At 31.4% G+C, this 72089-nt stretch overlaps 2 protein-coding genes and 1 long non-coding RNA gene across 7 annotated transcripts; 1 reads left to right on the top strand and 2 right to left on the bottom strand.

Annotated features, from left to right (window-relative positions):
* The first annotated feature begins 15435 nt into the window (after positions 1–15435).
* On the top strand, positions 15436–15963 carry LOC128033758 (uncharacterized). The gene is made up of 3 exons (XR_008189790.1): positions 15436–15466; positions 15552–15796; positions 15878–15963. It is a non-coding gene; the product is annotated as an uncharacterized LOC128033758 (long non-coding RNA).
* Positions 15964–24034: 8071 nt separating this feature from the next.
* LOC105777359 (nuclear transcription factor Y subunit B-1) lies at positions 24035–27727 on the bottom strand. 4 transcript variants are annotated; one of them, XM_052621854.1, is made up of 6 exons: positions 27398–27727; positions 26866–27120; positions 25948–26077; positions 25590–25787; positions 25412–25450; positions 24035–24306 (listed from the first exon to the last, which is right to left on the bottom strand). In XM_052621854.1, exons 1-4 carry the CDS (start codon positions 27418–27420, stop codon positions 25722–25724), a joined length of 474 nt encoding a protein of 157 aa, XP_052477814.1. In that variant the 5' UTR covers positions 27421–27727; the 3' UTR covers positions 24035–24306; positions 25412–25450; positions 25590–25721. The 4 variants fall into 4 exon arrangements, with proteins under 4 accessions (XP_052477814.1, XP_052477817.1, XP_052477816.1 ...); XM_052621857.1 differs by having other exon boundaries at positions 27457–27725; XM_052621856.1 differs by having other exon boundaries at positions 27453–27724.
* A 28285-nt stretch (positions 27728–56012) lies between these two features.
* Positions 56013–59247, bottom strand: LOC105777358 (ethylene-responsive transcription factor RAP2-7). Of its 2 annotated transcripts, none has more exons than XM_052622647.1 (9): positions 58337–59247; positions 58222–58247; positions 58088–58118; positions 57898–57985; positions 57663–57808; positions 57348–57427; positions 57055–57275; positions 56707–56964; positions 56013–56577 (listed from the first exon to the last, which is right to left on the bottom strand). In XM_052622647.1, the coding sequence occupies exons 1-8, from the start codon at positions 58906–58908 to the stop codon at positions 56725–56727; spliced, it is 1404 nt and encodes a 467-aa protein (XP_052478607.1). In that variant the 5' UTR covers positions 58909–59247; the 3' UTR covers positions 56013–56577; positions 56707–56724. The 2 variants fall into 2 exon arrangements, with proteins under 2 accessions (XP_052478607.1, XP_012456046.1); XM_012600592.2 differs by having other exon boundaries at positions 56707–56979; positions 58337–59240.
* Positions 59248–72089: the final 12842 nt, after the last annotated feature.

Here is a 72089-nt window from a genome sequence, read left to right on the forward strand (position 1 = left end):
ACTTTATTTTTTACAAGAACTCTTACTCGTATTTCTGACTAATAAGTCTTTTTCTTGATATTATTACCCAGATAACCAAACGTGGCATGAGAATACTAAAAAAAGGTAGCTTTTAAGATTATTCGTCATTGTTTATTTATAAACAAATGCACAAGAAAGCCTTGTCAAAAGGTGTCAAATTTTGACTTGGCTTATTGTTATACACTTTTCATATAGAGAATTAAGTATTTAGGTTTTGAACTATACTTTTAAAACTACTTTAAACATAGGGTTAATATAGTATTCGGTACATGAATTTAGTTTCAATTTTCAATTTGGTACTTAAGTTTGACTTCAATGTTCAATTTAATACTTGAGTTCTATTTTATCCCAATTAAGTATCTTAGTTTAGCTTCAATGTTTGGTACCTTAGCTTCTTCTTTTTTGTTTTAATTAGCCAAATATTTATTAGGTCACATTATACCATTTAGTGTGGATCTTGAATTTAGGTATCAAATAATATATTAACCCTTAAATCTAATAAAGTTTTATATTAGTTTTACATTTAGCTGATTGACAATTTGACATCAATATTATTGTCAATACAGGAAGACGTGAGTTTGAGTACGCTAAAACACATTATCTTCCTATATGAGGGCTAGGAGGGGTATAGTAGTAACAAATTTTATATATTTATGATTAATTTAGAAATTTAATATATACTTTTTTTTAACATTTATATTTATATGATAAGCATAAAACCAAAACGAAACACTATACGAATTTTGAAATCCAATGATGAAATGGCAGACCACGTGAGGATTGCACAGATATACATACTCTAAAACCTCATCTCTCTTTCTCTTTGCCTCCACAAGAAACGTGGCCAACTGTATTGCAGAAAGCAAATGCCATTCTATTCTTCTATCTGGTAATTACAATGGAAAATAATTTTCGTACAGGAGAAATTCATTAGTGTTGGAAAATGACAATATAAGAAGATTTCGATACATACATTTTAAGGGTTAAACAACCTTGTTATAATCAATGTCTAATAAAAGATATATAGTTCTATACGGATTCAACTTATGCAGTACGGTCCTCAACAGATTCGTATTTTGTCTCTCTATTTTATTTCTTTAACAAGCGAGTTGCACCTCAAACTAAAAAAAAGTTTGTTTTTAAAATCATTCAAAGAAAAAAAAATCTTAATTATTTAAGAAAAGGGGTAAATTTTAAAAATTTCACAAAGCAATCCTATATTGCAAGTTACTTAATTATTTTAGTAGAAATATATTAATCAATCTTAAAGCAAATGCATGAGAGACATTTGTGAAGTTATTAAACTTTGGTGTATAAAATAATAATATAAGTAATATATTTTAAAAAGTGAATATTCTTGTAGATCAATTTCTCATTTGATAAGGGGTGGTGAATGTGAAGATGAAGGGGTTGGCCAACCACCAAGTGTCATAAAAGAAATTAAAAAAAATTGCAAAATGAGGGGTCAATTAGGGGTGGATAGTGGTGTGAGTTGGAGAGTTTGAGCGTTTGAGTTGGCAAAAGTTAAAGACATTGCCCCCTCAATCAACATGATTGTAGGTCATATTTAATTATAATATCCTTAAACAATATCCTCTTTTCCTTCCCCTTTTGCTCCATTTTCAATCAAACCCTTGTGAGAAAATATTTGTGTCTGCATTTTAATTCTTAAATAATATTTGTCTCATATTTTTTATGTGTATTTTACGATTTATAAAAATTAATCCTTTCAAAGTTTGTATTTATTGGAATGAGGTTAATGATTAATCCTTTGCGTTTTATAAGCCCATTAAAAGATAGACGCTTTTCTGACTGATTGACATCATCATGCAGACACTTCGAAGCTTCATCTGGTGTATGGAAAACCTGAACTTCTGCTAGATCGAGCAATTCGATCTTACTCAACCTATTAGCAACTCCATTGCATTCCTGATAAATATGCTTCACAGTAACAATCCACGCTTTAGCCAACTAATCTCTAATTCTCCACAACATCCTTGGAGAATTTATAGAGGTCTCTTTCCGCTCTCAAGCAGAACTTATTTGATTCTTTTCAATAGTATAAAAATAAAATTGACTCATTTAATAATAAAATGATTAATTTAATCCGGTTATGTACCGATTACATTAACCCTAATCTAACCTGAATTGATCCATTGAACAATGAAAATTAAAGAATAATTTAATCTGATTGTTATAAGAGAGTTATTTGCCGGATGCATTAACTCATCAATTAACCATAGATAAACTTGAGGGGGAGGAGGGTGAAGGAGAGAGCAACAAGTGTGGGAAGAAGAAGCAGCCAAAAGGGAATTAAAGACAGCATAGAGAGAGAATGAAGATTGAGAGACAGCTTCTGTGCCAGAAAACCAAGTGGGGGCGAAAAAGGGTAAGTGAAGCAGTGTGTGTGAGTGAGTGAGTGAGCTGGCCTGCCCTGCCCTGCCTCCTGCATCCAACGAATGATGGTCACGTCGTGGGGATATATGCTCACACCACCACCCCATATCCCCTTCTTTCGTTTTTGTTTTTTCTTCTCCTTTCCACTTGTAAGTTTCCTTAAAGTAATAGTGTAAAAATCTTAAAACTTACAACTAAAATTTAAACCCTAATAGTTTTGATGCAGTCTTTACAGTACATTAACACTGTCACGTTAGCAACAGGGGGTTGTTTTTAATATATTATCAGCCCTTCATTAATGCAACAAGATTTGGTTGACGTCGGGTTTTGGGGGTTTGCTCACTGGTGGGACAAAATAAATAAAGACACCAAAAGATGAATATTTTTGGTACGATGCGTTTGCGTCACGTGGTTTCTAACGTGTCCACCATTCAGCACAAAACTGATGTCACGTGCTGGTATGTGTATGTATGTATGTGTGATTAACAAAGTACGACGACAAGTGTGAAGAAAGCTATGATTGTATGGGATGAAGACTACTATATAACAACAATCTTCTTCTTTACTCTACTCTACCCTCCACCATTAAGCTAAGACCTCACTAATAACTTTACTAATATCTTAAAATATTGATTTAGTGTGGAGTTTTGTATGTGCTGAGGGTCGAACATGTTAGGTATTGTCTCTAGTTGAGGATTTTGTCTTTCAACTTTGTCAAGAACCTAAGTTCTTGAAGAGGTGGTGAGCTCATAGAGTTAGCCCATGTCGTGTAGTATTCTCACCCAAAAGTGATCTATATACTATATACAGGTTATGGGTTTGAGCCTGAGCATGCGTAATGTGTATGGTTCATCTTATTAAGAATCTGACAATACACTTCTGTTTTGTAAATCTAATACCTCTTTAAATATTCAAGCTCTCAACAAAGTTTAGAGACAAAAATTCCGCTGAAGACAATACTCGACATGTTGGAGATCTGACCTATCTAATCTACAATATGATTAAATTTGAGGGTAATGGAAACAATTATTATATGCACATTTGTTAGAATGAAGATGTCAATGGAACCATTATTGTAGGCACATTGGAGGGTATTTAGGAGCGTTTCCCATCATCTGGATCCTAGATTGACAATTGTACCACTGTCAAAACAACAAGTATCGATTAGGGGAGGCTCCATAATGCATGAAACACGTTTTATGCCACAGCCCAAAAGGTTTGGGCTGGGTGGCCGATGGGTACTACCTAAAGATTGTCGGCACGATAGGCGCTGATCATGTGTGTGGGAATGGTATTAGGTACTTCGAACTGTACTGCGTGAAATGAGATTCTTTGTGGCTGAATCTCCCCATCCCCATGTATTGACCCAAATAGTCATTTTTCAAGATATAATATAAACACAAAATACTCCACATTTTAAAGTTTATTTAATACAAATTATTAATATGATAAAATTTAGAATTAATTTTACCATACATTTCTAAATTATGAACTTCATTCTAAATTGTTCTCACATTTTAAATCATTCGATTATATTTTCAAATTATCGATATTATTTCAATCAAAATTTTCAATTATTAAAACTGTTCATTTAACCATTAGATAATATGTCAAATCTTATGTGACATAATTTAAAATAAAGATTAAAAATATTTTAAAATATTTCCCGTATCTTTTAAAGTACAAACTAAAAACAAAATAAAATCGAAAAAAGAGAAAGTGAGCAATACAACTTTTGTAAAAGCTTTAAAACATCAAAACCAATATTTTTGCATCCATTTTACAATTTTTATTTTTCTTTAAAATTTTCATTTTAAGGTTGTGTTTGTTTCACTAAAAGCGACTTCTAGAAAATGGATTGATTTTCTAGAAAAGTTGATATTTTCTAATGTTTGAATGACTCTGCGTAAAATATTTTACATTGTTTGGAAAATTTTACTAAAATCATTTTCTAAAAGTTGTTCTTGGTGAAACAAATACAACATAAAAGTATTTATTATAAATTATTATAGTAGCATTTCCTTTCGATAATCGATATTTATTTTATAATAGGATAAATACCAAAATTATACATGAATTTTGATACAATTTGCAATGTTATACATGGGCTTTAATATGGTGCATATACATATATCAAACTTTAAATTTGGTTCAAATTTCACATTTCACTAAACCCGTTATCTATGTAGCATGCTTTTTCGTTAAGTCATGTGTGAATTATTGATATGACATTTTATTAGGTTAAAATAAAAACAAACAAATTTAAATTATTTTCACCTAAACTAAAATATCACTACACCAAAACAGGCTTTTAGCGGCATTTTAGCGGCGTTTGGACAAAAAACGCCACTAAAAATCGAGCATTAGCGGCGCTTTTATAAAAACGCCGCTAAAGGTAGAGAATTAGCGGCACTTAACAGAAAACGCCGCTAAAAATTAGCATTAGCGGCGTTTTTTGAAAATCGCCGCAAAAAGCCTAAGCCATACGACACCGTTTTATGAGTTTTTGGGGCCCTTAGCGGCGTTTTTTAAGAAGCGCCGCTAATGCTCTGGCCTTTAGCGGCGTTTTGAGTAAGCGCGCTAAAAGCGAAGATAGCGGCGCTTAAAAACGCCGCTATCTCTATCCTTTAGCGACGTTTTGAAGAAGCGCCGGCATTGCTCTGGCCTTTAGCGGCATTTTTGAAGAAGCGCCGCTAATGCTAAGATCTTTAGCGGCGTTTTTGAAAAAGCGCCGCTAATATATTTTTTATTATAAGTTGAAAAATTGATATTTCGTTGTATTCATTATATAATAGTCAAATTTACATTTAAATGATAACAAATAATATTGTTTAATACAAAATGTTTTTATTAAAGAGAAGTCCTACCTCTTAACTATTTATTATTTTTTTCAATCATATAGTTTATTTAAACTACTTTACTAGAAAAATATATTAAATTATGAGTAAAATAAAATATCATAAAACTTAAATTGATAGTTCGATTAAATAAATCAAATAAAGTAAATATAAAACACCAAATATGGTGTTTATGGATTTAGGGTTTATGGATTTAAGGGTTAGAGGTATATATAGGGGTTAGGTTTAGATTAATTAGTGTGTTTTAATTTATATATTAAATAAGGTTTAGGGTTAGGGAATCTGGATTGGGTTGGGGTTTAGGGATTAGGGATTTAGGGTCGGGTTAGGATGTAAGGTTTAGGGGTTAGGGCTAGAGGTTTAGGGGTTTAGGGGTTAAGAGCTAAGGATATATAGTTTAGGGTTTCATGGGTCGAGTTAGGGTTTTGGGTTTAGATTAATTTTTTATTTATATTTTAAATATGTTTTTAAATTTCATATATAATTGAAAAGGATAAGATAACAAATATTTTAAAATATTTAATTAATTATCATTATAGTTTAGGGTTTATATGGCTTAAGGTATATGGTTAATTTAAGATTGAAGGCCAGTTTAGGAGTTACTATTTTAAGGTTTGGGGATTATATATGGATTTAGGGATTATGGTTTAAGGTTTAAGGGTTAAGAGTTAGGGGGTTTAGGGGTTAAGAGCTAGGGATTTAGGGTTTCAAGGGTTGTGTTAAGGTTTAAGGTTTAGACTAATTAGTTTTTTTATTTATATATTAAATATGTTCTTATATAATTGTAAAAGATATAATAATAAGTTTAATATATTGAAATTATGAGTATAGTTTATATTATTTAAGAGATATATAATAGATAGACTTTATATATGTATATTGAATGGTTAATTTAAGATTTAAGGTTTACTTTAGATTTGTTAAATGATACAATTTTATACAATTAATTAATGCTTTTATATTTAAAATATTTAATCTAAACCATTTGATATATTTAATATGGATAGATAGGTAATTATTTAAATTGGATAGGACCAAATTATAAGAAAAATAAAACACAAAAATAAAAATGGAATAAAAATAATTCTTTATGTAATTATTTAATTTGGATAGGACCAAATTATAAGAAAAATAAAATACAAAAAATGAAATAAAATTTTTCTAATTCTTTTAAATATTACTTAAAATTATAATAATTCTTTATGTAAAATTTATATGAAAGATACAATAATTGAATATAAAAAAATATGCGAGCTTTAGAGGCGTTTTCAGCAAAAAACGCCACTACTATGTATTAAAATTTCCTAAAACGGTGCCGTTTGGGTAGAAAAATTTAAATTTTTTAGTGGCGTTTTCAGCAAAAACGCCGCAAAAGGTAGACATTACCGGCGTTTTTGTGAAAACGCCGCAAATATGTATTGCAATTTTTCAATAGGGTCAGTTTAGGTAGTGGCGTTTTTTCTTTAAAACGCCACAAATGTGGAAGAAAATAAAAGATAATTAAAATAGAAAAATAAAAATGAAATTTAAACACTAAGGGTCTGTTTGATTGAATGAATTGATTTTCCGGAAAATCATTTCCAACTTTTCCAGCGTTTGATTGGCGGAAAATATTTTCCATTTGGAAAATGAACTCCAAAATAAATCATTGCAATATATGTAAAAATAATTTAAAATATAAAAATTTATTAATATATATCAATATATGTAAAAACAATTTTTGAAAAATATTTCGAAATCATAAACAGTAGAAAATATTTTACATGATTCAATCAAACACCGAAAATATTTTCCGATAAATCATTTTACAGAAAAGTAAAACATTTTCGAAATCATTTTACGGAAAATATTTCACGGCAATCAAACAGACCCTAAAATGTTAATTTTATCTAATTTATTATAAATATTACTTAAAGGAAACTAATAAATAAGTTAAAAAATTAATATATAACATTTGACAATTTAGGAGAGGACCAAATTAACAAATGGAATTAAAATAAAATAAAAACACTAAAATTTATAATTTTATCTAAAATTTATAAATATTAGTTAAAACACTAAAATTTATAATTTTTACTACTATATATTATAAATATTACTTAACAAAACTATGGAATACCTAAACGGCGTCGTTTCAATATAAAATTTGATTTCGTAGTGGCGTTTCCACTAAAAACGCCGCAATAAACGAGACATTAGCGGCGTTTGGAATAAAAACGCCACAAAAATTCTTAATTTTATAGACAAAACGGCGTAGCTTTAGTCTGCGATTTTAATGGCTTTAGCGGCGCTAGGGAAAAACGCCACTAAATGTGCATTAGATTAGCGCGCGTTTATAAAAACGCCGCAAGGTTGGGCTGTTGTTTAAACAAAACGTCACCGTTTTTGTGGGCATTAGTGGCGCTACTGTAGAAACGCCGGAAATTTTCAATTATTTCTGCTTCCAAATCCCTAAGCAGCCCGTGCCCTCTTCCTCTTCCCTTTTTTTCCCGATCCACCTCCACCGATCCACCTCCGGTCCTCCACACGGCTCCGCCCAATTCCGAATCGAGGTTAGCTTAGAGCGGTGCTTCTACCGTTTCTCGTATTCTACCTTTGAATTTCAAAGGTATGTTAACTTTATTCCTTTCCTTACATTGTATTTCTTCCTCCTTACATCGATCCATCAATTTTCTTCATCTCATCTTCCAATCTTTGAAGATAATCCGTAATCTTGGATAACCTTTGAAACCCATTTTAATCTTGAAACTTCTTTCGAAACTCGGATATAGTTTTGGTACATAAACCAAACTCAAATCCAAGCTTTGAGGACCAAATCCAAACTCAAATCGTCGATAACCAAACTCCTTTCTTACGCTCTACCAGGCGTTTCATTGATTTATTTTTTAATTTTATTTTCGAGGTTTGGACATACATGGCGAATCTATATAAACGAACAAGGGATTAACGCACAGGTACTTTGTCAGTCGCCCCTTGCATTTTTTATTAATTAATAATTGAATAAATAGTTACGTTCCATTATTCAAGGCAATTTGAGCATTGTGATTACTATCATATTCTACCACTCCATAATTTGGTGATGAATCGACATTGTTTTTTTCGCTCATTTGATTTTTCATGCTCGACTAAACAAAAGGGTGTTTTTATCCCTTTTTTTGCTAACGAAAATGAAATATTAGGTTGCAAATGCTAGTGCTTGCTTCATTTTTGACCTTGTACAGCTTATTTTCAAATTTAAACTACAAAATTTTAGTAATTGAAAATGCATATAGTTCTCATATGCTTTTCCATGTATGTACTGAGCATATTTTTCCTATCTTCATTCAAGACTCTCTTGGTGCTTAGTTCCTTCCAAGATATTGATTAATTGTAGAAGATAGTATAGTTTGGTCTTTTTGTTCTCTTCTTTCCTCCCATTCCTCCTTTCATTTTAAAGTACTCAAGTCGTATGTTGTTTGGAAAAACAAGGCGAGTATTTCATCTAATGCAAGTAAATGATTGATATTGATGGCGGTGCTAGAAAGTTGCATAGCTTGGTTTGCGATGCATAATGCCTATCGATTCCTTGGAGTAGTTCATTTTTGCCACTAATAATTTCTTCTATACCCTTCATTTTGCAGTATAGTGGGCCCTCAAAACATTCTTTTGCATATGTTGAATGGCTAAAAGAAGATGATGATTTTAGATATACTAGTTCGAGACATCTCCCAGTTTAACGGGCATGCCTTTCCCAAGCTGAAGCTGCGATATAAGCCTTCACTTGTACAAGTAAGCAATATGTTTATGTGTCTGCATGTACGTCCTTGCATATTTGTTTAATTGTATCCAAATTTGATTTATTCCTTTTCTCTTTTCTGCTTTTTGGTCTTCATAATTGTATTGTGTTCTTTTTACGTGATGCGGTATACACATTTGCCTTTAGCTAATTACTCTTGTAAAAGGCTTACATATTAGTTGTAAGCTATTTAACATAGAATTTCTTGATGGAATGTTTAACTGTTTTAATTACTCAATACTATTACACTCCCACCGGTATTTAAATCCTAATGGAAGAAGCATATTAATTGTAACTTCATAATTCATAAAATAGCTACCTTTAATGTAACCTTACTACCTTAGCATGCATGTTGTTGATATGCTTCATAAAGGATTCAACAAACTTAGAAAGATGAAATTAGGTGGAAATTATAGGATGAAAGGTACAAGATTCAAAGCTAAAAACACCCTCACCTTGTGTCTTCAACATTTAGGTGAACCTTATTTCAAGTAAATAAAGGAACACTATAATTTTTAGAACTTGGGACTTCAACTTGGAGGATTTGGATTCATATCTTGTAAAGGGAGGCTAGGTATATGGAATATGAAAGAGCCATCTTTTTTCTATGATTCAAGTCGACTGGCTTCCTAACATACTGAAAGGATAAAATGTTACACGGTTAAATCCCTATTCCCTTGTTTTTCTCACAATATAGTTCAACACTTCAACTGGTCAACTTAACGGTATCTAATAATCCCTAGTTGTCCTACATATTGTAGCATAAACTTTAAAATTGTATTTGTGGTCTAACTTTATGGATCTGTGCTCTTCCAAATTGTTCGAAGCATCGATTTGATATTAGGATTTTACTTATGTTTAGGACGGAACTATTTGTTGAACTTGCATTTGATGATTGTAACTATAGACAATTTTTCATTAATCTCATTGTTCTTTTGATGTTTGGGCATTTATATACCTTATTTCGTCTCTCTTTACTCATCCAATTCAGTTGAATATACACACACAAAATGCTATAAATCTCGAGGTTGATTGCAATTACAAAGAAAGTCGGTTGCGGTGATATGAACCCCAAGTTTTGGTTGGTATATATGTTCAATAAAACGTGAAGTATGAAATGGCGTTTTGGATGACTTTTAGTAAATTTCAAACAATTGATTATTGAAGACAAGTAAGCTTGATGCTTATGTTTTGTTTTTTATTATAATGTTGTTTATTTCGACTCATGCTATTTACTTGGACTTTTACTTATGTTTTTATTATAATCTTTTTGTATTATGTTTGTTATTTATTTGGAATTATGTTGTTTATTTGGGTTGATGTTGTGTTACTTTTATTTATTCACTTATTTACTTCAATTTTTGTTGTATGATTATGTTTAAAACTTTAAAGAAAATTATTTTTGAAAAATTACATAAAAATAAACAACAATAATTTTATTTTATTTTAAACTTAACTCGAACAAATAATTCGATTCGATTCGATTCGATTTCTATCTCACTCGATTCGATTCGATAAAATTTCAAATAAAGTTAGGATGATAAAATGGGATTCGAAAACTCGATTAACTCGAAAATTTTCGATTCGATTTGATTCGATTCGATCGAATGCTCACCCCTAATAACAATCATATCATAACTTATATATACAGTTACATAATAAAATTTGATAACTCAAATTTATCAATCATATCATAACTTATATATACAGTTACATAATACATAACTTAAATAAAATTTTATTTATTCTTACATAATACATAACTTAAATAATAACCTACATAACTTACATAGAAACTTATATAGAAACTTGCATAACTTACATAATAACATAAAACTTAGATAATACATAGCGTACATAACTTACATAATACACCACTTACATAAATAACTTGCATAATACACCACTTACATAAATAACTTGCATAATACATAGCCTACGTAACTTACTTAACTTACATAATACACCACTTACGTAACTTAAATAACTTAAATTTATCAATCATATAACTTAAATAACTTACGTAATAATACATAACTTATATAACTTAAATTTATCAATCATATCATAACTTACATACATAAATATTAATCATATCACAACTTACATAACCAACATATATAATGACTTAAATAATAACCTAAATAGTAACTTACATAATAATACATAACAGATCAAATTAAATAAGTTACATAATACACAAAATCAAAACTTACATAACTTACATAAGACATAAATTACATAACCTACTTAATACATAACTTACATAACTTAGATAATACATAACTTACATAATTTACTTAATACATAACTTACATAACTTACATAAATATCCCTTATGTGGTGGAACTCAAATAAGTTAAATACACTTATAAGTTACCGTGATATTTACTATACCTTAACTTAAATAATAACTTACATACCTTAATTACACTTATTCCTAAATCTTAAACCCGTGCAATTTATTGTCAATGTCGGACATACATAATTAAGAAATGGACCGCTCTTGGATGAATTTGTCAAGGGTGTTTAGCGGTTATCGAAATGGAGTAGACTTTTCTAAATTTTGCATTTCAATATGCAAGCCAAGAGAACATGATTCTTTGCCCGTGTAAGAAGTGTGTGAACATAAACTGGCATTATTGTGAAGTTGTATACGAGCATCTAATTGTTGATGGTTTTGTTCGGGGTTGTAAACAATGGTTTTTCATGGAGAATGCCTGCCGAGTACTTCCTCCTCAAGGATGGATGTATCTTATTATGGTAATGCTTACCATCAGTCTGTTAGAGGGGATGACATGGAATGGATGATGCGGGATGCATTTAATATGCACAATCATGGTTTGCAGTCGTTCCCAGCCGACTTTGTGGCATCTGATGATTGTAATCTCGGTGGAAATGCTTTTGCCGAACAGGGAAGAAGTGTACCTCATGAAGAGCCGAATGGAGAAGCGGCGAAGTTCTACGCTACTTAATGAGATGAACTCGAACTATATGAGGATCGAAATTTTCAAAATGTCTTTCGCATTCGTCTTTTCAGTTAAAATGTTTGGAAGGGTGGACCGGAACTCATTGACAATCTTGAGTTTTCAGAGAAATGTTTCCGTTTGCAAAAATTCCTCAGTCATGCAAAGATATGAAGAAAATGATAAAGACTTAGGTCTTGGGTACAACAAAATCCACAGTTGCGAATGATTGCATGTTGTTTGGGCGATCGGAGAAACCAACAAGTCTTTGTCATGTATGGCGAATCCGTTGGATAAATAGAAACACAGAAGATGGGAACGACGATGAAAATGATGCACAACCAAGAAAGAAGCCGGTCAAGATTTTGCGGTATTTTCCGCTGATACCAAGGCTTCAAAGGCTTTTCATGTCGTCGAAGACAGCGGAGTCAATGACGTGGCACCATGAAGGACGAACCGATGATGGACTATTAAGGCATCCGGCAGATTCTTTAGCTTGGAAATTATTTGACAATAAATTTCCAAGCTTTGCAAGTGATCCCAGGAGTGTGAGGCTTGGCCTAGCATCTGATGGATTTAATCCTTACAAGATCATGAGTCTCGCATACGAGCTTGGCGATGAGTGCTTGTTCCTTACAATCGCCTTCGTGGATTTGCATGAAGCAATCTTCCTTATCTTATCTATGATTATCCACGAGAGAAAGGGCCGGAATGATATCGACATTTATTTACAACCACTTATTGAAGAGTTAAAACAATTATGGGTGGTGTCGAGACATACGATGTCTTTGAGAAAGAAGAACTTTAATTTACGTGCGACTTTGATGTGGACCATTAATGACTTCCCCGCATATGCCAATTTATCCGGTTGGAGTACCAAGGGTCGTTATGCGTGCCCTTGTTGTGCTGCACAAACATGTTAACAATGGTTATACAATGGGAAGAAGTTCTCTTACATGGGGCATCGTCGGTGGTTACCGAAAAATCATAGATTTAGATCTCAGAGTTCGACATTTGACGGTACTGAAGAGTTCAGAGAAGCTCCTTCGCAGACAAGTGGATCTGAAATCTTGTTAATGTTGGAAGATATGAATTTCAGTTATGGGAAGATGAATCAACCGGCAAACACGCAAAGAAATAAAAGATCAAATGATGAAGCTGATGATAACTCCGATGAAGAGGATGATCCTAATGAGGCAGACTTGTGGAAAAAAATAAGTATTTTTTTTGAGTTGCCTTATTGGGAGCACCACCTTTTACAACACAATCTTGATGTTATGCACATTGAGAAAAATGTTTGCGAGAACATTGTCTGTACAATTTTGAATGTAGACGGAAAATCAAAAGACAATCTTGAGTCGACTTGATTTAGTTCGGATAGAATTGACACGATCTTCATCCGAATCCACTTAGAATGGTAAATATCGATTTCGCCTTCTATTTTCTCAATGTCGAAGACAGAGAAAGAAGTGTTCTGCATGGTGTTGAAGGATATAAAGGTTCCAGATGCGTATGCATCTAATATATCTCGATGTGTTAGTGTTAAAGATCGAAGACTATATTCGCTAAAATCACATGACTATCACATCTTAATGCAAGATTTACTGCCAGTTGCTCTACGATGTTGTATTTCGAAGAAGGTGACGTCTTGTATAATTGAACTATCCAATATAATGAAAGTCACTTGTGGCAAAGTTTTGGATGTTCATGAACTTCAGAAGGTACATGATCGAGCCGCTTTAACTTTATGCAACATGGAGAAAATCTTCCCACCTTCCTTCTTCACTATTATGGTTCACTTGATAATCCATCTCCCGCATGAAGCAATTCTTGGCGGACCCATTTTCTATCGATGGATGTATCCCACAGAAAGGTGTTAATTACAATTTTTAAAATTTTCCTCCATTCACCTATATGCCTTTAGTTACAACTTTTGATAATGTTGTATACCGTGTTTAGGTTCCTATCCAAATTAAAGTCTTATTGCCGCAACAAGCGTTATCCAGAAGGATCGATTGCTGAAGGCTACTTGGCAGAGGAATGTATGACCTTCTGTTCAAGATATTTGGAAGATGTTGAAACAAGGTTGAACAGACCAAATAGAAATGCTGGACTCACGGATCATAACTTTGCCGAGACTTATTTGTTCTAAAGTTTTGGAGAACCAATCGGTAAAGTTGAAATTGCAGAATTAGATGATTTATCGTGGGTTCAAGCACATCGATATGTTCTGTTTCACCACGAATCAATCGAACCTTTACGCAAGTAAGTTCGGAAATTTGATAAATATTCATCATTTAAAATTGTTTATAGTCTAACAAAGTGAACATATTTTTAACATAGTGAGTACAAACAAATATTGAGATCACGTTCAAGCTTTTAGAAGAACACAACATCGAGATATCAATAAGTTGTTTACGAATCTTTTCATGAATGGTTAAGCCAAAGCGGTATGTAATTGGAGCTTTCACCGACAAATAATAACATTTACTCAAAACATTTTTAATTACTCGGTTTACTTTCCATTCAATAGGTTTGAGTGGGAAGAACGTCACCGACGAAGTTAAATGGCTTTCCCAAGGTCCAAATCGGTGGTTAAAAGATATAGTGCGTTCCTCATAAACGAATTGATTTCATACAAAATATCGCGAGAGATTGAGGAGAACGCAAAATTGTGGAATAGTGGTTAATTCCACAATTACAAGTTATGCTAGTGCTAGGGACAATAATCCTGTGGAGGGAAATGTGGAATATTTTGGACTTCTTACTGACATAATTGAGTTGGATTACTATGAAAAATGGAAAGTTGTCTTATTTCGAGGTGATTGGGCCGATGTTAATACTGCACGTGGAATCAAGCAAGATCAATTTGGTTTCACAATGGTAAACTTCGCTCGATTGATTTACACAGGACAACAATTGATTGACGAGCCGTATGTATTTTCTTCTCAAGTCAAACAAGTTTTTTACTCAAAAGACCCAACTAATGAGGGTTGGTACGTTGTACTCCGTAACATCCCTAGAGACTTGTTTGACATGGGCAGTGGAAGTAGAGATGACATTGACGACAGAACACAAACTTTGCCATTTCCAGAACAGAACTTAAACGAAAACATCCCTAGTACTAGTACACAATTTCAATGGGTCCGCCAGGATACGGATGAAGAGATTTACGAATTATAATGTAGTAAGCTTTTACGATTATCTAATTACATCTATGAATGATGACATTTCAACTATTTTATATGTGATATTATTATTGTAATTGTATACTAAGTTTTCAACTAATTTATTTGTATTGCAGATAAAATGCCTAGAAGAAAATTGCGATCGCACCGTATTGTTCAAGGTACTCCAAACTCGTGAAACAAACAAAGACCTTGAACAACAGACTGCTATTGGATCTTCGAATGTTCTGGTTACACCTGAGGAACCTATAGAAGTTCAAAGTAATTTAACATTTAATTTACATGTGTGTTGAGTTCTTGTTTGTTTTTTTTAAATTTCGTATATTACAATACTTTTATTTTTCAGATGAAACTGGTCGGACGCGGAGAGGTCGCGGACGTACGGTACTGAGCGATTTATACGACCTAGATCCAGTCGAGCGTGTCCAAGTATCTAGTAATAGCTTCGGTCAGCCTGTTGGATCAGAAGCTCGCCTTTTAGCAAGATACATGGGCATTCTAGCACGGAATGCAAATATGTTACCCATTAACTTCGAGTCATGGCATAAAGTGCCCGAGAGTAACAAGAACCAAGCTCTGGATAACATTAAGGTAACAAAACGTGTATGTCATTTATAATACTTGGGTTTAAGTTTCGTTTACATTTACTTTCTTAAGTTGTGTTTTTTGTAGGCGAGATTTGCTCTAGAGGTCTCCGATGCTTATGTAAAGAAGGCATTGGGAAAAAGATGGAGAGACCATAAGAGCACTTTAAAGAAATACTATTTTAAGAAAAAAACAACACTCAAGAGAGATTACAAAATGTCCCACGGGAATCTTTGAGGTACCAGTGGGAAGAGGTCGTTAGATTTTGGACTTCAAGAAAGGAGAGGTATGTGTAACTTATAAAATTTTGTAATTACTTTGGTGTATAGTATTTCCTAATTAACGTACTAATAATTTCATAATGTAGGATCGTGAAGAAGTTGGAAAAAAAGTAAGCGACAACAAAAATTCACTCACACAAATTGGGTCGAAAAGTTTTGCGTGTGTAGCTCATGCAGAGGTATTTTCAATTTTTAATATTGGCGATATTTATTACTTACTTACATTAATATTTTTACTATTGTATTGTAGGAATCGTCGTCCGGTCAAAAGTTGGACGCCTTCAACTTTTGACATTACACATAGGAAGAAATATGGAAACCCTATGACTCAAGTGCAGAAATTATGGTACGTTTGCTTAATTAATACAATTTAAATTGTTTTAATAATTTATAGTGTTTATTTTCTAATGATTTATTTCATTTATTGTAATGCAAATATTGTTAAGTTATGTTGCATTGGATTTTTTAATATATATTATGTTCCTAACTATAGGATTTATTTTTAGGAAAAATTAAAGGATAAAAGGCGAGTCTGAGCGATTGCTTCCAGTGATAGTTCTGTTCATATTGACGACATTGATAACCGGATTATCTTTGAAGTTTTGGGTCTGAAAGGTATGGTCGGGTTCGATTTCAAGGATCTTTTGTTAACCCATCCCAATATTTTGGATCTAGCTCGCAACAATATATGCCTTCGGGAGTCGAGTCAAGTCAAGTTCGAGGTTAAGAGACCAGATGGCTCGGATGCAAGCGACAACAATTGAGCAAATTACACAACTTAAAGCGGAGGCAACATCGAGAGAAGTCGAGGTTCAAAAGATATGAAGAACTCCACCTACAATCGAAAGCAGATGCAAAGCAATGAGAGAAGCGAGGTTCAATGAAAGTATGAAGAACTCCAAGCAGACTTAAAGCGATCTGGCGAGAAGAGAAGTGGAGACGGCAGACTAGAGAAGTACAGAAGCAATGAGAGAAGCAGAGGCTAAAGCGAGGGAAGCAGAGGGTGCAAGCGAGGAAGCAGAGCGGCGTCAAAGTTCGATGAACTCCAGTGACTTGAGCATGATGAAGATGTTTCAATGATGCATAATATCGCCGTCTTAGACTATCGTGTAAATATACTTGATTTTGACTTTTAATTACCATTTTAACTTTTAACATTTTGTAAGAATAATCTGAAATTTATTTTATTTATTGATATTTATTATTTGTTTAATATATAGATTTATTACTTTTGGTGGTTTAGATATGATTTCTTTTGATTTGTTTTTACGGGAGGGCTAAAATATAAAAATTTTATTTTACAAATCTGCCAAATTTAGTGGCGTTTTTGGTCAAAGCTACCGCTAAAGATAAGGGTCTTTAGCGGCGTTTGTGGAAAGCGCCACTAAAGATCATGGTCTTTAGTGGCGTTTTGTGGTGGGCGCCGCTATAGATCGTGGTCTATCATGCGGCGTTTTAGGGAAAAAGCGCTAAAGATTAGGTTCTTTAGTGGCGTTTGTGGTCAAAGCCGCTATAGATTAGGTCTATTCCGTTTGAGAAATAAACGCTAAAGACCTCGATCTATAGCGCCTCTAGCACAAACGCCTAAAGATTAGGTCTTTAGCGGCGCTTCCACTAAAGCGCCGCTAAAGGTCTTAGTCTTCGGCGTTTGTGCTAGAAGCCGCTATAGACCAATACCTTTAGCGGCGTTTATTTCTAAAAACGCCGCTAAAGTTAGCGGCGCATTCATTAGCGGCGTATGTTGCGGTGCTTTTCAAAGCGCCAATAAAAGTATCTGCGGCGCTAAAAAGCACTGTTAAAGGCCTAAAAAAGCGCCGCTAAAAGCCTGTTTTGGTGTAGTGTATGAACACACTTGGGAAAACTCTTTTCCCCAAGAAATAATTTTTTTTTTAAATCTAAGTGGAAATAATTTAAATTTGTTTGTTTTTTAACCCAATAAAATTTTATGTTAGCAATTTACAAATGACATAATAAAAAATTGTGCCACATAAATTATGAGATTAGTGAAATGTGAAAATTAATCAAAATTAACGTTTGATGTATACAAACACACCAAATTAAAATTGACGTGTAACATTGCAACTTATATCAAAGTTAATGTATAAATTTGATATTTATTCCTTTATAATAAGATAATATTTTATAATAATTAGCATATTATATAAACTTAATAATAAATAATGCCTAATTAAAATTTAATTTAAATTACATATATCATATAAATTTTTTTACAAAATCTCAGCTCCCATGATGTGGACAATCTAATTTTTTTGCCACATTTTAAATTAATTAATATATTTTTTAAAATTTTAACCATTTATCTTTTATTTTAGGCTTAAGGGCCAAAAAAATCCTTAGTACAAAAAATCAATTGAGCCCTTATGAAAAAAAGTGCACTCAATTGAACCCTTGGTTACAAAAAAAAAATCAATTGGCCCCTTTCTTTAATAGAAATCGTCAGTTGACAAGTTTGACCGTTAACCTCACTTACATGGCTGACAGAAACCCCCAGAAGCTACCACATGATACTATGCTAACATGGCATACCACATCAACAAAAATATTTTTTTTTGAAAATATAAGCTTTTTAAAAAAAATATTTTTTTAAAAATAAAATCTTATTTTAAAAATAATTAAAATTTGCAAATAGAATGAATTTGAATAAATGATTGTCCAAATTCAAACGAAACTGAACAAATGGTTGTCACACCCTGAAATTAGGGTTAGAAGAATCAAGGTTTGTAGGGTTAGTCAGTGGGTGTGATTGGACTTTTAAGACAATTTTTGCATCTTAGAGTTAGAATGAGTCTGCTGATTCAGTGATAAGGTGTTTGCATTTTAATCCCTAAGTGGAAATTGTTTTGTTTTTTGCTTCAACTCTAGAAAATCTGATAGGTTTTGTTTATTTTATTTATTCTATTTGTTTTTTTTAAATATAGGAGTAATCCCCAAAAATCCTCTCACATTCCTCCACTCTTGCTCACATTTCCTCTTTCCAAATTTTTTTTGTTTGCTCAATTATTCTCTTGTTCCTTTAGTTTTTTTTTTGTCCCATTGTTAAAATATCAAAATTTTTGTAGTTTTGTGCCATTTTTGTCTTGCGTTTAAGCCTTAGTTTCTGTCGCTTCATTAAAGTATCATCCATTCATCTACATTTTTGTTCATCAAACTTTTGAAATGTGTAATTGTTTTTTTTTTTAGTTTTAGATTTGGTTTTCTTCGATCTTTAATACTCTATGGTTGAGCTCTTTAAATGTTTAGTGGATAATCATAATTGAGTTTTCAGGTCAGTAGAATAGAGGTGAATCAGTCGATCTTTTACGTTGGAAATCGTATTTCCAAGTGTGTGTTCTTAACTCTTGTAATGGGTGGTGGTATCGTTGTTCTAATTACATGATTTGCAACAATTTTGGGGGTGGTTTTGGACCACATGGGAGTGTGCCGCACACGGGCAATCCACACATCAATATGCTGCTTTAGAAATTAGGTTATTTTTCCTACAGTTTGGGGTGAGTCACATGGGATGGCCACACGGCCATGTGACCTCTGCTAGGGATTTTGTTAATCGCACATGGCTTGGGGAAGTTTCACATGGCTTGAGACACGGTCGTGTCTCCCCTGCTTCTTAAAGTGAAATTTTGTCACACAAGCATAGAAAGTTACACGGTCTACCCACACGCCCGTGTCCTTCAGCCACATGGTCGTGTCCCTTAGCCACACGGTTGTGTATTCCTGCCACATGGTTGTGTATTCTTGTCACACAGTCTGAATCCTCCCACACGATCTGCCCATACGGTCGTGTCCCTCAGCTACATGGTTGTGTCCCTTAGCCACATGGTTGTGTATTCCTGTCACACGGTCTGAACCCTCCTATACGGTCTGCCCACATGACCATATCCCTCAGTTACATAGTCGTGTCTCTCAGCCACATGGTTGTTTATTCCTATCACACAGTTTGAACCCCCTCACACGGCCGTGTGGTCCTATTTTTGCAGTTTTTACTCCTTTTTCACAAATTGTTCGTTTTATTCCATAAGTGATCCATTGCATGTTTAAGCCTATGTAGGAGTATTTAGAACACCATTTTTTATTATTGGATGACTATGAAGGGTGCATTGCTGGTCAGATTTATATATTTATGTATACATAAGTTCTGAACTCAGTTATTTGTGTAGGTTGCTAGTAATACTTTTATTAGTCTAAACAATGTATATGGGATTAATTAAGCATGTTATTTAGAAGCTATGGATGTTGTTTATTCAGTTATTTGGTTTTGGTTACGAGTATGTTTGTGGCTTATTGGAACTGATTATTAACATGTCTGATTCTGTATATTCATATGCGTAAGATTATTTGCATTTATGGTTGGGATTTGGTTATTAAGAGAAGAAAGTTCGATTTGGAAGTTAAATTACATTAATTTAATTTGATAGTAAATTTGCATCATTGTTGGCAACTTAACTGCTTAACATAAGTGTGGCCAATAACCACTTTAAGGTGTACCGTTGGATGGGTCCACCATAACCCAAATTGGTGAGTAGTGGATAGAAGGGTCTAGTGAAACCCTATTTGGTGTGTAGGATAGGCGAAGTTGGTGTGATGGATGGTTGGGTGGGATTTACTTGTACTAGTCACACTTTTATGCATGTCTTGCATATATGGATGATATAACAATTGTGAATTGAATTACTTTATTTGATGAGTATGTTTTCCATGAATTATTGTGTTTTCTGTGTGTATGATCATCTGTTCGACTCTGCTTAATTACATTTGTTTTAGACCCATACTGAGCTTCGTAGCTCACCCCCTTAGTTTACTCTTTTTCAAGTAACTCTCGTGGTTAGGTTCCAAACTCAACTAATCGGAGGTTTCAGATATTTTCGTTTCGGTTTGATTTTAATAAAGTTTTTCCTAAGATATAAGATTTTATGTTCATTTGGACTTGTACGTAAGTTTATAAATTCTGGTATGGGTTTTTGGTTTTGAACTAAATTGAGATTTCATGCATGGGTTTTAGTTTATCTAAATGCTATTTTCTTTAATAATCACTCGGATTTTTAGTAATAAATTTTGGATTTTCGTTTAAAGTAAAATGTCAAAATTTTCGTTGCAAACTAATTTTGGAACTTCAGATTACAAAGCTCCTAAACAATTTGATTGTAAAGTTCATACTAGTGTTAAGTTTTCGTTTTGGTCACTTAACTAAAAAAGTTACAATTTTGTTAGTGAACTATTCAAAAGTTTTTATTTAAATCATTGTGCTATTAAAGTTAATGTTATATAGCTTTCCCTATTCGCACTGCTTGCACCAATCGAAAGTTCTTGTAACACCCCAAAACCCAGCCTAGAAGTTTCGACCAAATTTTAGAGATCACATTGGCCACCGAGATGACTCAAAACAAAAAGTTGTTCAATTATCTTAAAACCAGATAAAAATACTTCTGTAATAGCTTTGGAATCAAAATGGATTTGGTAATCATAATGTTAAAGTAATACGACATAAAAGTACAAAAAAAATTAAGTTAACTTAGACCGAAAATCCCATATCGTACTTTACCTAAAGTTATTTACAAAACCAACCGAGTCAGAACAAAGTACTATAGAAAACTTATTTAAACAAACCAGAACTAAATATACTGAGATTCTTCGATTTGCTGAGTCTGAGACCTAACCTCGCATTTTACCTGAAAAGAGGAGGCTGAGGGAGTCAGCTATGAAAGCTCAGTGTGATTTTAAAATAAATGTAAATAAACGGTGTTAAACGAACGATCAAACACAAATAAAATCTCAACAGTTTAGTATATCTATACATATTGTATAAACGAATTAACACACAATTATTAATATCAGACGTATACTTATTACACTACTGCATGCAGAACAAATGCTATGAAATCCCACCTATCCAACTGCTACACACCATCTCCGTCCCTCTAATCACACAAAATACGGTTCCTTAGACCCTTCCATCCTCTAGACACTAGTTTTGGGTTATGGTGGACCCATTCAAACAAATCACACCAAATAGTGGTCGTTTGCCACTTGAATTATTGCGGTTTTACCACCAATTCAAATAGTGCAGTTAAACTGCCAAATCAAACTTCCTTCACTTCGTATTCATATTCCAACCACAGATGCAAATGTAATTAATCGAAACAATACATATATTTAGAATTAGTTGCAATCATTTTCAGATACAGAATCGATACAAATATACAGTATCAAAGACACTCATATTTGGATACAAAATAACATAACGACAACATACACAATTTCCAATTATCACATCCAGATATTTTTATAGTACAAATTCAGTATAACATAGTAGTACACACTCATGCGAACAATAAATTAGATCTTATAAATGCATATACTTATTCACGTTCTAGGGGTGAAACGCTCCTCAATAAAACTTCCAGAAGAAGAATTAATGTCCTAACCACTTTTACGGAGGCTTAAACAAGTTAGGGATCATTCGGGGACCAAAACGAAACAATTTGCACAAAGGTGCAAAAATTGCAAAAAATAGGGTGGCCATGTGGAAGGGTCCAGACCGTGTAACAGGGCACACACCCGTGTGATTGAGGGACACGCTTGTGTGAGCAAGCAGTGTAACTCACTGTCAAATTTACATTCAAAGGAGACACGTTTGTGTGCACTAACTGTCAATTTTCCTAAATGGGGTCACACAGCCATATGACCCACCTCAGATCGTGTGACACGAATTTAACCTGATATCTAAGCGGCACATGACCATGTGAACCGCCCGTGTGCAGCACACGGCCATGTCAATCGCATGTGGGTGGCACACGGCCATGTCAACAGTTCGTGTGATCCAAAAACCACCCCCAAACTATTGCAAAACACGAAAATCCAACCACAAATCACCTCTAAATTCAGCCACATACACCTGAAAGACGATTCCAACGCACAACAATCAACAGACATACCTCGACAAACGATCTGGAACTCGATCACACGAATATACAAAGATTACAAAGATTTCTTGATCGTAACAAGATAAAACAATTCGAAGACAAGTGACTAAAACTGAAACAATCACACTTACCTTTTTCACTCTTGAAATCCTGATTTAACGAACAACAAGCGAACAAACGAAATCTTGTGAAACAACAATTGACAATAGGTTTGGAACAAAAGTGAAAACTGAAGAATAAGGGAGAAAGCAAAAAAAAAGTGAAAGAGAGTGAAGGAAGGTGAGGGAAGTTTATTTTTGGAAATTCTTTAATAAAATCAGAATAAAAATAAAATTAAAATAAAAGATAAAATTTAAGAAACCTTAATATCCAAAAATAAATTTCTCACTTTACACACACAGGGATTTGAACACGAGACCAAAAAAATTATAGAAGCTTAACCATTGAACCACTAAACTCATCATTGTCTCTAAATCACAAAGAAAAAACATAAAAGTCTGTCCGAAACTACTTACTCATCCTACAAACCTTAATTCTTCTAACCCTTATTTCGGGGTGTTGTAGTTTTTTTTCTCCTTTTCTTCTCCTTTTCTTCTACAATTCCTTTTTTTTTTCATAAAACAACTTTATACATCATGAATCTACAAACCAAAATAAAAATAGCTTTTTTTTCTTCGATCTCTAACACGACATCAAATCAACTTGGATATAAAGTATATTATTCTACTTGTCAATGGATATTGATCCATCATACCCGATCATCAAATCGTCGCTGAGAACTCACTGGTGAAACATTTAAAAAAAATAGTCTAGTAACTTAAATAAAATTTTTGAATAGTTTAGTGATCAAATTGTAATTTTTTAGTCAAATGACTAAAACAAAACTTACCCATAATTTAGTGACTAATGGTATTTACTCTCTATAAAAACAATACAAATATGAAATGAAATGAATAACAAAGTTTAGTTAAGAAATTAAAATGGTGCAGTATGGACAAGAACGTATCATTGAAAGATTTAAATACTAAATGCAAAGCAATATACCATATTATCATATAAATAGCCAAATTTACAGCAACTTATACAGATCCATATTACCTTAGAACAAGCTAACAAAAAAAAAAATCCCCAAAGTATTTAGCTTTGCATAATTAAGATTAATTCCCCATTAAAGATCCTAAAAGTGTTTGGATTAAACAATATAACCAGCCCTAATACTTATGGAAGTGGTAGAGGAAGCTCAGATCAGCTACTCGTTGCCTTGCATGGAGGGGACGATCATATGATGTCCTTGTGCCTGCAAAGGAAATTGAACCATTGAAATACAAGTGAGGAATACAATTTTGAGTTCTTGATTATGCATCATACATGCAACTGAAACTTATCAATGTCTTAAATCTTCAAGGGACATGGTTGGTGTAATGTTTGCTTTAAGCACATTGGTCTCAAGCCTTTTTGACACGAGATCTATCAGGCCATAACTATATTAGCTCCCAGTTTGGCTGGACAGGTGCTATCATGCCATTGTGGAAACTGGGAATTAATATTAATATTACATGAAAATCACATCATGTGTATGACAGTAAAGCTGGTAATGTTAGGTGCAAAATCATGAATCGAAGTAGCTATCCGATGAATCAAATTTTAGTGACAATTATACTATGTTAGCTGCAGAGTCCCATCCTCATTGGAGAAAAAAGTTACCATGAAAGCAGTCTGACGGGAAAATTATGGTGTGCAATGCTTTAGATATTTCAATACCTCATTTTTCAAGGATTAGTTAATATACTTTTTGGTACTTCAACTAGGTAATTAGGTTTATTTTGATATATGTATTTTTTTTTTACTTTAGTAGCTGAACTTGACAATTAGATCTATTTTGATCATTGAACTTAAAAAATGAAAAAACTGATGACGTAACATCTTGAGATTGTCCCACATCAGCACTTGAAAAAGTGGACATAATGACGTAGCACAATTTCAAAGTGCCACATTATCAAACTTTTATATTTTTTCAAGTTCAAGGATTAAAATAGACCTAATTGTCAAATTTAGGTATCAAAGTAGACCAAAGAAAAGTATAAATATCAAAGTGAACCTAATTACCAAATTCATGAGCAAAAATTGCATTAACCTCCAAGGATTTATGCAAAAATTATACCTTCCAAGATTTTTGCACTGGTGAAGTCATCAGGGAAAAAATTATGGTACAAAAGTAACCAAAATGGAAAGAAGGACTTGAGGGACAGAGACTAAGAAAATTATCAAGTATGTTGGACATGAATCTATGAGTTATGAAACATTAATCAACAACATATTCCATCTTTGCAAAAAGAAGACAACAAATGGCCAATTTTGTAGTAAAAAAGCCAAATATTAGAGAGAGGGAGAAAGAGAATTACCTGGGAATTAATATAGTTCAATGATCCTTGGATTGGAAACTGCAGGAGTCATTCACCACCAATGCACAAGACACATGGTAATTCAGTTCAGGACTTTACAGAATGCTTAAACAAAAACAGCCAAGTGTATCAAATTTAGGCCAAGAACAAGAATCTAAAGTAAATATCATTGTTTCACCTGTGGGTTGGGGACAGAAAGAACTCGAACTGCATCTCTTTTAAGAGGCACTTCACCCCTGACTGATCCCTTAGCATCACCCTGTCAATTGGAATGTTTGCAGTTGAAGGAGACACTGTCAAAGTATACAAACTACACAATATATATATACATGTATGCGTATATTAGCCATGAAAAAGAGAGTGTAATTACCTCCAACTGTGCATCATGATCATTCCAATAACATCAACCCCAAGAAGAAGGTCAAAAAGAAAGAGTCAGAAAAATTCTCATCCATTCAATCTTCTAATAGCCTAACAGGTTCTATGCTATGAAATATCCGAAAAATGGATCAAAAGTTAAAGCTCCATTTACATACCTCTCTGTACCTGGCCAGATATATTTTAAGTGGCTCAATATAGTCTTCAAAGCCTAATGTTGCCATTGCCCACAACAAATCATCTCCATTAATTGTCTTCCTCTTCTCTTTCTGGCATTTATCACTAGCCCTGCAAAACAAACAGACCAAACCATTTTCACAAAGGCTAAACCTGAATCCCAATAAAAAGCAATCATAATTAATAATAATGAACAATCATTTGCTTTGAAAACATCAACAAGCAAACCTATAGAGAAGAGAAAAGGGATCATTAAACACTATGCTTCTTATGTAAACTATAAACCTTACCCCACCCAAATATCATTGAAAATGTGAATTAAAAAACACAAGGACCCAACTTTCCTATCTAAAAGTGCATTCCACATAAGCCAAACAACCTTCACCATTCAAAAGTTAAAAACCAGTCAAACTTCCAGCTTTTGTGAACACCAGAAAATCAGAAGATGTCAGAAAATAAAGCCAAAGGTCTTGTAATCACATCTCCAATGTCAGGAAACACCAAAAATAACCAAATTTACAATTCATAGAAATAAGCACCAATGTGAAACACTATTTGGCTAACAAATGTACAGTTCATAATGAAAAGTGGCTCATAAAAACACCATAATGTACATTAGGACCCTATGTTTCATAAACACACTAAAATCACATCCTAAAAAAAGTAAACTTTTACCAAAGTAAAACAAATTCTAGTCAAGCCACTTCCAACTTAATGTTGCAATTCAAAACACAAATCAAATCTCTCAAGAATCTTTACCACTCATAAGTAAAAAAAAAAAATACCAGGTAAAGCTTACAGCTTTCCAAAGGATATCACAACTATAAAAAGTAAGAAACCAAGAAAAGAAAAAGTTCCCGGAAATATTAATAAAACCCCAGATTAAGGAATTTACATACTCGCTAGTGATGAAGCTGATGAACTCAGAAACACATTCTTGAACGGTTTCTTTAGCATCCTTAGCAATTTTGCCATTAGTAGGCAATGCTCTCTTCATGATTCTGCTTATATTAGCAATTGGAAGGTAACGGTCTTGTTCCCTCACAGTTGAGTGAGAACTGCACTGCTCTCCTCCACTCTCATGACTTCCTCCTGCTGGACTCGTTGGCCCCCTTGCCATACCATCCGCCATGTCCTTGAATGACCTTAGATCACTGGGAAAATGAAAATGAAACATATTAGTATCCATCAATTTTTTATAAAAGTTTTAACAAGTAAAGTGAAACCAAATGCATATTTATGTATATAAATATATATATATATATATATATATATATATATATATATATAACATACCCAAAATGCATCTATCCATCAGTTCACACACCATCCATACAAAAACCTCAAATAAAAAAAAATCTTTGTACTAAATTATTCTTTTAACAAAGAGATACCCAGATACCCATATGTAAAAATAGCCTACATACATACCATACCATACCATACCATACCATACCATATATACATAAATAAAAAATAAACTTACGCACTGAGAGAACAAAGAAGGAGATACTAGACTAAAACAAAGAAATAAAGTAGAGAAATGTTATTTTTATTTTATTTTGGCGCGAGAGGAAGGGATTGGAGGTGATATACTAATGAAGGAAAGAGTATCTGACGATGGAGAAGAAAAGGGAACAAATGAAGATTGGGACTATTCTTTTTTTATTTTTTGCTTTATATGATTTAGTATAAAAACTTTCGTTTTGGGTTTTGTCAAAACCGTTGGCTTTTTCTTTTAAAAATGAAAACTTTTTGATTGTTTCTCAATGAAAAGAATGAAGTTCTCATCTTTATAGTATCACTATTTCTGTATCAACTCAAACACACCCACGTTCTTGGGCTGTTTATGCTTCCTTTATTTTGTTAACCCATCAAATCAGACTTTTTTCTTTTCTTTTTCCTTTTAATGATACTACCATTCCTTATTAAAATCAAGTTCTTTTATGTATAAATAAATTATAAAAATACCAAAATATCTTAAAATGTTAAAAGTATCATTTTTCCTCTAAATTTATATAAAAAATCATTTTGACATTTAATTTAATTCTTCTTTGTCACTTTTAAATTTGTATTTTTTGTCAAATCACCTCAAAATAAATGGAAAAGTTAACATTTGTTAACTTTGTTGACGTGGCATATACGTGGATTTACACGTAAATGACACGTAAATATATAATTATTTTTAAAATTTTCAAAATATTTTAAAATAAATTTAATGATTTTTTAAAATATTTTTGAATTTCTCAATTTTAAAAAGTAATTAAATGTTAACGTGTCATCTACGTGGCAATTCACGTGTATGCAATGTTAATAAAGTTTAAGGCTAATAAAGATGAAAAATTAAATGGACGACTAAAATGATTTTTTTGTAAAGTTGGATAACTAAATAAGTCATTATTACTTAAAATTTTCATTTAAAAATTAACTATCCACAGAAAACCTAGCTACTAAAATATATACTCAAATGAATATTATAGATAAAAGTACCATTGAGGCCCCTGTACTAAGAGGTGGATTGTATTTTGCCCCCTCTGTTCAAAAAATGAGCAGATTAGTTCATATACTTTAAATCAAAAACCAAACTAATCCTCTATTAAAATTTCCATTCATTTCTACTTTTAAGTGATGACATGACTAATGGATCAACCAAATATTGATATGTAGTGTGCCACGTATATCTCATATTGATGTGGTACATTTTCTCACATCAAAAATATTTAAAAATAAAAAATTCAATAATTATTTAAAATCACATCCAAGATGAACCTAGACAAATGGTTGTCCAAGTTCATCCTGGACGTGATTTTTTAATATAATAAAAACATTATAGTGAATTATTTTAAAAATATTAAAATTTATAAGTAATTATAAATTTTTTGAAATTATTTAAAATTATTAAAACAACGTACAAAATGAACTAGGATAAATGGTTGTCTAAGTTCAAATGAGCTTAGGTAACTATTTGTCAATGTTCATTTTAGAGTTGTTTCTTAAATAATTATTAAATCATTATAGAAAATTATTTAAAAGATATTAAGAATAATAAGAAATTAACAAAATAGGATTCACTAGCTTGATTAACTAAAATGTCAACTTAATTAAGAAGATACATGTGAGTCTATGGGTATATTTGAATTCTTTAAACATGCTAAATGTGTGTATATATATATTTTTATAATTTTTTTAAAAATTAAAATTTTAATCATTATTTATAATTTCTTATAATTCTTAATGGTTTTTAAATAATTTTATAATTATTTAAGAAACCACCCTTGAATGATCCTCGACAATCGAAGTTCATTCGAGCTTGGACAATCATTTGCCCATGATCATTTTGGATGTTGTTTTTAATATTTTTTATTAATATTTAATAATTTTAAAATTTGTAATTCTTAATAAATTTTAAATAGTTCTTTTTGATATTTGATAGTAGAAATGAAAAGAATTTTTAATAGAAGGGCCAATTTGCTTTTTGATATATGTAGAGGGGCTAATATGCCCATTTTTTTAGTAAAGGGAGTAAAATGCAACCTGAGTCCTAATACATGGGCTTCCATGGTACTTTTATTTAATCCTACCCGTCCTTTAATTACAGGTCACTTATATGCAAAAAAAAATTGAAAAAGCCAAATCATCACTTAACCGCACATAAGGATGAAATTTTTAATGGAAGGGCCAATTTGTATTTTTTTCTAATGTATAGGGGCTAGTTTGCCCTTTTCTTAGTAGAGGGAGCAAAATGCAACCCGTATTCTAGTACAAAGTCCTTTATAGTACTTTTATCGAAGATTTTCGCATCAATAAGTTATTAGTTGAGCTGATAGCATTTCACCTCATAAAAGGACAAATATAAGTTTAAACCTCGGAACACACATCTATTGAAAAAGTGTTAGTTTTTAAATGCTCATTGCCATATAGGGATTAACTAGAGGTGGCAAATAAGAACGTGGTTCAAGTCCACTGAAACGCATTATCCTCCTGTTTATGGGTTGGGGAGGCGCTATTGGTAGTTTTAGACATTGTGTCCAATGACCTTGTCATAAGTGTGTGTTACCCTCATAGGATATTCTTATCTCTTTGGGATAAATTTGCTCTCTTTGGGATAAATCTGCTCTCTCAATATGATCTTATTTTATCTCATGGTAACCATTATATCTTCCTTCATGAAAAGTTAATTACTATCAAATAATAATCAAGTCATTCATCACAAAGACGAACGACCTATGACCATGTTTAATTTTCATCTACCATGTACTGCCATTGAGAGGATATCATTTACCCATATCTCAGGATATAAATTTTACTATTTTGAATGACTCTACATACTGCAGAAGTTATATACTCAACGCACCAGCTTTCAATTCTTTATTTATTTAAACTTAGGTTTTTACATACATTAAAGTATACGAGTCACGCGTACATAGTCTGTCATCCACTCAGGATTAAGGTATGTCATACTTTGAATGTTACAAGTGAATAAATCCATAAATGGATTTAGGATCTATTCTTCTTGGGTCCAGTCTGATGTACTATCAATCAAGCCAGTCACATTGATGTCTCTATCTTCTAGGAGTCATCCACTCTGATGTCCAAGACAAGACATCTCCCCAATTGAACTTGGTAGACGACATATTAGACTTTCAATTGGTTTGCTCATCTCTGGTTAGACTAAAGACATGTTTAGATTGATCTACTAATACAAGCTATCCTTTCATATTATGATTTGACTACGTAATACCGCTTAATATTAGTTTAAACATTAAACAATCAGTGAGTCAATATTTGCTTCGATTTTGCTTTACATGCAAAAATCACGTGAGGACAATATAAAAATAATATTAATGTAATTTATGAATAATTTTATTAACCAATCAATTTGAAAATTTTACAATATGCAAAAACCTGTCGGGAGTCACGATTTGCTTAGCTTGGAACTTCCACAATTTGGGTAACCCACAAGTAGTGTTAGCTCTGAAGGAGCTGGTTCGTACTAATAAGCCCAATTTTTTATTTCTTATTGAAACGCTTGCTCATTCTACTAGGATTGAAGAGTTACGTGTTGCTTTGAAGTATGATTGTTACTTTTGTGTGGATAAAGTAAGCAGTGAAGGTGGTCTGGTGATGATATGGAATTCAGACGAAAAGGCAAATGTTATAGGTTATTCCAAAATCATATTGATATGGTGGTGGAAGGGGTTGAATGGAGATTAACAGGTGTGGTGGCGTGCATTTTGAGATTTCTTGAGATATATCTCTTCTCTTAATGATTTGCCTTAGGTTTGTATTGGGGACTTTAACAATCTATTGTTTAGTGATGATAAATGAGACGGTTCTGATTATTATTCTGTATGGTTTAAAGATTTCCGACAATGCATTATGTACTATAACCTTTTTGAGGTCCCTTTTTATGGATTTTAATTACAATGGGGAATAAAGAAGAGGTACGACCTCATTTTTTTTTAGAATGTCTTGATTGCATTTTCATTAATTGGAAGTGGTCTCTTCTTTTTTTGTATTACAAACTTTATAACTAGGTGAGTGCCACGTTGGACCATAACTCGATTAAGTTGGTATCTAATACCTATTTTTCCATAAAGAAGAAAGTTCGATTTTGGTTTGAAAATAAATAGTTGGCTGAAGAAGGGTTTTAGGATTTTGTTAATGCTCGTTGGTTAGGCTGTGCGTAGGTAAATATTACTAATAAGCTAAATTTTTGTATGGCTAAATTGTTAGATTGGCATAAAGGAGTAGGTTTCAATTATGAAGTAAAAATTCGGTTGCTGAAATGGAAAATCGAGGCTACCCATGTATAATTGTTTAATGATGGGAATTTGACCTCTTTAAAATCTGAGCTTAATTCTCTACTCTCACAACAATCGGTCTATTGGTGTCAACGGTCAAAATTGTTATGGTTGAAGCATGGAGAGGTGAATACCAAATATTTCCATGCTAAGGCTTCTAAATGTAGAAGAAATAATTATATTGATATGCTTGTGGATAGCTAGAGGAATAAGTATACAGATAAAAACGAGATGTGCGCCATTGTTCTCAAAATTTTATTGAGCTATATGTTGCATCTAATATCTCAAATCTTGATGCTTTTTCTTATCTATAGCCTTGTACTAGTGCACATGATAATGATAATTTAATTGCTCTGTTCCATAATGAATTCGGTTTTTTACTAGAGATGCTGGTCAATTATTGGAAATGAAGTAAATGTTGTTATTGGTTAGAGATGGGTGAGTTCCCTACTTCTATTAATAATTCTTTATTAGTTTTTATTCCAAATATTACTAATTTAAGTAATATGAAGGATCTAAGGCCTATTGTTTTGTGTAATGCCTCGTATAAGATTTTGGCAAAAATTCTTGCAAATAGGTTAAAAAGTTTGCTTTCTCGAGTTATCTCGCCAATGTAGTTGGCATTTATTTTGAGTTGATTATTCATTGATAATATTCCAGGTTTATTTCGGGATGCGGATGGGTTTGTGTTAAGTTGTAGTATTAGATATAGAGTGGGGTGTTTATCTTCCTATCTAGTGGAAGTGGTGGTGACTACGGAGGCTCTATTGTGGTTACAAGAGTTGAACTATGCTAGAGTGGTGATTGATTTGGATAATGGAAAGGTAATTAAGGTCATGGTTGAGAATTTTAATGATAATTTGAAATTTGGTCTATTGGTTGGGGATTGTCATGCGTTAAAGTATCATTTTCAGTTTATATCATTTCATTGGATTAGTAGATTGGCTAATAGAGCGACCTATACTTTGGCAAGGGTAGCTTTAGGTTATGCATATTATAACTATTCAGATTTTGTTCCTAAGTGCATTTCTAGTATTTTAGTTTCAAATGTTGTTATTGGTATAACTAATAAGAGTTTAGAGCATAGGATTGAGTCTGTGGGGTAAGCCTATCGGCTTAGGTCTTAGTTTGGTCCTTTTGTTGGTAATCTATCTATTATTTTGATGGTTTAATAATCATTTCAATTCTTAAAGAAAAGAGAGTTTATTTAACCTATACAAAATGCAATTACTAACAAATTTGATACTTTATGATACGCTAATGAACACTCAACCAATTGAACCACTTTTAATAAATTATTAGTTTAGTGACAAATGACTTAAAAAAAGTAGTTCATAGATTGATATCAATGTTAAAGACTTCAAATCCTAAGAAGCACATTCCTCTTAAATTTGAATATGCCAAAACCAAACTAACACGTGTTGATATGGTAATTCAAAGTATTAATATACTAAAAAAGCTTAAACTAGTATGGTTTGTTTATATAAGCCCTTATATATAACTAAATAAGTGCTTATTATTTTTTTTCATTAGCGCTCTTAATGAGATATATATTTATATGAATATCTTGTAAGAATCTTCCTCTTATTTTCAAATCCTCGAAGAACAATTGTTCTTCACCTTTACTTGTAGCAATATATTATGGTTTTACTCACCAAATAACAATTATTAGTTTGTTTTTATAGAATATTATTATTTAACCATTACTTGAGGAATAAAAGTTGTTAGAATGAAAGGACAAAAAATCGAACTTGAAAAGAATTCATTCAAACTGATAAGTTAAGCTAAAAGAAAATTTCTATATCATCCATTTACGCTAAGTAAAAGTTCTTTAGATTTTTACAAATTGAAAAAGCACCAGTCGATTTGCTCCCAGTCCGAACTTAATATCCCAACTAATGTTAGAACACAAGTTTGAACATGACTGTGTAAAAAAGGTAGTAAGCAAGTTCAAAGATATGCTAATGTTATAGTAGTTTCGTTGGAGATGTCGGGGTGCATTCGATTTTAAATGTTTTTGTGCAGATTGGTGATTGATAACTATTGTTGAAGGATTAATATTGGGATGGCAGAGCACTACTGAGTTCACTTAAGATGATGGTTTCATTGTTGTTTCATCAAAGAAGATTCACTGAATCATTTGGAATGGTTCTCGGATTGTCAAGCTATAGTATTCTGTGCCTATTTGAATGTCAGTGTTGTTGTTTTAGGTGTGATGTAGTTGTATTTTGGGTTTTGCTTAAGTTAGGTGGTAGTATATCTAGGTGTGCTTCTAGCCATAAATTAGAAAAGATTTAAATCTACCCATTTGGGTTTATTAAATTATTAATAATTTCTTTAACTGAGCAAAAAAAAAAGAAGTAAGCAAGTAAGAAAGATAACAGGAACACAATCTCTATTAACACGGTTCGGATCAACAATCCTATGTTTACAAAACCTCACTGAATAGTTTTGTTCAACAATTGTAAAGATCATTTATTGGATAAATTCTAAACTACACTCACAACAATGGTAATTACAACACTAACAATGAACCCAATTGGTACAATCACTGACCCTAATCAACCTCACTTACAACAAGGTTTACTTTGCAATAAATGCCTAACACAAAAGTGTAAAAACTATCAAGTAAAGATAAACAAATAATCATAAAAAATGACTCCTCCAAGCACACCCAAATGGGCGGCAATGTAACCTATTTATAGGTTGATACAAGAGCTCTTCAACAAATTTTTGATAAGCTTAAAACTCTTAGTTAAAATCTAAATGTTCTTGTAATTATCTCCAATAATTATTCCATAAATTCCTTTATATCCAGCAAATCCAAATAAGCTTAGCTTCTAGGTAAGATAAGTGTTAGAATTAAGTGACTCGAATCCTTATTTAAATAAAATACTGTGATAAAATAAAATAAAAGTAAAATCCCTATGGAATTATACTTCTTTTATTTTATTTTAGAATAAGGTTTTTTAAACCTTATCAAACTCCATCTATTTGATATTGATTAGAATAAGGTGTTTCACTCCTATTAGAATATGGTTTTACAAGCTTATAAATAGAAATAGTCTACTCCTTTTGTAATTAATTCGAATTCGACATAGTGAATTTTCTTCTCCTCTGCTTGTGGTTTTTCCCGAAAGGGTTGCCACGTAAAATCTGTGTGTTCTTTATTTTTATTTTTATTTTTATTTTCTTTGCAATATATTGTCATTATCGATATTCTATTTTTACAAACTGGTATCCGAGCTTCCGAGTTGTTCATCTCAATCACGATAATGGCGTCTTTAAAGTATGAAATTTCACTGTTAGATCGCAACACCAGATTCGCGTTGTGGCAGATAAAGATACAGGCAATTCTTACACAGATGGACTTAGAGGAAACCCTGCTAGGGGTAGATAGGATGCTTTCAACATTGGCGGAGGAAGAGAAGTGCCTTCGAGAGGTAGAGCTAATTATATGCTAACTTTTATTAATGACTTTTCTAGAAAAGTGTGGGTGTTCTTCCTAAAGCAGAAAAGCGATGTGTTTTCCCCATTTAAGTCTTGGAAAACCATGATTGAAAAATAGACGGGAAAGCAAATAAAATATCGCCACACAGACAATGGCTTAGAGTTCTGTTCTGATGAGTTTAATAAACTGTGCAAGTTAGAAAGAATCGTGAGACACTTGACATTTCATCATACTCCACAGCAAAACGGTGTTGCAGAAGGAATGAACAGAATGATCATGGAGAAAGTTCGATGTATGTTGTCAAATTCCAACTTACCAAAGTCATTTTGGGCTGAAGCAGCCTATACTGCACGTTTTTTATCAACCGATCTCCATCCGTTGCCATTGAGAAAAAGACTCCACAAGAGTTATGGTCTAATAATCTTGCTGACTATTCTGATTTAAAGATCTTTGGTTGTCCTGTGTATGCTCATGTTGATAATGGAAGATTAGAACCGAGATCCATTACATTAACTGATTCATATTCCATATTTGGTCTTTGGAAAAAAAAAACACTAAAAATGGCTCTATTTTTTGAAAGGGAAAAATATGAGATTAAAACTAGGTAGGGCAAATGAAAATGATGCCATAGTTTAAACCAAACCTAAACCATGAATAGGTTAAATTATGAACCCTAATTCAACATGTTTTTTTTATTATAAAAGATTAGTCTTTCACAAAAGATTAAATCCATCTTAGGACTGAGTTTTTAAATCCCCTACCCAATGTTTATGTTAGAATTAAGTGACTCGAATCCTTATTTAAATAAAATACTGTGGTAAAATAAAATAAAAGTAAAATCCCTATAGAATTATACTTCTTTTATTTTATTTTAGAATAAGGTTTTTTAAACCTTATTAAACTCCATCTATTTGATATTGATTAGAATAAGGTGTTTCACTCCTATTAGAATATGGTTTTACAAGCCTATAAATAGACATAGTCTACTCATCCTGTAATTATTCGAATTCGACATAGTGAATTTTTTTCTCCTCTACCCGTGTTTTTTTCCCGAAAGGGTTTCCACGTAAAATCTGTGTGTTCTTTATTTTAATTTCTATTTCTATTTTCTTTGCGATATATTGTCATTATCGATATTTTATTTTTACAAATTGGTATCCGAGCTTTCGGGTTTTTCATCTCAATCACAGTAATGGCGTCTTTGAAGTATGAAATTTCGCTGTTGGATTGCAACACCAGATTCACGTTGTGACAGATAAAGATGCATGCAGTTCTTGCACAGATGGACTTAGAGGAAGCCCTACTAAGGGTAGATAAGATGCCTTCAACATTGACGGAGGAAGAGAAGAAACGCAAGGATTGAAATGCGTTAACACAGTTACATCTGCATTTGTCTAACGAAATTTTACAGGATGTGATGAAGGAGAAGACCGCTGCTGGATTATGGAAGAGGTTGGAACAAATATGTATATCAAAAACTCTAACTTGTAAGCTGTATATGAAACACCATCTTTATGCTCATCGTTTGGAGGAAGGTGCGTCTATGCACGAACACTTGACAGTGTTTAAACAAATTCTCTCAAATTTTGAGGCCTTGGAGGTTCAGTATGATAAGGAAGATCTAGGGATGATTCTACTTTGTTCGTTGCCCCCGTCTTATTCAACCTTTAGATATACAATTTTATATAGCCGCGAGTCCCTCACAGTTGATGAGGTTTATGATTCTTTAACCTCGTATGATAAGATGGAGTATCTTGTGGTTAAAATCAACTCTCAAGGAGAGGGTCTCATTATTCGTGGGAGACAAGATCAGAATGTTGATAATGATCGTGGAAGGACACAGGAACGGAATCCTCGCGGTAAATCTAAGGTTAGATCGAAGTCTTCAAACAGAAGTAAAACTTGTAACTTTTGCAAGAAGAAAGAACATATTAAATCTGAGTGTTATAAGTTAAAGAACAAGATCAATTGCGAATCAAAATAGAAAACAACAAGAAAATTATGGTAAGGCTGATGTTGTGGAAGACTATAGCGATGGTGAACTTCTAATTGCTTCTGTCAACAAATTTAAAGTGAACGAGGAGTAAATCCTTGATTCAGGCTGCACCTTCCACATGAGTCCCAATCAGGATTGGATTACAACTTATGAAACAGTGTCTGCAAGTATTGTTTTGATGGGAAATAATGTTTCGTGTAAAATTACATGTGTTGGAACAATTAAAGTTAATATGTTTGATGGAGCTGTCAGAACACTTACTGACGTATGACATGTTCCAGAATTAAAGAGAAATTTAATTTCGTTGAGTACTCTTGATTCAAAAGGGTACAAATACACAACTGAAAGTGGGGTTTTGAAGATTTCTAAAGGTTCCCTCGTTGTGATGAAAGGGCAGAGAAAGACTGCTAAGTTATATGTTTTACAGAGTTCTACTGTTACTGGTGATGTAGCTGTAGCATCCTCTTCCTTGTCAGATGATGATATTACTAAACTTTGGCATATACGCCTAGGGCATATGAGTGAGAATGGTATGACAGAATTGAGCAAAAGAGGACTTCTTGATGGGCAAGGAATTTGCAAACTGGAGTTCTATGAGCACTGCGTTTTTGGAAAGCAAAAAAGAGTTCGATTCACCAGAAGAATCCAGAACACGAAAGGAACGTTGGAGTATATTCATTCTGATCTGTGGGGTCCATCCATAGTGCCTTCGAGAGGTGGAGCTAATTATATGCTAACTTTTATTGATGATTTTTCCATAAAAGTATGGGCGTTCTTCCTAAAGTAGTAAAGCGATGTGTTTTCCGTATTTAAGTCTTGAAAAACCATGAATTGAAAAATAGACGGGAAAGAAAATAAAATATATCTGCAGAGACAATAGCTTAGAGTTCTGTTCTAATGAGTTTAATAAACTGTGCAAGTTAGAAAGAATCGTGAGACAATTGACAGTTCGTCATACTCCACAGAAAAAACGGTGTTGCAGAAGGAATGAACAGAACGATCATGAAGAAAGTTCGATGTATGTTGTCAAATGCCAACTTACCAAAGTCATTTTGGGCTGAAGCAGCCTCTACTGCATGTTTTTTGATCAACCGATCTCCATCCGTTGCCATTGAGAAAAACACTCCACAAGAGTTATGGTCTGGTAATCTTGCTGACTATTCTGATTTAAAGATCTTTGGTTGTCCTGCGTATGCTCATGTTGATAATGGAAAATTAGAACTGAGATCCATTAAATGTGTTTTTCTTGGTTATAAAGCTGGTGTAAAAGGGTATAAGTTATGGTGTCCTGAAAATAGAAAAGTTGTGATTAACAGAGATGTTGTTTTTGATAAAACTGCTATGCTACCTAACTTATCTCTTAAAGACTCTTCCAATAAAGAAAATTAAAGGTAGGTGGAGCATCAGATTAATACAGAATCTATAACAGAGTCAACTACTGAAGCCAGTACAAAAATTCAAAACAGAGTTGCTTCTTCACCACAATACTCTATCGCCAAAAATAGAACGAGAAGAGAAACTAAACCTCCAAAGAATTATGCCAAGGCTGATCTAGTTGCTTATGCTTTAAATGTGGCTGAAGATATAGATGCAAACCAAGAGCCATCTAATTATTCTGAGGCGGTTAGTTGTGAAGACCCAAAAAAGTGGATGATTACTATGCAAGAGGAGATAGAATCATTACACAAAAATAAAACATGGGATCTTGTGGAAGTTCCTAAAGGTAAAAAGGTTTATTGTTGTAAATGAGTTTTAAGAAGAAATAGGGGAATCCAAGAGTTGAATAACCTAGATATAAATCAAGGGTTGTTGCAAAGGGTTACAGTCAAATTCTAGGAGTGGACTTCACAGATGTGTTCTCTCTAGTTGTGAAGCATAGGTCGATTCGAGCTTTGCTTGGTATTGTGGCATGATTTGAAGCTTGAGCAGTTAGATGTAAAAACTGTATTTTTGCATGGAGAACTTGAGGAGGATATTTCAATGCAACAGCCAGAGGGTTTTACTGTCTTAAAAAAAAGACTATGTTTGCTTGCTGGAAAAGTCCCTTTACAGTTTGAAACAGTCACCAAAATAGTGGTATAAGAGGTTTGATTCCTTTATGACTTCTCATGATTTTAAAAGAAGTAGCTTTGATAGTTGTGTTTACTTTAAGAAAAACAGTGATGGTTCTTTTGTGTATCTACTCTTTTATGTTAATAGCAGCGAAAGATAAAGGAGATAAGAAAGGTCAAAGCCCAACTAAGTGAAGAATTTGAGATGAAAGATTTGGGACCAGCAAAGAAGATACTTGGTATGGAGATTCTCAGAGATAGAAAAGTAAGTAAATTGTACCTAAGTCAGAAGGGGTACACTGAGAAAGTTCTTTGCAGATTCAATATGCAGAATGCTAAGCCTGTTGTACTCCTTTAGCAGTCCATTTCAGACTTTCATCGGCTTTGTCTCCACAATCAGATAATGAGATTGAGTACATTTCACATGTTTCATACTCTAGTGCAGTGGGATCTCTCATGTATGCCATGGTTTGTTCACGTCCAAATTTATCATATGCAGTCAGTGTAGTTAGCAGATACATGGCAAATCCTAGTAAAAAACATTGGAAAGCAGTTTAATGGATTTTAAGATACTTACGATGTACTACTGATGTTTCCTTCCAGTTTGGAAGAAATAGAGATGGAGTCATTGGGTATGTTGATGTTGATTTTGCTGGAGACCTCGATAGAAGAAGATCTCTTACAGGTTATGTCTTTACAATTTGAGGTTGTGCAATCCGTTGGAAAGCCATTTTACAAGCTACAGTCGCTTTGTCTACCACTGAAGCTGAGTACATGGCGATTACTGAGGCTTGTAAAGAAGCCATTTGGTTGAAGGGACTCTTTAGTGAACTCAATAAAGACTTTCAAATCAATAGAATATTTTGTGATAGTCAAAGTGCCATCTTCCTTACAAAAGATCAAATGTTTAATGAGAGAACAAAACATATTGATGTTTGGTATCATTTTGTTTGTGATATTATTGCTTGTGGTGATATTGTTGTTAGCAAAATTAGTACTCATGAAAATCCTGCAGATATGATGACTAAGTCACTTTCTTTAACCAAGTTTGAACATTGCTTAGACTTGGTTGGTGTTCATTGTTGAAGATAAACCCTTAAAGGGTTTTGTGGAAGAGGTGGAGAACTTGTTCGTTGAGAGTTCACGATGAAGAACTTGTTCATTAAGAATCCATGTCAAGGTGGAGATTGTTAGAATTAAGTGACCTGAATCTTTATTTAAATAAAATACTGTGGTAAAATAAAATAATAGTAAAATCCTTATAGAATTATACTTCTTTTATTTTATTTTAGAATAAGGTTTTTTAAACCTTATTAAACTCCATCTATTTGATATTGATTAGAATAATGTGTTTCACTCCTATTAGAATATAGTTTTACAAGCCTATAAATAGACATAGTCTACTCCTCTTGTAATTAATTCGAAGTCGACATAGTGAATTTTGTTCTCCTCTGCCCATAGTTTTTCCTGAAAGGGTTTCTACGTAAAATCTGTGTGTTCTTTATTTTTATTTCTATTTATATTTTCTTTGCGATATATTGTCATTACCAATATTCTATTTTTACAATAAGGATAATGATAAGGATAATATTTACATTCAATCGACCACTCCTCCTCCTTCTATTCTAAACAAAATCCATCATCCAAGTAAGAATAATTTACTACCTTAGTCTAAGAATCATTTGCTGATAGAAAACTACCAAGATTAACCAAGTAAAAAATGCTAACAAACTTATTGCACTTATGTTGTCTTGAATAGATATCCAAACTTTTGTCCCAATAGTCTGTCCAAAGAGATGTTAGAGCAAGGAACAGGAACAGAGTGTTCCAATAGGCAATCCAAAGAAATGTTCAAACAATGAATATAGCTTCAGTGTTTTAGACAACTAAGGTCTCAACACAAATCTTATTAAAGTTAAGGTAATTATTTTATACATGGTCAATAAAACAAAAAAAATTCAAAAGCAAATTCAAGATGTTGTAATATAATGAAAAATAAAAAAATGAACAAAGAAAAAAATATCAAGCATCTTAAACTCATTTGTGGAGTTTCTTTATTCTACTAATAGTGTTTATAATAATTATCACATGTGATCATAGTTATTTTTCTTATGTATAAAAATAATGTAATATTATCAAAAATAGTGTATTAATTAATTTTAAAAATTTTAAAACCCTCATTAGTAGCCAATTAGACATTGGTTAAAATAGAAAAGTTGAGGTACTAAAATTTTAAGTGTCTAAGTTCAAAACCCACTTGTATAAATCATGTGTGAGCGAGTTAATTTCAATTGATTAATTATTCAACTTAGAAACTTAAAAAAAAAAAAACCCTTGAGAAGTATACACCAAAAAGAATGGGAAAACTCATAATTCACTAAAGTTTGTTGCCTTTTTACATTAACTGATTCATAATCCATATTTGGTTTTTGGAAAAAAAACACTAAAAATGGCTCTATTTTTTGAAAGGGAAAAATATGAGATTAAAACTAGGTGGGGCAAATGAAAATGATGCCATAGTTTAAACCAAACCTAAACCATGAATAGGTTAAACTATGAACCCTAATTCAACATGTTTTTTTTATTATAAAAGATTAGTCTTTCACAAAAGATTAAATCCATCTTAGGACTGAGTTTTTAAATCCCCTACCCAATGTTTATGTTAGAATTAAGCGACTCAAATCTTTATTTAAATAAAATACTGTGGTAAAATAAAATAAAAGTAAAATTCCTATAGAATTATACTTCTTTTATTTTATTTTAGAATAAGGTTTTTTAAACCTTATTAAACTCCATCTATTTGATATTGATTAGAATAAGGTGTTTCACTCCTATGAGAATATGGTTTTACAAGCCTATAAATAGACATAGTCTACTCCTCCTGTAATTATTCGAATTCGACACAGTGAATTTTCTTCTCCTCTACCCGTGGTTTTTCCCGAAAGGGTTTCCACGTAAAATCTGTGTGTTTTTTATTTTAATTTCTATTTATATTTTCTTTGCAATATATTGTCATTACCGATATTCTATTTTTACAAATTGGTATCTGAGCTTTCGGGTTGTTCATCTCAATCACAGTAATGACGTCTTTGAAGTATGAAATTTCGCTGTTGGATCGCAACACCAGATTCACGTTGTGGCAGATAAAGATGCAGGCAATTCTTACACGAATGAACAGAACGATCATGGAGAAGGTTCGATGTATGTTGTCAAATGCCAACTTACCAAAGTATTTTGGGCTGAAGCAGCCTCTACTATATGTTTTTTGATCAACCGATCTCCATTCGTTGCCATTGAGAAAAAGACTCCACAAGAGTTATGGTCTGGTAATCTTGCTGACTATTCTGATTTAAAGATCTTTGGTTGTCCTAAGTATGCTCATGTTAATAATGGAAAATTGGAACCGAGATCCATTAAATGTATTTTTCTTGGTTATAAAGCTTGTGTAAAAGAGTATAAGTTATGGTGTCCTGAAAAGAGAAAAGTTGTGATTAGCAGAGATGTCGTTTTTGATGAAACTGCTATGCTACCTAGCTTATGTCTTAAAGACTCTTCCAATAAAGAAAATCAAAAGCAGGTGGAGCATCAGATTAATACAGAGTCTACAACAGAGTCGACTACTAAAGCTAGTACAAAAATTCAAAATAGAGTTGCTTCTTCACCACAATACTTTATCGCCAAAAAAGAACTAGAAGAGAAATTAAACCTCCAAAGAAGTATGCCTAGGCTGATCTAGTTGCTTATGCTTTAAATGTGGCTGAAGATATAGATGCAAACTAAGAGTCATCTAATTATTCTGAGGCTGTTAGTTGTGAAGACTCAGAAAAGTGGATGTTTGTTATGCAAGAGGAGATGGAATCGTTACACAAAAATAAAACATGTGATCTTGTGAAAGTTCCGAAAGGTAGAAAGGATATTCGTTGTAAATGGGTGTTTAAGAAAAAAGAGGGGACTCCAAGAGTTAAAGAACCCAAATATAAAGCAAGGCTTGTTGCAAAAGGTTACAGTCAAATTCCAGGAGTGGACTTCACAGACGTGTTCTCTCCAGTTGTGAAACATAGTTCGATTCGAGCTTTGCTCAGTATTGTGGCCATACATGATTTGGATTTTGAGCAGTTAGATGTAAAAAAAATGCATTTTTGCATAGAGAACTTGAGGAGGAAATTTACATGCAACAGCCAGAGGGTTTTACAGTCTCAGAAAAATAGGACTATGTTTGCTAACTGAAAAAGTCCCTTTACGGTTTGAAACAGTCACCAAGACAGTGGTATAAAAGGTTTGATTCCTTTATGACTTCTCATGATTTTAAAAGAAGTAGCTTTGACAGTTGTGTTTACTTTAAGAAAAACAGTGATGGTTCTTTTGTGTATCTACTCTTTTATGTTGATGACATGTTAATAGCAGCGAAAGATAAGGGAGAGATAAGAAAGGTCAAAGCCGAACTAAGTGAAGAATTTGAGATGAAAGATTTGAGACCAGCAATGAAGATACTTGGTATGGAGATTCTCAGAGATAAAAAAACATGTAAATTGTACCTAAGTCAGAAGGGGTACATTGAGAAAGTTTTTTACAGATTCAATATACAGAATGCTAACCCTGTTAGTACTCCTTTAGCAGCTCATTTCACACTGTCATCGACTTTGTCTCCACAATCAGATGATGAGATTGAGTACATGTTACATGTTCCATACTCTAGTGCAGTGGGATGTCTCATGTATGCTATGGTTTGTTCACATCCAGATTTATCATATGCAGTCAGTGCAGTTAGCAGATACATGGCAAATCCCGATAAAGAATATTGTAAAGCAGTTCAATGGATTTTAAGATACTTAAGAGGTACTACTGATGTTTTCTTACAGTTTGGAGGAAATAGAGATGGATTCATTGGGTATGTTGATGCTAATTTTTCTGGAGACCTTGATAGAAGAAGATCTCTTGCAAGTTATATCTTTACAATCGAAGGTTGTGCAATCAGTTGGAAAGCCACTTTGCAAACTATAGTTGCTTTGTCTACCATTGAAGCTGAGTACATGGCGATTACTGAGGCTTGTAGATAAGTTATTTGGTTGAAGGGACTCTTTAGTGAACTCAATGAAGACCTTCAAATCAATACAGTATTTTGCAACAATCAGAGTACTATCTTCCTTACAAAAGATCAAATGTTTCATGAGAGAACAAAACATATTGATGTTCAGTATCATTTTGTTCGTGATATTATTGCTCGTGGTGATATCGTTGTGAGCAAAATTAGTACTCATGAAAATCCTGCAGATATGATGACTAAGTCACTTCCTATAATCAAGTTTGAGCATTGCTTAGGCTTCGTTGGTGTTCATTGTTGAAGTTAAACCCTTAAGGGGTTTTATGGAAGAGGTGAAGAACTTGTTCGTTGAGAGTTCGCGATGAAGAACTTGTTCATTAAGAATTCGTGTCAATGTGGAGATTGTTAGAATTAAGTGACTCAAATCCTTATTTAAATAAAATACTGTGGTAAAATAAAATAAAAATAAAATCTCTATAGAATTATACTTCTTTTATTTTATTTTAGAAGAAGGTATTTTAAACCTTATTAAACTCCATCTATTTTATATTGATTAGAATAAGGTGTTTCACTCTTATTAGAATATGGTTTTACAAGCCTATAAATAGACATAGTCTACTCCTCTTGTAATTATTCGAATTTGACATAGTGAATTTTCTTCTCCTCTGCCCGTGGTTTTTTTCTAAAAGGGTTTCTACTTAAAATCTATGTGTTCTTTATTTTTATTTTTATTCCTATTTTCTTTGCGATATATTGTCATTATCGATATTCTATTTTTATAGTTTATATATTGATGCATAAAATAATAACAGTATTATGATTAGATTTTTTTTTGGTAATGTATAATGATAGAGTTAGTATTCTTGCCCATCCATAGTAGGGATATACTCACATCACACACGCACATATGGTAGGGACATACCTACATCACATACACACACACTGTTTCTAAAAGTAACTACCCAAATAGAGACCCACCACTTGTTCCGCTAAAGGTTTGAACTCGGACTGTAACGACTGGATTTCGAGTGGTGTTAGAAAATACAATTTCACGACTTCGTTTTCGTAAACTGAATTCATAAATATTAAATAGGGATTTTTATAGTGTTAATATTTAAATAAATTGAAATTTGGATAGTTAATTTAGCTAAAATTATGTTTAATTAAGTCCCAATGACTAAATTGTAAAGTCCAATCGCTATAGATTTTTAATTGATAAATGGCTTCAGGACTTAAATTACAATTATCCAAAAGGCTAAAAAGGTTAATAAACCATTACTAATCATGTGCTAGTGGATGTTAATGATGATTGTGATTAATGTAACTAAAATAAGGTTAATTAAGAATAAAACCTAACTAATTAAACTAATTAAAATCTAATCTATACATGTGTGTGTGTGAATTAGTGGAAAGGGAGAAGAAGAATCATCTTCTCCACCAACCTAACATCGAAATATAAAGAGGGATGCCATTGTTGATTTCTTTAAGCTTTTGGCCTTATTTTCAAGTAAGTCTCTAGGAATTTTTTTTTTTTACTTTTATAGATTTTTTTAATCTTGGAAGCTTGATCAAGCTAACCCAAGGATCAATTTAATCAATTAGTAAAATTTTTATGAGATCCCATTGTTGAGAAGTTAATGTTCTGGGTGTTAAATCAATAGAAATTAAGCTTAATTTAAGAAAAGAACTAAATTGTAAAGTTTAATTGTTAGTTTCTTACATTAGAAACCAAATTGAATAAAATGAAAATTTTTCATGAATTATTGGTAAGGATAGAAAATAGAGGATCCCTAATGAGTTTTGGTGAAATCATATTTTAATCCGAGGCTTTAAATTGAAAGTTATGCTAGTCTTGATTTTAGGGACTAAATTGAAAAATATGTGTGACTTTGTAATTGAATGTAATTTGATAAAAAAAACTTGATATTTTATATTTTTGAATTATTATTTATAGCTAAAGACGACGCAGGGACGTCAAGAAGAAAAGAAAAGACGAGAGCCGACGACAAGTAATTTGAATTTTTGGTTTGTATTTCTATGATTCGAATCACTTTAATTATTGCATATTTATACTGTTTGCATGACATGATATTGAGGTAAGTTGAAAATGGTTAATTGAATTGCATTGGTATTCTTGTGATTGACTATCAAGATAGAGGACTAAATTGGATAGAATTGAAAATAATGCAACTTGATGAAATTATGAAATTGGCTTTGAATTGGGTTGAATCAAATTATGTTATGTAATGAAATGATGAAATGTGATTCGAATTGTATAATGGAAGAGGAAAATTTGGTTATCCTATTAACTATTCGAGTAGTTGGCATGCCATGGGATAGATTGAGTACGAGATACTTTGACTACATGTCAATGAGTGCTAGTACAACTTTTTTTTCGATTATACCGATGAGCGCTGGGCACAATCTATTTACTTTGGGCTTTCCGATGAGACACTAGGTGCCAAATTTGGTGTGTTGATTGGTATTTGTGTATCTGCTCGAGTCCGAGTTATATTAATATGGAATATAATGTATTAATTGATTGAGGTAGGCTCTAATTGGGTTCTGCTCAACTAATGCTAGCTAAATGGTAACTAAATCTAGATTGAATTGGTCTGGCTCAAATTGGTTCAGATTTAAAATAAAACTTTGATAATTCAAGTAGGTTTTTTTTTTCTTATTCTCATACTCAAGTTGGTTTTACCTATAAAATTAATATTCAATTATTTTTATTAAAAATTATTTGTGAAGATAAGTGGTAATATAAATTAGTTTAATATTTTAGATATATTTTAAAAATAAAATAATTTTTCAATTAAACAAATCGGGGTTTAGAGAAATAAAATTTATTAAATTTAAATACTTATTCGGTACCTAAACTTAGCACACACTTTCAATTTAGCATTTATAGGTTTGTTTTTTACCTCAACTAGATAATTTATGTATTCTCGTGATGTTGCATTCTATGATTGTGATCATCACCTAAAAATAATATATATGAATTTTAAAAAAATAAAAATAAATAAATAAATTTTAAACTTTTTAATACTTTTATAATTTCTAGAAATGTAATAATTATTTTATATATTTTTATAATATGTTAATAATTTATATAATAGTTTGAACCACACCCAAAATGAATTTTGATAAATGCATCCCTAAATTCAAATGAATTTAGATCCTAATTTGTTTAGGTTTATTGATGTACATTTTAGGAAATTTTAATTATTTTTAAGTTATTTTATTTTTAAAATATATGTTGACATGGTATGACATGTGTTATGTGACATGTTAGTTTTCATAGGTTACATTATCATTAATTAGCGATTAAATGGACCAACAACGGTTTTCGTCTAATTTTTCTTACTAAAGCTGGAGAGAATTTTTAAGAGTTTAATTTATTTTATTTTATTAATAGCTTTTTGATCATTGAGACAAAAAGTATCATGATGATGACAAATATCACCGATAGACATATAGCTGAAAAGTTAACGAAATTACTAGTGAAAGGACCTGATTGAAACAATGTGATATTTTAGGGACTTAATTAGATTTAGAAATTAATTTAGAATTTAACCCATAGTTTAGTGAAATTAACTTTTAATTTATAAAATGCTCCATTTCTGACCAAAAAAAAACCATTAATTACTTGGAGAGCAGGTCATGATTGTATTGTGTGAATGGTCAGCAAGTAAAAGAAACAACAGTACAAATGCATGCTTTTGTGGTGAATCTGAAAAGCCTATTTCCCAGTACTGCCATTGTACCCTTCTATTGTAGTGTGTTTGAAGTTGCATGCCAGTCTCCCAATCAGACCATGATATTCCAATTTCATTCACACTTACCCAAATATAATTCTTTAAATATAGAAAAGAAATCATTTAAAACGATATTCAAAGAGGGCCAAATTGAATGTGGATGGTGGATGGTATCCGGAACAGGTGAAACAGTGGTTGGATGGTGGGATTTTGGGTCCTTAAAAAGGCAATTGTAGTATCCACCTTGCTGAATTGTGGGGTATTTATCATGGTTCGCGAGTTAACTTGGAGCAGGGATTAAAGGAAATTTATCATAGAATTTGATTCTTTAAGCTCGTTCAACATGATCCGACTTGATCTTAATAAGAAGCATCATCCTCATTTCTTTATTGTTGAAGCAATAAGGGATTTATTGAAGATGGAGTGGATATGGCGACTCTATTGTATTCCTAGACAATACAACTTTGTGGCCGATTGGCTTGCCAAAAAAAAATTGTAGTGTTTATTGTTTAGTATTTTTTATTTTTTTATGTGCCTCTTCAAAGGTTGCCGAGATAATATTAAGGGTAGGCAAATATGTTGGGGAAATGATTGTATAAAACAAAGATGCCATATCATCCTATATTTCTTACCAATTATTTAATGTCATTTCAATATCTTTTTTTATGTTATTAACACATCATTTTGGTAATTTTTTAAACTTGAACCTTGGAACTTGAAACTTGGACCTTAAAACCCTAGACTCCGGACCATGGGTCCAAGGTACAGCATCCATAATTCAAGGTTTAGGGTCATAGGTCTAAGGTCTAAGGTTTAAGGTTTAAGGTCCAGGGTCCAGGATTGAAGGTCCATATGTCAATGATATGGAAAAATATGCTAAAATGACATTAAATAATTAGTAAGAGATACAGAATGGTGTGGCGTCTATGTTTCATACAATCATTTTCCAAGATCTTAATTTCAAAATATATATATTTTTTGGTTTAATATCATTAGTTTGTTTAATCCCTTCAAAAATAATGAAATTATAAATTAATATGTGGTCAAATTACACTTTGACCTTTCAAAAAAATTAATAATTCAATATTGGCTCTCTAAAAATATTTCTAGCTTCACCCCTAAGGGGTTGCTCAATTTGTTAACCATGAGGAGTGATGTGGTGCTTACTTAATTTGTCCTTTAATTATGTGTTTGGGGTATGATCCCTGCTCATGAAATGAAGCTCATTTCATGAACAGTCATTTACCTCTTCAAAAAGCACCCACGTTACGGGGATTAATCACTGTTACCGGCGATAGCTTCTACAACGTATAGCTAAGTAACATCAATGTAACCCCTTACACTATTCTAACATTTTATTCTTTTGATTTTCATTTATTTTAGGAATATGTATATAGCCAGATCTCTTGATACTTAAAATGAATGCACAATTCTAAAAAAAAAAAAAAATTGAAAATGTTTCAATAAATCAAAATAATATAAGGTCTCAAACAATATGGAATTAGAAACAAGCAATTCAGTCTTTTCTTAATCGCAACAAGACTCTCTTCTTAAGTATACACTATAAGCCCTATCTTTAATCCCCAGTTCCTGGGTCTCAAGGTTGTAAAGTAATACTTGTGTAGTTATGGATTTTACTAATTCTCCAAAGCCAAACAAGCTCAAAACTTCTAAATTAGGTTCAATCATTAATAGTTTGGTCCAACTGCTCTGGTCATTCAACACCCAAACATCATAACTTTTTCCCAAAATTTATACATCGATTTGAGTATCCCAAATAGAAATATGATCCTGTAAAGGAAGTAGCCTCCCAATTGTTTAACGAGGAGGTGATTGAATCAAACACATAGCAACATTAGATTGTCAAGGGAACCCTTGCAAAAATAAACGAGAAATAAAGCTTCTACTTTGAAAAGGTTGACACCAAGCTTTTTGCAAACATTTACAAGCAATTTTAATAAAATATCAATCAACATATCTCTAGATAGCTAAGCTCCATCACTCATGCTATTCTAACTTTGTTCCTCTAACAAGAAACTGAGAGAAATTAGATTATCATGCATAATTCTTATACATCTAACCCCATTCCTTTTTTAAGACCTTGCGATTATAATAATCTACTATGAATCAACGGTTAACACTTACCATGTTGCAGTCTCACATTCTCATCACTTTTATGCTTAGCCTTTCCCCCCTTAAAAGCTTAATTATAAACTAAACATAATTAATTTATTTAAAAATAATTTACATGTTAACAAGTTTCTATAATAGACAGGTCCGTGCTCTCTCCATCTCGTACATAAACCAATAAACAAGTCATATATATATTAATGTTAGTATGACCAAATAACTCCCCGTAAATCTCTTTTAATTAAGTGATTTTAAAATGCATAAAATAAAGAGATCTTCTTGACTTAGAATAATATTATGATTTGTTCGAATAAGTTTATCGATCACAATATTGAAATATATTTAAGTCTTTAATCAAAATAAATAAGTCAATAAATGTCAGGACAATATCTAATTTCAATACAGTGCAAGTGACAGTATTAATAATCTTCCCCATGAGAAGGGATTGTATTCCCCATTGGCAATTTTAACCAAAAACTTTGCAACAATCCCATCATCAACTATGAAAACCAATCATCAATGCATCCAATTTCATAGCATTAAACATACTAAAACTATCATCAAAGCAGCAAGAGTATCTAATATGGTAAAAAAAAAAAACTATTTTTCATTTTCGTTTTCTCCATTCATTCAAATTTCTCTCATGCAATCTGTTTAGAGTTAATGTAAGCTAACAAGTTAAAACAACTTGTAATTAAATTCTTCCTCTTCATCAATTAATTATAATGTTATTTAATCATGGAATCAATCCACTAAATGTACGTTGACATATTTATATTACCTTCATAGTATATTTGTAATCTCTTTAGGTTGAATTTTCTCACTTAATTTGATCTTTATTTATCTCATGGTCGCCATTGTATCTTTCGTAATGAAAATGATAATTACTTTTACCAGTAATGATTAAATCATTTGTCTCAGACAAATGACTCGTGACTAAGTTCTATTTTCATAATCCATATAATACCAATGAGAGAATATCATTTACTTTTTTTATCGAGTTATATGGTTTCACTATTGTGAGTGAAGTCATATCATGCATAAGTCATACACTCAACATACCAACTTTCAACTTGGGTCCATGAAGGTCACAAATGAATTAGTCCATGAAAGAATTTAAGACTAATTCAACTTGGGTCCTATCCGATATATTTTTAATTCAAACAATCACATATATTTCTCTATTTTTTTAGAATCAATTCGATTCTAATATTTAAAACAAATTATCTCTCAATTTAATTTTAATAAAGAGAAAAACCCTTGATGAATTACATTCATTTGCATTGTGATAGTGGGCATTAGAAATTGTCAGTCGGTCCAAAAATGACATCTCCATTGGATGAATTTCTTTTTATTTTTCCTTTTTATTTTGGCATTGTGTTCAATTATAAAAATACGTTTAAGAATTTCCAGTGTATAAAAAATTACACAATGTAAATTTAGGAACTAAGGCAACTGAAATCATCCTAATAGAGATCTTTGGGGTTGAAATGTAGGTATGGCCATCATCAATTTAAAATTAGTTTCCATCACATAAAAAGAAGGTTAAATCATGCTATCAGTTTTTGTATTTTGTGAAAGTTGTAGATTTAATTTTTATACTTTAATTTAATCAATTTTAGTTTTTATACTTTTCGAATTTTGATATTTTAATCTTAACCCAGATAGTAGTTGTTAAATCCATTTAGTTAAATTCAATTGCTTGTCGTGTATTCTGCATACAATTGTAGAGTTAGTCCATATTCTCCAATTGGATCATTCTAACTCCCTATACTTTTTTAATCTTTAAATTTTAGTCTTGACGCAAATAACCATTAACTGGATTTTTAATGAGCAATATGTGGAATAACAAGTTGACATAGAATTACACACATGATAATATGTTTGCAGCATCAGATTTTAAAAATAGTAGAACTTAACTTAATGGATTTAATAGTTATCGTTTGGTGAAGACTAAAATTTAAAAATTGAAAAGTATAGAGATTAAAATGACCAAATTAAAGTATAAAGATTAATTCCACAACTTTTGCAAATTATAGGAACTAATAGCGTAATTTAACCTAAAAATATTATACTTTATTAGGATGAGCATCCAAAGATTAATCTTTTAGATAATATTATACATTTTAACACTATATCAATTCATCTTAACAATATTTTAATTTTGATTAATATTGATTAATTAAATAAAATTAATAATAATAATAATAATAATAATAATAATAATAATAATAATGCAAGGCTAGGTTTACTGTTTACAATATAGTTGGTTTAGAATTTAAAATTTTAAGATTTATAATTTTAAAGAAAGAGGGTTAGGTTAAGATTTAGGGTTGGGATTAAGGTTGAAGTTTGGATAAGATTTAAAATATAATATTTAAGTTTTAAGGTTTTAGGATATCATAAAAAATAGATTAAATTTTTAATCTCGATCTTAAATCTCACAAAAAATTGATTTTGTTTGTTGGCTAAAGTTAATTTTTTAATCTCAATCTTAAATCTCACAAATTTTTAGTGTTTATTGATGTATTATATTACTTATATATTTTTAAAAATTATAATTTAAGGTGTTAATTATTAAGTGTCTATAAAGTAACTTTTAAGATCATCTTGATCTAAGAAGTCATATGGGGCATAGTACTCTAACAGATTATAATACACTATAAGCATGAAATCCACGAAAAAAAGAGAGAGAGAGTAAAACTTGGACCTCTATATATATATTTTTTGAACATTAATCTCGTTATAAGTTCTTATCATATCTGTTTTTTTATACAATGTTGAGAACTACCCATAGCCCCTCCCCAACCCTTAAATAGGAAGATAATGCGTTTTAATACACTTGAACCCATGTATTCCTGCACTAACAATAATATCAATATCAATCAAGTTAAAACTCAATCGACTATATATATTTGAATTTCATATACCAACTAAATATTTATCCATGAAATAAATAGAGTATAAGTTGGAGCAGGCAGGTTGAATATAATGTAGAGAATTGAATAAAGAAAAGCTTATAGCTGAGTACTAAAAAACAAAAATATCATTTCACTGGATTCGTCTTTGTGTAGTAAAGAGGAGGGAGACGAAAATCAGTTTGGAAGGTACAGCATCCATATGGTGATTCATGGTAGGTGGGTGTCATTGGCATGGCAAAAGTTGATTGCCGAAAGGTAAATAAGGAGAATCAAATATGGAGAACCAAGTTCCTAGGAAATGTCTGGTCTGTGGGGCTCCGTAGGTACAACATATTTTTTTTTTAATTCTTTTTATACGAGTCTAGCATTACGATGTCTAGTTTTTGTTTTCTGATACAATGCCTAGAACAACTTATAATTTCAACTCTTAAATAAGAAGATAACGTGCTTCAGCGCACTCGAACTCACTTTCTCTTACACTGGCAACAATACCGATACCAACTGAGTTAAAACTTAATTGATAGGCATATCATAAAATTTAAACAAAACATAAATGCAAATAGAAATATTAATAAAACATAATGAAATTAACCATAAGAGTTAGGTGAGATGACAATGGTCTCTCCTACTTTAACCAATGGTTGAGGGTTCAATCCTCACCCTGGATATGGAGAAGCTTTAAAACTCGTGGCTAGCATCTACCTCCTTAATGGGCCTATAGAATGCGGATGATTAGTTACTAGGCTTACTTCGGTAAATCTTAGGGGCACGCAGGGACTTTGACCTCTCCCAAATGGAACATTACTGTTTAAGTCCTCTATAATATTATTAAATTAATGATAAATTTACATTTTGATCCTCTAAAATAAGTAAAAAATATTTAATCTCTTCAAAATTGATAAAATAATAAAATTATATTTTAATCTCTTAAAAATTTATTCTTCAATTTTACCCCTTCAAAAAGATTTTGGATTCACTGAATATTTAGGTATTTGTCATAGAAACAACAATGTATGCATAAATGGTGTTTTCTTATTAGCAACTTGAACCTAAAATCCTTGCATTTTATTTAAGCACTGAAGTATTTCAATTAATAGGGCACCTTGTCTTACACCACAAACCATATCCCCTATATGATTTTATGTCATGATAATTAGAAATAACATATAAAATTTAATGAAAAGAGTCGATAAGTAATTCTTGATCTGTACGAAATAGCAGTTGAAGTTTTTATCAGATATTTTCTTTAATATCAAATATTTAATAATTAAACTTAAAAGTTTAGCTTATTTGTTCATGCACCATAACCTAGAGATTTTTTGTTAAAAAAAGTATATTTCAATATGAGAATTATCATAATTCTATTTATAATCAACTTAGTAGTTTTTTTATGGAAACCTTTTATTTTTATTATTTATTTTGAAATTATATATTTTGTAATTAAGTAAATTTTCAATATTATTATTTACAATTAATTATCTTAATTGCTTAATAAATTATGGATGAATCTTGTATCATAAACATTAATTAAATTATTATATTTATCAGAATTTTTATTAAATTTTTATCAATTAATTATTTAAATATATAAGATTTTAATATTAAAAATATAACAATTTCAATTTTTGAAATAAAGATAGAATTATTTTAATATGAAATAATTCATAAATTTATATTTTATATATTTTATTTTATTTTATTAAATAGGAAAATATTTGGTATAAGTGGGGTTTTTAGACTCCACAAGCAATGTTAGAGGTTGACACGTGTCTTATAAGAGTATCATAAAATGAGAAAATATTTGATACACTGCTAATAGAGTTTTTAGACTCTACAAATAGAGCCAAGGGGTTGACAAGTGTCTTGTAAGGGTATAATAAAATATTTAAAAAATAAATATTTTTAAAAAGAGACAAATGACAATTTTTTAAGACTGCTTGTGGAATAAAAAAAAGTATACTACCGGTGTACCAAACACTAACCCTAGTAAAATATTTAAAAAAGAAACACATAGACAATTTTTTAAGGTTGCTTGTGAAATAAAAACAGTACACAACTAGTGTAGCAAATACTAACCCTTATTAAATATAATTAATATTAGTTAGTTTTGGGTAAACTACACAATTACTTACTAAACTATGGGTAAGTTTTCGTTTTGGTCACTTAACTATAAAAAGTTACAATTTGGTCATTGAACAATTCAAAAGTTTGCATTTAAGTCACTAAGCTGTTAAAATCTATTCTATATGGCTTTCTAGTTCGCATTGCCTGCACAATCAAAAGATGTTTTTCTCCTTCTCTCCTATAGTTTGGTTTTTTTTCATGAAACAACTTCAGACGTCATGAATCTGCGAACCAAAATTCAAATAGTTTTTTTCTCCGATCTCTGACACTGACTGTCAGATCGACTTGGATCTTAGGTATATTCTTTTACTTATCGATGGACACTTATCCATCATACCAATCGTCAAATCATCACTTGGAGCTCACTAGCGGAACTTTAAAGAAAAAAAAAACATTAATAGCCCAATGACTTAAATAAAAACTTTTGAATAGTTCAGTGACTTAAATGAAAACTTTTGAATAGTTCACTGATCAAATTGTAACTTTTTTAATTAAGTGGACAAAAGCGAAAACTTACTCATAATCTAGTAACTAATGATGTAGTTTACTTTTTGTACGACTATAATTTAAATTTAAATTATTTTTAAAAAATAAACCCCGGTTAATAAACCACAAATTTTTTTTGATAAAACAAAACCGATTCAACATTAATTATTTACAACATATACTAAAATATTGTTAAACGTAACTTAAAATTATTAGTATATATGTAAATTTACATTTGTGTATGTGTATGAAATAGATGCATTTTAGCATTGATTGGACTGAAATAAAGAAAATGGGCATTTTAGCATTGATTGTGGCCTATGAATGTATGTTATTAAGCCAACAAAACCATCAATTTATTGTGTACAATAACATTTTGGAGCTGTGAGAGATGCAAGTTGGGCCAGGCAGGTTGAATTTAAAATGTACTGTAATCAAAGCTTGGACCAATTTTTTTAAAAAAATTTATAAATAGGACCTTTTATATATATATATATATATATATATGCAACTTGCAACATCTCAACCAACTTCTTTTGGTTTCAGCAAATTAGGGGGATCAAAGCTTGGACACTGCTACCTCAATCATCAAGGCCCCATGCCCTGTTCCAACTTTATCAGCCACTTGACCTTTGATTGCTGTTGAAGCTATGTTACCTGTTGGTTAATCGACCACTAATCAAACTTATCCGAGCCCTCGACGAATTCGGACACGATTTGGCTAACCCTGTCGAGCTATTCGAATTCCCGCAATGAAAACGAAAGCCGAAACTACAACTATAGTAAAACCGTAACGTCGCGTTGCGCCCGCTATTTGAGAGCCAAATGATTGTACAATTGCATCAGCTCCTGCATGGTTTTAGAGTATGTTATGAAAGCAGGAACTTTAAGGTTCTATTACACACTTTGTGACAAATGCAAAGTCCATAGGTTACTACAAATTGTTACAACTTCATTTGTTGTTTTTTTTTCACTCACCTATACTTCTATGTTGATTCAGCTTCTGTAATTATAGTAATGGGAAGTGTTATTGGTAGACGTAGCCCGTGCCGGGAAACAAGGGTTTCGGCCAGAATTGTTGAAAGCTGGACTCGGTGATGATGAGGAGGAAGCAATGGCAATGGATGAAGAGAATCCTGATGATGCTGCTATAGGAAACACTGGGGTTGGTGTAATAATTTTACCAGTCCCTTGCATTTGCCATGCCCAGTTTGATGAAATAGCTTCAGCTCTCTTCTGTATTGCCCTTCCCTGTCATGTTATAACATCATTCAATGCAAACTTTTACAGACAAAAAGGAAAACATGTTGGGATATAAAAAAGTACCTCATTGTATGGTAAAAGAGCAGCTGGATAAACATTAGACAACATAGGAGGGTGCTTAGATGCAATTGTTTGACAATGTTCAGGTTGTACACCCACAGATACAGAACCAGAACTCTCTCCGGTGCCAGTAGGGTTACGAAAACTGAAATCCCCAGTATCGTTGCTCCCGTTTCGAGTCGCTGAAATCCCAAGGCTCAAATCAAGATTGTAATGACCATTGCCTGCATTCAAACATCAAAACAATCAAGAATATGTCCTAAAATAACAATAAAAGGCTTGGAATATGTATATACCTCCTCCTTCATAAGTACTTGGCTCAAAGTTGGTCACAGCTTCACTTCCACTACATTTCATGGCAGCCATATCATAAGCCCTGAATTCACAAAAAGAACTTCAATTATTACATTCATGGGGGCATAAAACTATGATCATCACATCACAAACACCTTGCAGCTTCTTCTTCGGTGTCGAATAACCCAAGAAAAATATATCTGGAAGCACGATCATAACTAAAAGGCCTAAACTAACATAATTATAAACTAAACTATCATAACAAAATCTGGTCCTAAGATCATATGGAACAAAGATTTGGTGAAACAGATCCTCACTTCTTTCCTAGGAACTGTCCCATTCGAGCTTCCAATCGACCACATTTATGCAAGGCTACCCCTCTGTTCTTGGAGCTTCCCCTTGAGAATCCATTGCTTTGACGACGAAGAGCATGCACAAATTCTTCTTTGCTCATGTGCTTCATCTGCAGATCAATACAATCACAGTCAAAATCAATGAACAAACAAGAAGAAAGAAATTTAAAAAATCATATAAAAAATGACACAATTTTACCTGTTTCATGTCTTCCTCGTAATCACACAAAGTGAAGTTGATATCAGCATCAACTCCCCGGAACTTGATTGCAGCTCGATCATATGCTCTGAATAAGATCCAAATTTAGAACAATAAAAACATTTAACACAAATATGATACATATAACTACTTATCAAATTATCATGCAAAAAGGGAAAAAAATTCTCACCTAGCTGCAGCATGGGCAGTGTCAAATCCGCCTGACACACACAAAAGAAATTTTAAAATAAAAACCAAAGTATACCCTTATCAGCAAAGAATCTAAAATCTATGAATTATTCACATAATTAAAATTAAAATTACCTAAATATACTTGCTTCCCACATTCCCTGTTTACAAAATAATAATAAATAAATAACAAAAATAATTAAAATAATTAAGAAATATATATATGTATAGCTCTATGTGAATATATTACCATATATGTGATTCCCACCGGCCAGTTCGCCGGTAAAATGTGACGCCACGATACTGAGAGCTTCGGGACCGAGGCCCTCGCCTACTCTTCCTCGGTTGAGGCTTTATCTGAAAAGTTGTCAGCTCAGCCTCACCGGTAGACTCAGCGTAAGATAAATTCAACCACTGAGGTCTAGCCAAAGGTTTAGTACTTCCGAACTCCAACTCTAGACCGCCGAATTTTTCTCCGGTTACCGGGAAAAGCTGTCGAGTAACGAAGTCCGGCGAAGGGTTTTCGACCTTTTTAACAATAGTATTGAAGTTGTTGGTGGTCTTATCACCCGTTTCTTTCTTCAAGATATCGAAAACGAAAGTCGCCGAAGCATCATCGGAAGAGTTCTCATCCCTGACGGCAGCATTGGACGGAAAATCTTCATCGTTAATGATGGAAGATTTCGTCGAACCCGAATCTTCCATTTGAGTTAACGTCACAGCTCCACCATTTACCAACACGTTGTTGTTGTTGTTGTTGTTGTTGATGTTTTCATCACAAGATGACTCGCTTGAGACAATATCAAGATTGAGATCCAACATGTTTCTCTTTTCCTGACCTTTTAAGACCAAACAAAGTCGCAAAAACAAAGAAAAACCAATGTTTCTTTCTTTCAGAAAACAAAACCAGAAAAAGATGGTTTCTTTTTTCTCCTCTCTTGGTAACGGTTGATGATGATATACAAGAAAAATTAAACCTCAACAAGACAGCATTGGAGAAAGATAAGAGAAAATAAAAAAAACGGCTGTTGTGTGAAGCTGGATACACAAATGGAGAGAAAATTGATCTAAGAGAGAGAGAGAGAAGAACTCAAAAGGAAAGGAAGGGAAAACAACAATGAAAATAATAAAGAAGAGAGGATAGGAACGTGTTAACAGTGAAGGTGGTATAGTTTTTAACACTTGCCCAGTTGCCCTTTCTTTTTTAGGTGGGGGTCTTATTTATTATTTTATTATATTATTTCTCTTTTAGGAGGGGAAACATCTTTTTATTATTGTTTTTAATCTTTGATTTGTCTAAAGGTTATAAAAAAACTGTTATCTTACAGCCTAATTAAATATGATTATTTTGATTGATTCATGAGTATGTTTCAATTTAATTCCTCCATGCATAAAGTTAGACACGAAGCGATATCATTTTAGTATTTTCATCCTAAATTTGAGCACATCATGTTATATTTATTTTTTTCAAGATGAAAGTATTGAAATAGCATTAAATTATTAAAAGAGATACAAATGACATGATATCCCAATTTCGCATAAATCATTTCTCAATTAGAAAGATTTCACAAGCAGATTGAATGTATGACAATTTTTTTTTAAAAAATTAATATATAAAAATGAGACACATATCACACTCTTGATCCATTTCATAAATTGTGTCCGGTATAATTACCCTTAATATAATATAAAATGAAATTATCAATCGGGTTGAATGCTCAAACTCAAGCTCAAGTCCCCAAATTCATTCTGATTTAAATCTTGTCATACGTGATTATTTCATCCTATCGTTTGCAATTGCGATGTATAGATCTTTTTCTCATCGAATGCGTGTATTTTGTATGGGTCTAGACATATATTTATATATCTTATATTTGTAATTATATTATATTGAATTGGTCAAACTTTGTATGATTCCTCCTGCAAAAACCTTTTCACTCCCTTTGGAGTAAAAAAAAAATTACTACTTTCGGTCTTGTATTTTCAAAGCTTAATTTATTCTTCATATTATGAAATTTATAGTTGATGAATTCACAATTTACATGTTGCTAATGAAATATAAATGATTTCATTTAATTAAAATTCTTTTTAAAATCAAATATAGATAATTTTATTTTAATAAAATATTTTTTATATCTGAGAGGGATGATAGTAGGGTGTTCAAGCGGTTAATCGAACAGATTAATATTAATCGAATTTTTAATCTTTTAACTGTTAATCGAATCAATTTTTTCAAAAATAAATTAACCAAATTATTATTACTTTATTTTTTATTTTTTAATAATAGATTGAGGCTACATATTAGATCTTATTAATTGAAGTGCTTCATAACTTATTTAAACACTTTTAGGGTTAATAAGTTAGGGCAATAATTCTCTTCTCAATAAATGGTACATTTATAGCAAATACATTTAAAAAACTAAAAGTACATAAAAATTTTAAAATGAATAAAAAATAAAATTTTAGAAAATAATTCTTTTATACAATAATAAGAGTAAGGGATGGACTATAATCTGTACCAAACAGATATCTGACAATAGCTTAAATCACCACTCCGTTCGAGTCAAGACAATATCAAACAAAACTTTAAATCAACTATAATCTTTTAAAAATTTTGATTTAATCTTTCTAAAAATATAAAAATACATGTCAATATAATTATGAAATTGTATTTTAACTTTCATAATAATATATTACTTAACCTTGGCCCCAAAAGAATTCTAACTTCTCCTAATTAGCTTGATTGGCATTAGTTGCATTAATTAGTTTTTTTTTTTTCTTTACACAATGTCTAGAACTGTCCATAGCCCATCCTCAACCCATAAATAGGAGAATAATGTGCTTTAGCTCACTCGAACCCACGTCCTCTTACATTGACAATAACACTCGTTCATAATTATGTAGTAATAGTGAAAATTAGTGTGTGTATATATAAATTCATTTATATTAGTATAAAATTAAATTAATTTTATATATTTTCATTAGTTTTTATATTATTAATATTTTAACAATTCAACCGTCGTATTTCATGTTTTATTCGTATAAATCATGCATATCAAATTTTGAGTAAATTAAGAATACATATAGGCTAGTATTTGACACACTACAATAAAATATTTTAACCTTCTCCTATATATCACTCTTTTTTTAAACAATCTCATTATAAATTCTGATAATATCTGCACTTTTTGACACAATACCTAAAACTACCCATAACCCTTCCGTAACCCATAAATAGGAGGACAATGTGCTTCAGCGCATTCAAACTCACGTCCTCCTACATTAACAATAATATTTATACCAATCGAGTTAAAACTCAATCGACCCTATATACCACTCTTTAAAACCCTACTTGTAAAATTTAAAAGCCAACCATATATATATATATATATACATTTATCTTCTTCCCATATATCAATAATGTTATATTCCTAACTACAAATACTGAAATTCACATGAAATTGACGTGACTCATTATGTGTGTATGGGTTCAACTAATTCTCCTAGGTCGGTCCATCATGTGTGAATTCAAAACCATAGCAACAAAAAATGAACACTAAATTAAAATTGATACCAATTCCACCTTGTGCCGATCCACATGGCGGCCGACCATAGGCGGCCAACGGAGATATCACAGCCTAATCTCAAAATACAATGTTGACTTACAATTCTTAGAAACCCAACTTTCCCATTGAAAACGACCATATCATGTCTCCCACATTATTAATTTCTTTGATTTTGTTTTTTCTTTTCTTTTCAAAGAACATTTCAAAAGAAAAAAAAATCCTAGAGGTATCATTAAATAAATATTATATAAATAACCACAATCAATAAAATTACATATGTGGTTCATTCACGATAAGTCTTCAAAATATCATTCATCGGCAGTTGACTGAACCATTAATAATGGTAAGTTCATAGAGGGAGAGCGTCTTAATTATCGTAGATATAACCTACAAGGCCATACCAGTTCGCCTGCCCGATTAGTCCAATCAGTATAGAACACAACATTTATTATGTAAAATCACCTATATACAAAGAGACTCGAACCGCCAAGCTAAATAATAAAAACCACATACTTACAAATACGATACGCTTGAGCTTGATCCCTTCAACAATATTAAATAAATCTCTAACTCTAATCTTGATATTTACCAAGCTTCTTTTGTTCTCTCGTGTAAAACTATATATACATAAATAAATAATTTATATATTAATTAAGTAAAATCACTTATATACGTAAAATCTCGAATCACCAACTTAAAAAATATAAATCACGTGCAATACCATTCGAGTTCGACCCTCCCAACAATATATTAAATAAATTTCTAACTATATTTATTTTGTTCTCTATTTGTAAAACTATAGTTTACATAAGTAAATAACTTTATAGCATGGTCCTTGTATAATTATTTCAATAAATCTGACGGTTGGGGCTACTCTGTCATTTAGATAGGACCCCACACCGCAAAAAAAAAAAAAAAAAAGCCTAAAAGGCACGAAAAGTACATGGAACCAATTGTGTGTTGGAGAAGTAGCTGATCTTTTCCTCAAATTGCTCTCTTTATTTATTTGTTTCGAAGAAACGGTCGGATAGTGAACAACGGTTAATATACGGATTTGTCCTTTGACACCTTTCCTTAAATTGATGACCAATCTTTGCCTGCCCCGTCATTAAACCATACTTTTCTCTTGCGTGTGTTGCTCACACCTTGACTTTGGTTTATCAACATCGTTATCACCGTTAACTTCATTCACATTTTCAGCTAATCATATTCCTCTTTGATGAAAAAATAATGTTACGTTGATTTTTAATAGTATGTATCTTTATAATTTTAAAAGATTAGATTAAATTTCATAATTTTAGGGGGATGAAGTGTAATTTTATCTTTACTAATTTAAAATTTTAAAACTTTCTAAATTGCAAAAACAACAATTTTTCATTTTAGGGAGGCCGGGGCCCCTGCCAACCCCTTAGATTAGCATTTGGTCTTACCTCAATTGGCATAGACATTGTTGCCAATACAGGAGGCCGCAGGTTCGAGTACGCTAAAACGCATTATCCTCCAATGTATAGATTGAGTAGTGGGTATGATCAATTTTGTAAATTTTAAAAAATATACAACTTAAATATTTTACATTTTAAGGGGTCAAAATAAAATTATAATAACAATTAATTATAAATAGAGGTATCAAAGTTGTAATATTCTATAAACCATACAACAAACACCAAAATAATTTTTAACCAAAGTATTTAAGTTGTAATATCCTTTTGTACTACAACTAATAATAACAATAATGGTTGCACTTATGATAAACAGCTCTACTTATTATAAATAAGAGGTGGAAGCCTTTTTAAATATTTTTGTTGTTTTTTTCCTATTTTCTATTACCTATCAACCCACCTTCCATTCTTAAGTCATTTTTTGGTATCCCAACCCTCTTATGCTAAATGGGCAAATTGCTCTTTAGCCCTTTCCAGAAATTAAAAGAGTAAATATAGTTTTTTTTTTAACGTTTGATTAAATGAAAAAAATTGAGATTTTAACCCTTTAGAAATTTAACTTAAGCCTTTTCTAATACAAACTTTTTAGCTTTACCATCCCCTAATTTTATAAAGTTATCTCAATCCCCCAAACTATGTCGAAATTAGGGGGCTAGTAGGAGCCCCGGCCCCCCCTAAAATAAAAAATTTTCCATATAGCCCCTTTAAAATTTTTAAAATTTTAAATAAGTAAAGGTAAAACTACACTTTGGCCTCCCGGCCCTAAAAATATAAAAATTTGATTCAATCCTTTAAAGATTATAAATATATAGTCTATTAAAATAGTGGAATTACAATTTTTTCTATCGTAAAAATTACAATTTAATTTCAGCCTTCCCTAAAAAAAATTTCTAATTTCACCCCTACACCCAAATAATTTTTTTTTAAAACCTTTGATTAAATTAAAAAGAAGAAGAAGAAGAAGAGATTTTAGCCCTTTTGAAATTTAACTTAAGCCTTTTCTAATACAAACTTTTTAGCTTTACCCTCCCTTAATTTTAGAAAGTTATCTCAATCCCCCAAATAAAATTTTTTACTTTGTCCCTATACCAATCAATAAAAACATGATAGGTGACACATTTTTGGACTAATTTGACAATTGGGCTATAATTCAGGGGTGAATCTATGAATAAAGCCATATGTTTTAAAGTAGGCGCCGAAGGGTGTGAAACCTTGGGGGTATGAGTCGAGTAGGTTGTAGAATAAAAATACCCTTGAGTGGCAGAGAAAGGAAATCACGTGTTTGATATGTTAGGGGTGTAGTTATCAAACCCCAAAAATGAAAAAGAAAGAATGACCCTAGTGTTGAATGAAAAGGCAAGATGTTCTGTCATTCATTGGACTATCCCTATGAAGTTATATTATCAATTTTTTTGTCTTCACCTTTGAGGACCCTATATATATATATATATATAACACTATTCTTTCTTCTAGGTTTACCCGTAGATGGAGTTACATTTTTGTGATGGGGATGCTCATACATTCATCACACATCCATTATCTCTATGTGTGAAATTTATACCATGCGATCCACATGTTGTCTCATACTTGGAATGAGTATTGAAGTTGTAATAAAACTTGAGGAGAGGATTGATAATGTTGAGATATTTGAATTTTCAACGTGTATCCGATTGAGTCTTAATTTGATTGACAAAAGTATTATGAAGCATGTTATCCTTTTATTTATGAGTTGGGAGGGGCTAAACATTGTGTCAAAAAGAGCAGAAATGATCATATCCTACAATAAGATTATTTAAAAAAAAATTAAAAAAAATTAAAGGACCTAAATAGTAATTTTCTATTTTAGAGGGGTCGGGGCCTTACCAGCCCCTTAGATTCGCCTCTGATTTTAATGTTATAATTGTATTTGAACCCAAACATACATTTCATCACTAAATTGATTATATTAATTGTCAAACGACCACTTTGATTTATTTATTTAGTCCCAAATGGTATATATAAGTTTACACACGATCAATGAATTAAATGATGATTTCAGTTTTATTTAGCAAAAATTTTGAACTTTACAATCATCGGAAAAAAAAACCCAAGATATATATATTTATATTATATAGTTTTAAAAATAAAAATTAGTTAAAAATATTAAATTTTTAATTTTGCTTGTCAAGTTTACATGCAAATTGCAATGGATAAGAAATAATTTAAGAAATTATTTTCAAAATTTTATATTTGATACAATGAGCATGCTATATTAAATCACATTATGTTTAATTAAAATTTTAAAATATCTTCTTTAATTGGGATGCTTTTCTAATGCGTTGACTGCAATAGTGCATCAAAATCTTTTAATATTATTTATTAATAGAAATTTGAGTAAACTGTACAAATGGTTACTCAATTATGTCTACGTTCTTGTTTTGGTCATTTAATTTTAAATTTTTTAATTTAGGCACTAACGTTTATATTCGTTTTTGTTTTGGTCATTCATTGTTAAATTGATAACGAAAATAATGACGCGACTTTTTTCTAACTGATATAATGACACATTTAGTCCTCAATACTTACATGTTCTATCAATTTGACCCTATTTTTAAATAGTTCAATAAATTTAACCCTTCACTTTTACAAATTCTATCAATTTAATACTCGAATTTCTTGAATACATGTGTTAGTGTGACTTGAATCTAGGCTACACTTGGGACGGTAAACACCTTGACCATCAAGCCAACACACGGGTTCACTTCTTGTTTATCTTTACCTTTAACGAAACCCAAAATCAAAATGTAAAGTTACATAGGTATGTTGAGCTAGAGAAGTTAGTTCTTGCAGTATTTCGGTTGTATCAACTTGCATTTAGAAATATTTTGATTTGGTAGTTGGGTAAGATCATTATATCATCTTTGAAAATTTTCTTTATTTAGTAAGTTAGATTAACTAAATATTTGTATACCCAAAACTTAATTTGATCTCTTTAAAATTAGGATCGAATTGATAAAATATGTAAGTATTGACGACTAAATGTGTTATTCTACCAGTATGAAAAAGGCCACATCATTATTGAAGTTATCAACTTAACAACAAGTGATCAAAACAAGAACGAATACAAACGTTAGTGCCTAAATTGAAATTTTTTAAAGTTGGATGACCAAAACAGGAATGTGAGCATAGTTAGGTGACCCCATCTATCTAATTTACTCTAAAAATTTTTATGGAAGGACAATGAAATATAAATTTAGGTTCTTTATCATATCTGCTCTTTTTTTTATAAAAACCACCACAACCCTTCTCCAACCCTTTAAATAAGAGGATAATACGTTTTAGCACACTCAAACCCACATCCTCCTGCATTGGCAACAATACTAATGCCAATCGAACTAAAAATCAATCGGCACGATATTAATATTTTTAATTATTTATTACAAATACAAAGCTTAAACAGCATAATAAAACTCAAACTTAAAATCTCAAAGTTTTACGATACAATCAAGATAGAAGATTCCTTAAAATTAATGCATAAGAAATAAATAAGAGGATTAATAGGTTAATTAAGGAACAAAACTTTATAAAAACTATTAATTCAAATAAATTGGTGGGCAGTTGGGAATAATTTAGGTTACCCCACCACCATAATTTTATGCAACTTCTTTTCAAGCAGTCCAACCATTGGTTGGTAAGTTATAAAGGCTAGAACAATCTATGGAAGAAGATTTTTTTTCTATTAATTATATTTTATTATAAAAAATCATCTCTTACATCATCGAGATAGTATTAAGTTATATTTAAAATAATTAGTAATTTAACATAATAAAAAATGATAATTTAGTATTTAATTCTATTTTAATTTAGGCAATGTTAAAATATACTCGATTTATTTTATTATCTGAAAATAAAAAATTTTAAAAAACTTAAATTCGGTTCTAATTAAATACGATAATTTATACTTATTTTTAAGTGTTTTATTGAGTTGATGTCGTAGATTAATCGAAGACTAATTTAATTAAAATGAATAAAATGCCCTTTCGGAGATGCGAATTAAGTTATAATATAATGGTACTTATAAATAATTAACTTTTGATATAACTTTGGCAATTTTTGATAATTGATTCTTGATTGCGTAATTTGGTTTGATTAATCGATTCTATTAAACTGTTTATTTAAAAGAGTTTGGTAATACTTAGCGATAATTGAAAGTTGATATGTGTAAAACGACAAATAGGGGCATGACACATTTTATTGTTAAGTATTTATTTGTTTATAATACTCTAGTTTTTATTGGGTGAAATTATTGAAATAAAACACTATTGCCAAGGAATTAAAACATCTATTGTGGAAATTAATTAGTGAATATTTTGAAAATTTAAATAAACAAATTTCTTAAGTTCCTTATTTGCAAATATCAACCTGTGGAAATTGATAAATATTAATAGCGTATCAATATAATTGTAAACCATATTCTTAGTGATAATTATATCTTGTTCTTAGTATGTAATTAGTAATAATTATGTCATACCCTGAATAAATTCGTCAAGTAGCATAAGAAATCATTTTACACAAGTAAATTGAAAATAAATTAAGAGTACATAAATATTCAAGAAATATATACATATTTCATTAGGTTTGAGAGTGTAAGGCAAAGGGAGTAATTTTTGAGCAAGTATGGTCAGATAGGTGATTCCACATATCTTATTCTCAATCAGCTGTAAAAAAAAGTTATCCATCATTACGTTTTTTGTTTTGGAGGTTTTAGTTGAACAAACTCTTACAAACTTCCATTCACTAAACACTATAATTAAAGGGTTTGACTACCCAACCTTCTATCTATACCCAAATCAACTAAAAATAAACACAAAACTCTATTTACTGAATACCCATCACAAATTATTTTTAAAATGGAGCATTACTTTATAAAAGAAATTCCAAAATCAAATCCCAACCCATGATATGAAGTATATATTAAAATACTTCATTATTGACAACTTGGTTTTCCCACAAAGGATATTTTAATAGTTTTTATAGGATAAAAGAAAAGGCCAACTACCAATTTTGTGGAGAGAAAATAAGGAAGAGAAACCTTAATGGAGACAGAGAAGAGGTCTTGTCAACTGTCACAACCAAAAACAAAACCCAAAAAGAGAAATATACCATGATGGAGAAATCAAGGCCGTCCATTTTACCCAATTTTGGAAAAGAGAACTATGATTTGATTTAAGAGCACTTAGAATCTTTCTTTCCCCTTTCATTATTTCTTTCATGCAATCCCATGTTAGAACCTTTCCTTTTAGGGCAATGTTTACCTTAAATATATTCTCTTACCATTTTTGTTGCTTCCAATTTTAATATATTCTTTTAAGTAATGAGGTAATCCCAATCCCCCCCCCCCACTTGCCTTTGATTTAGGGTAATATTAAAGAGAAAAATAAATGAAAATTTTTTTTGTTGGTTGTGAAATGACACCTACTAAATTCCTCTAGTAATTTCTAACTTAATTTAAAAGAATTTTATGTAATAATTAATCCTTTATTTGAGTTGCTAATTTCATTCAATGGTGTTCATAAAAATATCCACAAATAACTTTGAAGGATCCTTTCTTTTCAAAATTAGTTGGTATCAATGCATTTCCTTTTCATAATCATAATGTGATTTTTTAGCATTTATCTTATTTATTCACTAATCAAGTTAGGTGAAGATTAAATCTGATTAATTATTGAAGCTTTTAGTCTAAAGTTTGGTCAAGTCCATTAGGCTTTAACAACTTATCTTACCACTTTAAAAAGTTAAATATATTTTATATTAGGGCTAGTATGTGATATGTTGTTAATGAAAAATACTTATTTCAGGTTTAACTATTATACTTTAAAAGAGAACGCGTCATCATTTCAACACTAATTGTGGGGTCTAAAATTTTCGTTGGCCTCTATGCTAGAATCAATCGGGGGCCTAAGAGGCGGTGGTTTACCATGTGACGGATGTCAGCAGTCCGAGTCTACTTATCTCCATCTCGTGAATTTAGTCGAAACAATGCTATATGATAATACTCAATTTTTCTGATTTGGCAATTAGTTCGATCTATGATTAATCATTTATGGATGCTGATGAGATCCTTCCATTTCATTTAACAGCACCTTAGGATGACATAGTCTTAAATTAAAGTAAAGTTAAGGGCGAGGTTCAAATGAGGAAAGGATTACAATGGATACCTAGGCACCTAGAGACGAGGGAGGGCATAGTAAGCATAGATCCAGAGATTCTCGAATAGGTCAACCTTTCGAACTGCTGCTGAATCCATGGGCAAACAAGAGACAACTTGACAAACTGAAACATCTTAGTAGCTGGAGGAAAAGAAAGCAAAAGCAATTCCCGTAGTAGCGTCCCACACCTTATATAATCAAAATCGACCATTTTATAACATAATATAACTGATAACCAGAATAAATTTGCATTTTATAGCGTATCCATACTTTACATAAGTTAAAACCTGAACTTGAAATCTTTAAAAGTCAAAGGCCTCAACTTGGCATTAAGCCAAAGTTTCATTGACTTTAAAATTAAATTTAAGTAAAATTAATTAATGAGTATTTAAAATCTTATTAACTAGTGAACAAGTTTTATTTATATTATCATTATCTCACTATAGGAATTTAAGGTTTTAGCGGAGTTTTTAGTGGTGTTTGGAAGGAAAACACCGCAAATATTATACATTAGTGGCGCCAATGGAAAAACACCGCAATAAATAAATCAGTAGCAGCGTTTATGAGAAAAACGCCGCAAAGTATAATTTTATTTTAAACGAAACGATGCCATTTTGTTATGCTCAGTTTTATCCCCAACTCATCCTCAAAATCCCTTATTTTTTTTCTATGGATCTAGTTGCCAAGTTTAGGTAAAAAAAAAAACGAAGTAAAGATACCAAAGCAGACCTAATTGCCAAGTTCAGGAGCCAAGAATTATATTACCCTTTTAAAATTTTTGGAAACTTTGGGTTATTCCGAGTTCAATTCATTTCTAGTTCAAACTATTTCGAAATTTGCCAATTGGGTTGTAGAATTTAAAAAAAAATTATCATTCTAAATTTAAGTAAGTTAAATATAAGCAATTGACATTTTATCATAAATTAAATTGAATTTAATTTAATTTCAAAATTTTCAAATTTAATTAAAATTGAAAGGTGTAGTCAGATTGCCAATAATTGTTCAACTTTTTAGATTTATTCTTGTTCAAATTTAATTTCCTTCGCTTACCTAAATAGACGGAGATAACAAGGATTCGTATCACAGCGATTTGGAACACAAATTGACAGAATAAAGTAAAACGAAACAAAAACTTGTGATGGGAAAGAACACAGAAGAAAAAATACTAGAGAGAATTGAGAGGAGAGAGAAAACAATAAAAATTTGAAAGAAAATAGAAAACTAAAAGATATGACAACATATCCCCTATTTTTCTCCCACTAACCCACTAACTCACAAATAACTCAGAATTTTAGCTCTATCAAAGCTCTATCAGACAACCAAGCAAAAATTAACACCCATGCTCATGCAGGGATTCGAACACAGAACTTTCAACACACCAACTCCTTGCCACTCGAATCAGCAAGTTCATTCCAATATTTGAAGTAACTTAGACCCGTGGTAAAGAAAAAACTTACTAATGTAAACTTTAAGGCCCTTAATGCAATTGTTTGCAAAGTTAACCCTCAGTAAGCACAATTGTTCATGTTGGGGATATACCTGTATAAGCAACGGACAAGATAAAATAAAGAAAAATTGGGCACAAATATTTACGTGGAAAAACTCCTCAAATCAAGAGGATAAAAAACCACGAGCAAAGAAAGACTTCATTAAATGAGTAAATAATCTAAAAGAGTACAAAATTGAGATGATCGAAAACAAACCCTAAACCTTGTATAACAAAGCTCTCTAGCTAAAACATGAAATTCCTTTAAACCCTCTCAAAACTCTCTTAATCTTTTCTCTAAATTTTAATGTGACGAAGATATAAAGACATCAATTATAGGATTGCTAGGGCCTTTTTTATAGGCTGAATTTCGTGGGCTAATATGACTAAAATATCCCTAAAATAATCAGATTTTAACTAAGAAAAGATAGGGGACTTTAATTGGGAGAAGAAACTCGACTTATGTGGGGAATACGTCGCAACATTGGGAAGCTTCTCGTCATGACATTGTTGGTTGATTTTGGTATTGCAATACTGAAGTCCTCATGTCACAATATAGGTTGCGGTAAGGGCTTAAAAGTGTTCGAAAATACGAGGCATACTCCACAATTAACATACTCAATTTTTGAACCTATGTTTTTTGAAATAAAAGAGTAAAAGTAAGACAAAAATAAAATAAAATATTACGAAAGGAAACAACAAATAAATTGAGAAAATATAATAAAAAAACAAATAGAAAACTCCAGCACTGATTTGGGTTTTAAAATGAGATAAACCTAGACATATGTTTGTCTAGATTCATTTCGCTTTATGATTTGATAAGTTTTGGGGTATTGAGTCTTTAGAATTTTAAAATTTTCTTTTAGAATTTTATAAACATTTTAATTTCTATTAGATTTTGTTCTAGAATATTTGAAATTATAAGGATTTTTCTTAATTTTTAAATTTTAATAATTTTATGCTTTTTATAATTTAAAAGCTAATAATTTTAAATTAATATTAATTTTCAAATTCTTTTGTAATCTCATGCATTTTACAGTTTTATGATGTTTTTACAAATATTTAAAATTTTCACCTATTTATAATTTTAAAAATAATTTTATAATTTCTAGAAAAAAGTTACGAATTTTTATATAATTTTTATTTTTATTTAAGGATCAAATTACTTTTAAAAATTATGATACTTAGGTTACCTTATATTACTGAATTTTACCGAGGTTTTTTATACAAAACTTATTTCTACTAATAACTCCTCTCTATCTTTAAATTGAAGAAAAAATGTATTTAAGTATATTTAAAATCACATTCTTTTAATTATTACAAT

The sequence above is a fragment of the Gossypium raimondii genome, chromosome 10, assembly GCF_025698545.1.
Source record: "Gossypium raimondii isolate GPD5lz chromosome 10, ASM2569854v1, whole genome shotgun sequence".
In the NCBI taxonomy this organism is placed as follows: Eukaryota; Viridiplantae; Streptophyta; class Magnoliopsida; order Malvales; family Malvaceae; genus Gossypium; species Gossypium raimondii.

Bases quoted from the DNA above. Each gene is read 5' to 3' on its own strand.
- LOC105777359 (XM_052621854.1), bottom strand. From the start codon at position 27,420: ATGGTATGGTATGGTATGGTATG. The intron at 27,121-27,397 runs GTATGTATGTAG...TCATTTTCCCAG, and splicing joins GTATGGTATGGTATGGTATG to TGATCTAAGGTCATTCAAGG. The intron at 25,788-25,947 runs GTATGTAAATGG...CATGATGCACAG, and splicing joins ATCTGGCCAGGTACAGAGAG to TTGGAGGTAATTACACTCTC.
- LOC105777358 (XM_012600592.2), bottom strand. From the start codon at position 58,908: ATGTTGGATCTCAATCTTGATATTGTCTCAAGCGAGTCATCTTGTGAT. The intron at 57,809-57,897 runs GTAAAATTGTGT...ATTGATCTGCAG, and splicing joins ACGAGGAAGACATGAAACAG to ATGAAGCACATGAGCAAAGA. The intron at 56,980-57,054 runs GTACTTTTTTAT...ATAACATGACAG, and splicing joins CTCTTTTACCATACAATGAG to GGAAGGGCAATACAGAAGAG.